Source organism: Colius striatus, chromosome 29 (assembly GCF_028858725.1).
Source record: "Colius striatus isolate bColStr4 chromosome 29, bColStr4.1.hap1, whole genome shotgun sequence".
NCBI classification, from domain to species: Eukaryota; Metazoa; Chordata; class Aves; order Coliiformes; family Coliidae; genus Colius; species Colius striatus.
The window spans coordinates 1,920,986-1,988,663 of NC_084787.1; the positions used below are offsets into that span (position 1 = coordinate 1,920,986).

The window sequence follows — 67,678 nt, forward strand, 5'->3', positions numbered from 1 at the left end:
TAAATAAAGAGTGAGAAAGAGGGTCTGAAGGATTAGGGGAGACAATTCTCCAGCCTGGCTGCTCGTGTGAGGAGGGAATTCAGCTGCTTCTCCCTGCTGAGGTGCTTTTCATAAGCCAAAAAGAGTCAGAGAATCATTTTAGGTTGGAAAAGCCCTTGAAGCTGCTATGGTCCCAGCCCTGCTCTCACCCTGTCCAGCCCAGCCCTGACCCACAGCCCTCAGCACCTCAGCTCCACAGCTTTTGGATCCCTCCAGGACTGGGCACTCCCCCAGCTCCCTGGGCAGCCTGGCATTGGGCAATTGAGGACCCAGCCCTGCCTTGGTCATCAGGACCCCATCCCAGCACCCCAGCTGCTCGCGCATCCACCCCTGACAGCACCTTGGACTAATCATGTGCAGAGGGATAGAATCATGGGATCGTTTGGGTTGGGAAAGAGCTTGAAGGGCATCAAATCCAAGCCTTGCCCTCACCCTGCCAAGCCCAGCACTAACCCACAGCCCTCAGCACCTCAGCTGTGCGTCTTCTCAATATCTGCATGGCTGGGCACTCCCCCAGCTCCCTGGGCAGTCTGGCACAGGGGCTCACAACCCTCTCAGGGAAACAGTTCTGCCTCAGCTCCAACCTCAACCTCCCCTGGGGCAACTGGAGTCCATTTCTTCTTGTCCCATCACTTGTGAGCAGAGCCTGACCCCCAGGTCCCTGCAGCCTCCTGTGAGGGAGTGTCAGAGAGTGCTCCTGGCTCCCCTCAGCCTTCTCTTCTCCAGGCTCAACAGCCCCATTCCCTCAGCCCCTCCCCAGCCCCTCAGTGTCCCTGTGGCAGTGAGTGAGGAGCCCACAGCCTCACACACTATTCAAGCTGCAGCCTCCCCAGCAACAAACACAATCTCTACAATCCTTTTTCTGATCCCCAGGGGCAGATTGGGCAGTGAAATCCCATCCCCCTCCATCCCAGCACAATTCTCCTCTTGGGGACCTCAAGGTCCTGACCTAGAGTGGAACTGGGGCCGGCTAATGAGCAGCTTCATTAAGCCATTGGGCTCCTTAACGAGGAGAGGCCGAGCTGCTGCCTCTCCAAATGGCTTCTGGAAGCTGCTGGGAGCCATGAGGGCTCTGTATAAATATCATGATGATTGTTATTATTATTGGCACAGATGGGCTTTCATGGCCCAGCACACGCAGTAGGAGATCCCTGCTCTGCCTCTGGCACTCAGCAAGGGACACAACACAAAGTGCCAGTGCCAGCCCTGGCTCTGCCTGCTGCTGGGGGGGTGGCTTGTGGATCCCCCTCCATGTCATCCAGCTGAGCTCCTCACCAGCAATGGGATGAAGGCAGGAGGAGGGATCTTCTCACCTCAGACTGTGGGGTAAACACCATGAAGGATGAGTCCAGGGCCAGCATGAAATGTGTCCCCAGGGTCTCGAAGAAAGATGTCCCCAGATCTTGCACAAAGGATGTCTCCAGGAAGGGAGATCAGTTCTGTCCCCGGGGCTGCCACAAAGAATGTCCCCAGGGTCTCCAGGAAGAATGTCCCCAGAGCTACTATAAAGGATGTTCCCAGGGTCTCTGTGAAGGGAGATCAGCCCTGTCCCCAGGGTTTCGATGAAGGATGTCCCCAGGGCTGCCAGGAAGGAGGTCCCCAGGAAGCATGTCCCCTGAGCTGCCACAAAGGATGTCCCCAGGGTCTCCAGGAAGGATGTCCCCACAGCTATCATGAAGGATGTCCCCAGGGCTGTCACAAAGGATGTCCCAAGGGTCTCCATGGAAGATGTCCCCATGGCCAGCACTTGCCACAACGAAGGACTCTCTCAACTCACCCCAATACTGAAGTTGATGGGCCAAAGCCAAGCTGGCCAGACTGTGCTGCTCCATAGGGACTTTGCCCCTCAATATGCCAAGATTTTGGGGGTTCCACACTCCCCCTGCTGCTCCTCTTCCTCCCCGGCCCAGCCCCCAGCCCTCAGCAGCCGACACAGCAGCTTCTTCCTCTCCTCCCATCAGCAAATTCCCAACCACTGCTTCTCCTCCCTGACCTCTCTCCCCTTTCTCAACACACTCCTTCACATTTCTCTCCGTGGTCATTTCCTCTCCTACTCACATTCCTCTCGGTGGGGGTGGAAGGGAGGGGGTTGCAACTCCACAAGGTCCCTCAAAGCCCTAGGAAAAGCCTCCAATGATGCTCAGGGGTGGCACAGCCACTCCATGTCCATGAGGACACAACTTGCATCGCCCACAAGCTGCCTCCTGAGGAGAGCTCTTGCTGTTGTTATGACTCTTAATAAAACATCCTTTCTTTTCATCTCTTTTTCTGATTGCAACCATCCATCTCAGCTGCTTTTGGAGCCCACTGGGGCTGCCACAAAGGCTCCTGGTGCCCCTGAGGATTTGCCAGAAGGGGTTCAGGGGTCCTTGGCTCTGTTTGGGGGAGGTCGAGGGGGAAGTTTCTAGGGATTAGTGAGGAAAAGCTGCAGCTGAAGGAAAGCTCTGAGAAACAGGAGGGAGTCTGGAGCTCTCAAGCAGGGAGCTGAGAGCCACACTCCCCAGGAGCCACCACACCAAGGCTAACACAACCACCACAACAGGCTGTGAGACCCCAGCCAGAAGCAGGATAAGAGGGGGAATAAATCCCTCCTAAAAATCCCTGCTAGAACCCCCCAAATTAGCCCCCCCCCATCTTTTTTTGCTCTTGTGGGGGATGGTTCAGCTGCCTCCTGCCCCAAATCAGCCCAGGTCAGGCAGTGCTGCTCTCCTACCCCCTTGGCAGAGCCGCCAGCAGGCTGGAGATGCAGCTGACTCAGCCTGGTGCTGGTTCCCGTTTGCAATGTTTTTCTCTCTTCAAACCCTCAGGGCCAGAAATTCTATTTAAGAAAAGGGAGAAAAAAATAAAAAGGAGAAGAAAAAAAGTCACTTAACAATAACAAGCTAAAAAATAATCCTCTCCCCCCCCACCAAAAGCCCACATCAGGAGACCTGGAGGCTCTAGGAAGGGGCTCAGCTTCCCTGTGCCAGAGCCAGTGGGCAAAAGGGGTTTTGAGGGGGCTGGGGGCTTTCAGTGGGGTTTGGGAGGGTTGGTAGTACAAAGAAAGGCAGGAGGTATGTGGGCTGGGAGGCCTGGGGGTGAGGGGTAACCCTGTGTCCTGCCCTGAGGGTGCTGCGGGGTCCCATGTGGGTGCTGTGGGTGCATATTGATACAGCCCAAGTGTGGGGACACACACACAGAGAAACATTCAGCCCTCAACCTGTGTGCACAGAGACATACACACACACAGAGGCACAAACCCACTTCATGTACATGTGCCTACACACCCCAACATGCATGTACAGACCTCAACATGCACTTACACACCCCAACATGCATGTACAGACCTCAACATGCCTGTACAGACCCCAACATGCAAGGAGATCCCCCAACATGCATGTACAGACATCAACATGCAAGCAGACACCCAAACATGCATGTGCACACCCCATCATGCAAGCAGACACCTCAACATGCATGTGCACACCCCAACCGCCTGCACACACCCCAACACGCACACACACGCAAGCGCACCCCCGGACACGCACCCGCCTGCCCAAAACCACGCGTGGCACACGCGCGAACATGCCTACCCCCCCCCCCCCCCCCGCAGCTGCAGCACACCAACACCCCCCCAGCCTGCCCACGCCCCCCCCCAATTGCCCCCGCCCCCTCCCTCCCACCCTCCCCCCCGCAGCCCGTCCCGCGTCGCCGCCCCCGCCCCGCCCCGCCGGCCGCGCACTCGGGGCTCGACGCGGAACAGAGCGGAGCCAGCGGCACTTCCCCGGCCGGGCCATGCTGTAACGGGGCCGGGAGCGGGGCAGCGGCCATCCCCCAACCCCGCTGCCCGGAGAGCGGCCGGGACGGGAGCATGCGGATCCTCTTCCTCTGCCTTCTGAGTCTCGCTGATAGCCGCGGGCAAGGTGGGTACCGAGTACCGGGCATCGGGGACGGGCTGGAGGGTCCCGGGTATGACCTATAGGGCAGCGGGTGTGTGCTGGAGGGTCCCGGGTACGGGCTGGAGGGTCTCGGGTGAAGGCTGGAGGGACCTGGGTATGGGTAGAGGGTCCCGGGCGTGTGCTGTGGGGTCCCGGGCGTGTGCTGTGGGGTCCCGGGCATGAGCTATAGGGCAGCAGGTCCCGGGTATGAGCTATAGAGAAGCGGATACCCGGAGGCGGCAGCGCGGGGCCGCCCCGAGCGCGAGTCTCAACTCCGCGGGCTCCGCTCCCGCCCGGCCCCGCGGGGGATGAGAACGGATCGGTGCCGCGGCTCTGTCCGGCGGAGGGAGGGAGGGAGGAGAGAGGGGGTGGAATCCTGCTCCGGTTCGCAGCCCCGGGGATGTTGGTAACGCGGGTCCAGTTCTCGTGGACAATTCGCCCTCTCTCCTCTCCGCCCGGTCTCTTCCCGCTCCTGCCGTTACCGGGGGGCTCTTGATGGAGCCGCGTCCAGTTCTTCCACCCCAGTGTCGCGGCTGTTCCCCTGGTTCTGCTCTCGTTGGATGCCCCGGTTTGGGGTCAAGGTCTTTCTCCTCCCCAACCCCCGACCCCATCACGGTCTGTGAGTCCTGATCCATCCCCCCCCCCATCCCGATCCCTTCCCCCAGGACTCGGCGTTACCGGAGAAGTTGGGGTCCGGGGTGCAAAGTTGGGACACACACACACACCTCAGGGTCAGTCGGGTGCTCCAGCAGTGAGGACCCGGCCGTGGTCACCCCAACTCATGGTCGGGGGGGGGGGGGAACCTGGGGCTGAGGGTGATGAGGAGACTCAGCCCAGCCGTGGTGATGCCGATGGGGAGGGGGGGCTGCCGTGTACCCCGGGGGGCATCGAGGGGGGTGTTTTTAAGGGGCAACCGGGATCCCCAACTCAGACAGCCTTTGGGAAAGAGGTTGTGGGGAGCACAGGGAACCCTCTTTTCTCTCCTTCCCAGCTTGTTCCCCCGAGCTTCCTGCAAGCTGGGGGGCAGCCCCAGCCCCCAACGATCCTCATCTGATCCCCAAAGGCTCTGCGATGCCTTCTGGGGGAAATTGAGGCATGAGGAGTTGCTTGGCCGAGTTCACACAGAGCAAAAGGAGCTAAGGAAGTTTGAGGGACCCCCGTTGCACCCCCCCAAAGCTCAGCCTCGACCCCCCTCCCGTGCTAGGGGAGCGGGGAAGCCGCCTGCCATGCATGCAATGACCTGGCCAGGGCTCAGCCCGGCCGTTGCTCTGTGCCCAGGAGCAGCCCCTGCACGGCCTCCGGCCTCATTCCCTGCTGCAAAAAAACCCCAATCTGGCTTTTAATGAAGGGGGCGGCGTTGTTGAGATGCCAAAGGAGGGGGGAGAAGCCACCACGCTACCAAAATTGAGTCGCCTCGGGGGTTTAAAAGGAGCTCACAAAGCCTCTTAAGGGGATGGGGAGGGGGATTGGGGAAGCGGGGGAGCGGGGAGATCCCAGGGTTGGGGGGGGAAGCGCTGCGGGGCTTTTCCTGCCCTCCCAGGAACAAAAGCAGCCGCTCTCCCGCCCACTGCCATGTGGATGAGCTCCGGGAGATGAGGCTCGGCCACGGGGGGAAAGAGCCGAAGGATTGAGACAGAAGCTTCGGCTGGGCTTGAGAAAGGGGGAGTTGCATCCCTTAGTGAAGGACTCAAAACCCAGCGACTCCCCCTTTTCCCATCTCAATCCCCTCTGTGCACTGTCCCCACCGTCTAAGTTTTGCTCTCACCTCAGAGAGAAGCTTGTGTGGGGGGAGGATGATGATGTTGATGATGATCCCATTGCTATTAAGGTGCCAAATTTGGGGTTCCCTCCCCCCTGGAGCCGTGTTGACCAGTGTATGTGGGAGGGGGGGAAGTGGGGAGCTGGTGCCATTCATGTGGCTGCACACCAAGATGTTGAATGGCTTTCATCACTCTTCATTTCTCCCTAAATAATTTGCTGTATCTTAGCTAAATGAAAGCCATTCTTCTTCCCCCCTGCTTCAATCACTCCTCAAATTGAAATATTTATTCATTTTCTGGCTGATTCTTCCTTTCTGTTTGGCTCTTTTCTATTCCATATTCCCCCCTTCACACACACACACACACATCCTCCCCTTTTCTCTAATGCACAACAGCAGAGAGCTGGGGGATGTGCTGAGAGAGGGGTGGTCTCATGCCAACCCCTCTCCTTGGCTCATGGGCAAGCCAAGAGTGTGGGTCTGAGAGCTGGCACACTCAGGGCAGTGCCCAGCTGAGCCCTGGAGCTCCCTCAGGAGGTAACAGCAGCTGAAAGGAGCAGGGGGTGACGTTGAGGTGGGTTCAGGTCACACTGGTTCCTTTTACTCTCAGGATGGAAGGATGTGACCCATTTGGCTTCAGATTTTAGGGGTAGGAAGGACAATATTGGGGCATCCTAGTTGCCTCCAATTTGGGATGGAAATGCTTTTTGGTGGCTTCCCAAGAGGAACAGAGGCAAAAGAAGGTCCCAGGATGGAGGTGGTGGGGGGCGTGATGGTGGGTATTGGGAGCCATGGTGGCATGATGTGGTTTGTAAGGTGAGTGTTGTCTGCCGCAGGGTAATAAAAGCCCCTGAGAGAGGTGTTCTGGGGCTGAGCTGGAGCTCAACTCAGTGGAGTCCTCACACACTCCCCCAAAGGCTGGGAGTTGTGCTGGAGCTGGTGGTGCTGGGCATCCCAGGCTGGGCATGGGCAGAGTGGGAAGCTTGGGGGGCATTTGGGGACTGGTGGTGATGCTGGTGATCCCTGAGCTCTGCCTGGTCTCAGAAGTGCTCAGACTTCCCTTGGGCACTTACCTGGGGTGACTCCATTATCCCCATGCCACATACTCCCTAAACCCTGATGCCATGTGGACCCCTGCCAGGGGTCCCTCGTGTCCCTTCTGGGCAGGAGCTTGGCTCGCCACAGTCAGACTCAACCTCCCATCCCCCAAAAACACCCTTGGTGGAGGGGCTGGAGCTGTGGTGGGTTCCTGCAGCCTCCCCTCAGCTCCATGATACCCCCAGCCCTGCAGGAAACCATTCTGGCACCTGAGATGGGGGTCCCAGGCACTGCTGGGGGGGTGCCAATGCTCCTCCCTTCTCCAGGATGGGGACAAAACCCCTTTTCCCACCCTGGGGATGCCTCCACCTTTCTGCAGGGAGCTGAGGGATGCAGGAAGGGTTCAGATCTGCCCCCAGGCTCATGGGGCCAGGGCCAAGGCAGCCTCAGGGGCTGGCAGGATGAGTCCCACAGCCACAGTCACCACATCGTGCTGGGACTTGCCTGGGCAGCCTGTGCCAGGGCTGAATCACCCACTGGGGCCCAGTTTGCTGACAGGGAGGCAGCCAGTCCAACCACAGCCCCCCACCCTCTTTCCCCAGGCACTATCCTGCCAGTTTGTCCATCTGAGGTGACCTCTGACAATCCAATCCATCCCACCAAGCCCTCAGAGGTGAAATCAGGGTCGTTGGGCACCTCTCTCTCATCCACCAGAGCTCAGCAGCATTAATTACATTCCCATCCTTTAATTCAGGCTTGGTTTAATCCCAAGCCAGCTTTCCTCCTGGCCCAGAATCCTACCTGCCCATCCCACTGAGCACATCCCTAGGGGTGTCCCACTCATGAGACAGTGGCATGGGGTGACTCCTCATCCTCCCTGGGTCCAGTTGACACACAGCACGACCAACATGGGGATTAGAGCTAACTCTCCATAAAGATTCCCCTAATTGCTTGCCTTACCTCAGGTTTTATCATCAAAGCATCCCTTATTCCCTCTCTACCCTCCTTTTCTTTTTATTATCTCTTAATTAATCACTCTAGCTTTCACACTTAGCAGATAATTACAGTCTCCTGGGCACAGAGCTCATTTTCATAACCTCCTACTCCCAGCCAGGAGTGGGCACAGAGTGAGAATGGAAGGAGAGAGGGAGGTGGTGAGTTGGGAAGAAGGAGGGGATGGTAGGACCATCCCATGCTGGCAGAGTGAGCCATGGCACTGCTCTGGGTCACCCTCTACATGGGCAAGTGGGCAGGGCCAGGTACCAGCTCATGGGGGGAAGGATGAGTTGGGTGAGGAGCATCTGGGTACAAATGGAGAGGATGCTGAGGTGAGGAGCAGCTGAGTATCGGCCCAAGGGGAGGATGCCTTGAGGAGCACCCAGGTACCAGCCCAAATGGGGAGGATGATGGGGTGAGGAGCACCTGGGTATCAACCCAAGGAGAGGGTGCTTTGAGGAGCATCCAGGTACAAATCCAAAGGAGAGGCTGGTTGGGTGAGGAGCACCCAGGTACCAACCCAAATGGGGAGGATGCTCAGATGAGGAGCAGCTGAATATCAGCCCAAGGGGAGGATGCTTTGAGCAGGAGCACCTGGATACCACCCCAAATGAGAGGATCGTTGGGTGAGGAGTACCCAGGTATCAGCTCACAGGGGAGGATGCTCAGACCAGCAGCAGAGCCAGGTGATGGGTCAGACTTCAGACTATCTAGAAAAGGGCTGGAGCTTTAGTCCATGATCCAGATTGGACTTCTTAAGGATGAATCTGTTGAGTCTGGGAGGGGAAAATCAGCTCATTCGCACTCCTTCTCATCTCCAAAGTGACTGATGTCAGCGTGGCACAGCCTGTGCCATGCTGGATGCTGGTAGTGCCAGAGTGGCTGTGGCAGAGGGAGGGTGGGAAGGAAGGATCTGAGGAGCAACCCCACTTGGGGAAGGCAAAAAGGGTGGGGAGGGGGGGAAAGAGGCCTTTTCTGCAAGGGCTGGGACATAAAGGGCTGCCAGTGCTGCCATGGCAACGGGAGGATTATGATCCAAATGGAAATCAAAATAAGGGGTGGGGGAAGGAGGAGGAAGGGGAAGGAGGGGGGGAGAAAGGGAAAGAGTGGAGTAAAGGAGGAGGGGAGGAAAAACAACTTTTCTTTCCAATCCCAGGCGGTTGTGTGTGCCTTGGAGGGGTTGCCATGGGAACAGCAAAGAAAAGGAGCCGGGGAAAGTGTGTGCGGGGTGTGGGTGTGCAAGGGGGTGCGGGCAGACACCCCCCTCCCCTGTCCCCTCCCCATCCCACCCCCGAGGCTGAGGAGGGAGGGGAAGGGGAGGGATGAAGGTTTTTGGTCCCATCCCCCATGGCTGGAGGCTCTGCAGGGCAAACACGAGGTGCCCTCAGGCTCTGACACTCACTGAGGCTCATCCTCAGTGCTGGGAGGAGGGTTTGGGAGAAGGAGGGGAGCATCCAGTTTGCCACCTTCCCGAGTCCTCTGTGAGTAATGGGAGACCTCCCCTCCCCCCAGTGCCTGTGGAGCTGAGGACAAGGCAGGTTTCAGTTCCCATCTCCCCCAGGACCTTCTGAACCCCTTTTGAGGGGAGCAGAAAGCTCCAGCTCCCTCCCCCCCTCTCCATTTCTTGCTTCCTCCCTTCTTGTTTCTTATTCCAAGGAAATCGAGCTTTCAAGTGGATTTGGTTTCAAATCATGGCTTTAAACGTTGGAGAGGGGATTTCCCATCCCAGGCCACTGCCAGATTCACTTTGGGGTATGCTGAGCTCTGTCCTGTCCCCCTCCCTTCCAGGGAGGGCTCAGGATGCTGAGCATTCCTCTCCCTGTCCTGGCCATTGGGCTACCAGGGGTTTGTGATGGGCTGAGGGAGGCAGGATGGGTGCTGTGTGTGGCTGGAAGCTGGAGCAGCCCCCCCTCTCAAGCCAAGGAGAGCAGCAGTGGGGAAACTGAGGCACAAAGCACTTTGCTTTGCCCCATCAGTGTGAGTAAACCCCTGGCTCTGCACACAAGGATGTTGTCTCCCCAAAAAAACCTGAGGAGCAGTGAGAAACAACCCCCTGTAAAGCTAAACTCTTCCCTCCCCCCCCCCCCCCCAAAACCCACCTTCCAGCCCTTTCTGTGGGTCCCAACCCCCTGTGAGCATGGGGAGCTGAGGGTTAAGCTCTGGCTTTTCTTTCTCTCCCTCTTCTTCCAGAGAGCCTTGGCAGGAAATTCCTCAAATTCCAGGCTTGTGGGATCATTGCTGGGCTCTGACCGCAGAGCTGGAGCCAGGGCTGCTCCCTCCAGCTTCTGAACAGGATCTGCTGAGCCCCACACGGGAGGGGAAGGGCTTTGTACCCACCAAAAATCAACCCCCATGCTCCTAAATCCCCTCACCCCAAGCCGGGAGGACCCCAACACCCAGCTGCTCATCACCAAGTCACCTAGTTGGGCTCAAACTTCCATGAGACACCCCTCAAACTCCTCCTTTAGGTATCTCAAGTGAGAGGACACAAGAAATCTCTCTTGGGGGGTCCCAAGAGTCCCAAATCCTCGTGGTGGAATTGGGATGTGATGTGGCAGCTTGGGGGGGTGATGTGACAGCTTAGAGTGTCCCTGCATGGTGTGAGAAGCCCTGTGGGATGGGTGGGCAGCTTTTTAGGGAGTCCTTCCACCCCGTTGGATCCCTCCCACTCCCAACCCAGAGCTGTAGTGGGATGATGAGTCCAGAACCAGGCAGATTTGGGGAGGAAGGAGCCAAAATGGCTGCTATAGGAAGGGGAAGGGAGCAGCCAGATGTGGGGGGGACAATGTGTGGTGCTCAGTGTATTTGGGATTCAGCCAGAGGCAGATGCCACCCTGCACCCCATCCTCGGGGAGTTCTTTTGGCCTTTCAAAGCCATTTTCCCCTGCATTAGTGGAGGGTTTGTTTTAATCAACCCTCTTTCCCAGGGGAGTGAAAGAACCAACTCAGAGCCATCAAACAACCTCCCTCCAGCTGCCTGTGGGGAAACTGAGGCACGGCATCAAGCCACACTCACCCCATCCCACTCCCACCTCTCCCAACCATCACCTAAGAAGAACTCTTGGGGTGGTTGAAGGAGGCTGAAGGCTTCTCCTCTGCCTCATCCTTCCCCTCCATAGGGTGGGACCCAGCCTTGGCTCTCCCAGATGCTGGGGAATTCAATGGCAATGATAATCCCGTTATTAAGAGCTGTCTCATTAAGACATCTGTAAGGAGAATTCTTCCCAGCAGCTTGGTGGAAAGATGCCAGAGCTGTTGAAGTAATATTATGGGCTGGAGAGGGGTTGTTTTTACCCTCCCCCTTTTATTAATGATTAAGGATTTTTATTCCCTGCTTCCCCCCTGCTCCTCTTTCCCCCCCCCCCCCCCGCCAAAGAAAAGCTCCCTCAACCACCACCCCCCCCCCCCCCGCACACAGAAGTCTTAATTAGCCATTGTTCCTAACAGGGATATTAGACAAATTAATTAAACTCAAGCCAATAAACAGCCCAGCTCTAGAACTGTGACAGCCCCAGGAATGAAGAGGGAATAACAAGGGGAGAGGCTCTGCCAGCTCCTTCTGTCTGTTAGAGGAGGGGACTTGGCAAAAGGAGGGAGTGGGTTTCTTGGGGAGGGGTTGTTGGGGGATTTGTTGGGTGCTGGTGGATGCTCCTGGGGTGGGTGGGATGGGGTGGGTGAGGGGCTGCTGCCCCTGAGTGGGCGCAACATCTGTAGCACAGGCTTTTGTTTGGCAATGGTGGAAAGGGCAGTGCCTGGGGGGGAGGAAGAGGGGGGGAAAACACAGCCAGTGTGTGCCCCCTGCATTGCTCTGTGTCCTCTCCTGTTGCCATATGGCCCCTACATCACTCCCTGCACCCCACAACTCCCTGAACCCCCCTGTGCCTGCCACCATCACCCTATGCCCGCACAACCCCCAGAGCCACCCTGCAGCCCCCCATGCCCCCCACCATCACCTCATGGCCCCCACAACCCCCTGAGCCCCCCCATGCCCCCCCCACAACCTCCAGAGCCACTCTGCAGCCTCCTCATGCCCCCCACCATCACCCCATGCTCCCCCCAGCCCCCTATGCCCCCCATGCCCCCAGCATTGCCCCTCTCAGGGTTGGCTGAGCCCTTTGTCTTTCTGCCTGGCTGCTTCCTTTCACCAGCAGCAGAAAGGGGCTGAGTCTCACCAACTTTGAGCAGCCACCAGCTCCTTCTCCAGTGTGTGTTGAGGGCACACACAGCCCCTCCAGCTCTGCCTGCATTGGAGGGGGCACAAGCAGGATGTGGGGAGGGGTAAATCCCTGCTAAGACTCCCCCTCCCCCCAAGAAACCAAAGTCCCCTTGGTCCCTCCTCACTGTGATGTGCCCCAAGCCCTGTGGTGCAGCTTTTGGTGGGGGATTTGAGCCCCCATTTAGTCCTCCCACTCCCCTCCCCAGCCTATCACACTTCATTTCTTCTCTCTTTTCCCTCCCAGCGTTGGTTTGTGGTTTATTGGCATCTTTGCAGGGTTGGAAGTACCATAATGAGCAGGGGGAATGTGTCTGTGTGGGTGCTTGAGTTGGGAGTTCATTGGCTTTGTAGCTCTGGCTGTTGTTATTAGTGTGATGATTATTAGGTGAGGGAATATTTCAAGCTCTTTGGGAAAGGAAACTAGAAGCCAATTGACATCACAGCATCATCTCCCCTTGGTATTGATACCTCATCCTGATAAGGTTCTCAGTGAAAATGCTTTTGCCTGGTTCCCCCACCTTGTGTTGGGGTGTTTTTTACCCTGCCCCTAATGCCAAACCAAGGGTCTGAATGGAAAATTTAAGGGCTGCTTTTGCCTTTGCTGCTGCTTCTCATCTCCCTTTGATCTCAGTTTCCCCACGAGGATGCCCCAACAAGTTGTGGCAAGCTGAGGATGGGGAGTGGTACCAGGGGTACCCCAATATCTTATGGGATGGGATGGGATGTGCCATGGGAGTGACGACAGGGAATAACTGAGGTGGAATGTTTGCTCAGATGGGAAATGAGCTACTGGGTTTGCTGTGAGCTTGGTGTTGGCTGCTGGTGGCACCTGGGATGAGAAAGGAAGGATGGGAAAGGAGGGCTGGGGATGTGATGGGTTGGGTTGTCAGGGCCAGGAAGGGATCATAGACTTGGGGTCACTTCAGTGGCACAGAGGGGATGAGGGAGCTCCCATCCTACATCCCCAGTGCTGGGGGGTCAGGGTCATGGTGAGAGAGAGCCAGAGCTGCTGGAAGTCGGGGAGAGGAGAAGCTCTGTGTCTGTGGGAGGGATGCTGTGGGGCTGGTGGAGGGAAGCTGGGGGAGGAAAGCTGTGAGGCTGGGGGAGGGATGCTGAAGGATGCTGTGGGGGTGAGGGAGGGATGCTGAGGGGAGCTGTGGGGCTGAGGGAGGGCTGCTGTGAGGCTGGGGGAGGGGAACCAATCTCCTCCTCATTTGTTTTTCTAATTTTTGCCTTTTATGAAATGAAACCAACTGGAGCATCCTTTCCCCTAGAGCTTCCCTCCCACCAGCTCCAGCAGCAGGGACAGAAAAGGGGGGGAGGCTGAGGATCCACAGCCCCGGGGGGAAACTGAGGCACAACACAGACAATGCTGGGGGGTAGGGGTTGGTCCCTGGGTGATTTGTGAAGGTTCCTGTACCCCTACATTTGGTTTCTTCGCTCTTGGCAGGGTTTGGGGTTAAAATCATGGCATGTGCAGAAGTGAAAGGGTCAAAGTGCAAGGGGGGATGGAGGAAGGGGGAGGGTTGAGGCTGGATGTGGCCCCTCCCAGCCCGATGCCTCCCAAGGCTGGGTGCTGGGCGCTCGCCAGCGTCAGATGATGGGGTGGAAATAGTTTCCGTTGCTGCTGGCCTGGGAAAAGGAGCTGCCAGCAGGGGGAGAGGAGCCAGAGGCTGGGCACAGGCACCCAGACAGGGTTGGGGACGAGGCAGGAGGAGGAGGTGGCACAGGAGGGATGGGGATGGGGATAAGTGGCTGCTGAGGATGGTGACACAGGAGGGATGGGGATGTGGTGGCATGAGAAGGATGGGGACAACCTGCTGTTGAGAATGGTGGCACAGGAGGGATGGGATGGGGACAGGTGGCTGCTTGGGGTGGTGACATAGCAGGGATGGGGACAGAGATGTGGTGCCACAGCAGGGATGGGGACAGGGGTAAGTGGCTGCTGAGGATGGTGGCATGGGAGGGATGAGGATGGGGACATGTGGCTTCTGGGCATGGCAAGGATGGGGATTGGGATGTGGCGACATGACAGGGATGGGGACAGGACCATGGTGGCACAGCAGGGATGGGGACAGGAATGTGGTGACATGGCAGGGATGGAGACAGGGATGAGGTGGCACATCAGTGATGGGCATGGGGACATGGTGGCACAGCAGGGCTGGGGACAGGACCATGGTGGCACGGCAGGGATGCTGCCAGCTCCCTGCACATCATGGAGCAGCAGCTGCAGGATTCAATTAAGGAGGAATTAAAGGCCACTAATATTCAATTAATGTCAATCAGCAGGATTAGAGCTGAGAGATTTTGGTCAAACGGGGTCGATGCCTTTTGGAGGAGGAGCAGGATGAGCCAGGAGCTCAAACAGCTGAAGCCAAACCGCCCCCCCCCCCCCAGTCCCCCCTCTCCAAGCCCCCCCAACATCAGGGACACCCCAGCACAGGGTTTCCTTCCCCACACCAAACTGTATCTTTGCCTCATCCCCAGAGCTGAGCCCTAAGAATTCACTATCAGGGCTTTAGCTCCTCATCAACAAGGGGCTGATGACAAAGCTGGGATGGAGGGGGACAGAGCTTTGATCCTCCCCTCCCTACCCTGGCATGGAGACAGCCTCAGCATCCCCAGGAGACAGCTTCAGCGTCCCCAGGTCAGGATTGTTCTCCTGGGAGCTGTTTCAGCTTTGCCACCCCCTCCCCATCTAGACACGTTAGTGTTAAAAAGCCATAGAGGGAAGAGAAGAAAATAGAAGAGGGCATTGAGTGAGTTGGAACGAGGAGAGGAAGAGGCTCCTCGTGCCAAGGCTCAGCCTGTTGTGCCGGGACTCAGCCAGGAGAGGGAGGTTCAGCAATTGCTGATGCCAACAAGAAGCCTCTCGAGTAAATCTCGGCTGGGAGCTGCAAGGGAATGTGTTGAAGGGGCCGTGGGGCTGCTTTGGGTGAGTCTCCATCCTGCCAGGATGGAGGGATGAGGTGGGAGAGGGTCCCTAAAGTGAGGATCTCCCCTCCCCTTCCCCTCCAGCACTTGGCTGCTCAGAGCCCTGGGGTGAGGATGGTGCCCCCCTGCCAGCCTAGACCCCCCCACTAGGGGAGGAGAAGCAGGGGGGTCAGTGGTCTCATGGCCACCCCCCCACCAGCCCCTCCCGTCCCTGCCCTGAGATGTTTCTGCTTTGAGCTGAAAGCCCCAAATTGCCAGAGCTGAAAATAGCCCCCGACGCTGAGCAGGGCTGGGGGTGGGGGGGGATGGGGAGAGGAGGGAGGGATGTGCCAGGGCTGATCACATCTCAGTGCACATCCCCCCAGCGAGGCACCACACCGTGCTACCAGCACCCTGCAGGATAAGACCCCGCAGGGCTGCAGCTGGGGCTGAGCTCAACCCCCCCCAGCCCCCCTCCCCTGCCTCAGTTTCCCCACGCAAAGTGAGGCACGGGGGGATGCTGCAGGGTCCTCTCCATTACCAGCTCTTGTCAGGTTATTTCAGGACCAGCTGTAGCTCTCAGGCTTTTGACTTTGTTCCATCCCATTGCCCCGTGTTCCTAGTGACGAGTGGCTCCGGGCGCCGGGGCGGGGGAGGGGATGGGGACAGCGATGCTCAGTCCCTGGCCTCATCCTGCCCTTCTCTTCCACAAGGAAGCCAAATCCTCTTTTCTACCCAGTAGAGGAGGGTTGAGGGGTTTTTCTTCCCCTCCCTCCTCCCTCCTCCTCCCTCTCTGTCTAATGTGATGGTGTTTTTCGGTATAAATAGAAGTGAAACAACTTGGGAAGAGGAAAAGGGGAGAAAGGCTGAAATTTAAAAGCAGGGAGGAGGGAGAGAGATAAAATAATAACATAAAAAAAGAGAGAGAGAGGAAAAAACCTCCAGTGCAGAGAGATTTAGCTCCATCTGAAAGCTGTCAGAGCAAATAAAAAGCTTTGCTTTGAACCCTGAGTTTAATAGCGAGAGGAGAGAGAGAGAGAGAGATGGGAGCCTGAGCCCCAGGGCAGAATCAGCACAGTGGGTGAGAAATAGAGGGAGACAGAGGCAGGAGTGGGGGTCCTCCCCTCCCCCCCCCCCCCCCAGGAGTGTGTCCCTGGGCATGCAGACACATGTCTGGGCTCTGTGTCTGTGGTCCTGGGTGTTGGGGTGCAGGATGCTGTGCTCACATGGGTGTTTGCACACATATATGTGTCCTCCTGCACATATGTGTTCTGCTGCACGCACATTAATTCCTCTGCACTCATGTGTGTTCTGCTGCATACACATGCTCCCCTGCACACTTATGGATGTTCCCCTGCACACATGGTTACTCTCATGCACACACGTGTTGTGCTGCACACACATGCTCCCCTGTACATACATGTGTGTCCTGCTGCACATGTACTCCCTTGCACATGTGAATTCCCCTGCACTCATGTGTGTTCTGCTGCACATATGTGCTCCCCTGCACACACATACACTCCCTTGCACATATATGTGAGTTCCCCTGCACACACACATGAATTCCCCTGCACACATGCGTTCTGCTGCACACACATGCTCCTCTTCACCCACATGCACTACCTTGCACACATATGTGAGTTCCCCTGCACACACATACATGAATTCCTCTGCACACACACACATTCCCACCCACACACGTGTTCCCGTGCACGCAGGGAGTGAGGGGGGTGATTGGCACGGCGAGGCAAAAGGGGAGGAGGACGCAGCGGGGGGAGGGCACAGTGATGCTGAGGAGAGCACAGGGACAAGTTTGAGGAGGAGGAGACAGCGATGATGGGAGTGGGTGGGGTGGGGGACACAGTGAGGATGGTGGGGCACAATGGCAGGTGTGGGGAGGGCAGCTCAGCCTTTGCCTTTGAAGCCTCCAGCCTTTGGGAAGCCACCCAAAGTCTCCTCGGCACAATGTCAAGGCTACCACGACACGGAAAGCCTTTCAGCACTCACTGTGCTCTGCGCGACGCTTTCCCTCTCCCTCCCCCTTCCCTCTCCATCACCCGCTGGGCACCGGATCGCCCTCCTCCTGACTAAACAGCCCTTTGCCAAGCGGGATGGGCAGCGGGGAGGGGGGTTGCTTGATGCAGGGAGACAGTCAAACCACCACCCCCACCCCGCCCAGGGGCAACGGGCAAAGCCCCTTCGAGGAGATGGGGGGAAAGGGAAGGAGGTAAAAGCCCACCTTGGCTGGCATGGGGAGGGGGGTTGGCACTGGTACCCGCTATTTTTTGCCCTGGGGAGCTGCTGTGTCGGGTGCTGAGGTGCAGGAGGGTCCCATCCGTGGGTGTTTTGGTAATGGGCACAGGGGAGGTGCGGGCTGGCGGTGGGCACATCCCCTCCACACCATGTGGGTGCCAGGGACATCCCCAGCTGTGCCAGGAAGCTGTGGCTGGTGATGGGAGGGCAGCTCACAGCCTAAATACCCGCAGCAGCCGGGATTTGCAGCCGAGTTGGACTTTGCCAGAGCTATGGGCAGGGGCAGTACCGGGGCCCGTGCCACGGCTGGAGGAGGGAGGGAAGAGGGTGGGCAGAGCATCCAGAGCGGGCAGCTGCCTCTTTGCCACCTTCATCTGCCACAAAACTTGTCCCACGCTGTGCCTCCGCCAGCTCCGTGCCAGGTGCCATGGGGCGGGCAGAGGGGCTGCGGGTTCCTTTCCCTCCCCCTCCCCTCGCTGTCTGCCGCCGCCCCGGCTGCTTCCCGCGGCTCCTCCTGCCTGTCTCGCTCCTCCTTCCCCGTCTCTGATCTTCCCTCACGCCCACCTCTCTCCAGGCACCTTCCTCTTTGATCTCCTGCTCTGCTTTTTCCTTCCCCCTCCCCTCATCCCCCCCTCATCCTGCTCCATCCTTCCCCCGTCTCTCCCACTATCTCCATCCCTTTATCTCCCAGCTCTGTCTTCCCCCAGCTCCCTGGGGCCACGGGGCTGGCAGAAGGGGGCTGAGGGGGTGGCACAGGGTTGCTCCAGGGGGTTCAGGAGCAGTGACTGTCCCCAGATCATGGTTATGGGCTGTAGGTCCTCAGTGGTACCTGTCTGCTGCACCCTGATGTGCTGGGGATCCCTGGGTACCCCATCCCAGGGAGCCTGGGGTGCCTGAGCCAAGGGTACTCCATCCCAAGGATCACTGGGTACTCCTTCCTTAGGATTTTTGGGATCCTGGGATGTCCTGTCCCAGGGATCCTGGGGTGTGTGATTTGGGGGTACCCCATCCCAAGGATGCTTGGGTATCCTGGGGATCCATGTGTCAGTGATCCCAGGTTACCAAGTCCCAAGGATCCTGGGTGCCCCATCCTGGGGTGATTGATCCAAGGGGGTACCCCATCCCCAGGATCCTTGGATGCCCTATCCCAGGGATTTTGGGGTGCCCCATCCTGGGGATCCTGGAGTGTGATTCAGGGCTACCCCATCCCAAAGATCCCTGAGTACCCCAACCCCATCCCAGGGGGTTCTGGGGTGCCCCATCCAGAGGCTCCCAGGGTACCAGCTCCCAGGGATCCTAGAGTGCCCCATCCTGGGCTTTTGGGGATGCCTGATGATGACCCTTTCAATGCAGGTGTTGGCACAGGCTGGCACCTGGGGATGCTGCATGTGGGTGGTGGGATCTCTCCTCCAGACCCTGTGGATTGCCATACCCCACATATCCTGTGCCAGGCCCCGTGGGCAGCTGCCATGTGGGGACAGTGCTGGGGACTTAGTGGCTTCGTTATCTCCAGCTCATCCCCAAAAGGGATTTCTGCCTCCCCCTCTCCTGCATGAAATCATCTGAATATTTTAGGGAAGAAAAGGCTTTTAAGGGGAAGGGAACTGCCAGGGGAGAGGTCGCTCCTTCACCATGATCCTCCCCTCTTCCCCCACAGCCCTTCTGGGGCCATGAGCCCCATCCCCTGCCCCAGGGCCAGCAGCACATGTGGGTCCTGGTCGATACCCATGTGATGGGACTGTGTCAGGGCACTGAGATCAATGCCAGGGGCTCAAGGGTGGAAGAATTCCTTACCTGTTGAGCTGAGGGAGCACTGGAAGGGGCTGCTCAGATGGGCTGTGGAGTCTCCTTCTCTGGAGACATCCCAAACCCAGCTGGATGAGTTCCTGTGTGCCCTACTCTAGGTGGTCCTGCTCTGGCAGGGGGGTTGCACTGGATGAGCTTTCTAACCCTTGAGGTTCTGTGACTCTGTGGGTGCAGCAGAGCCTGGTTTGGGTTGAGGGGGGGATCCCACCTCAAACTCTGGCTGATCCCTTCCCCCCTTTCCTCTGTCCACAGTGGCACAGACACGGTTTGTGGAGGAGCCAGAGGATCAGACGGTGGTGGCCGGGCAGAGGATCGTCCTGTCCTGTGTCGTGCTCAACTACTCTGGGATTGTGCAATGGACCAAAGATGGCCTGGCCCTGGGCATGGGGCAGGGGCTCAAAGGTATCCAGGGGGTAGTGGGTGGCACTAGGGCTGCCACTGCTTGGGGAGATCTCAGGGGGGTGGGTTTTTATGGTGGTGTTGCCTTTCACCCTGTTTGCCACCTCCCTGCTCGTGTGGCATCCCCAGCTGCTGCAGGGCTGCTGCCATGGGAGTCCCTGCAAGCAGCAAGGATCCCATGTGCCCCAGAGATCCCACACGTGCCCCAGGGATCCCATATGTGCCAGGGATCCCACATGTGCCCCAGAGATCCCATGTGTACCTCAGGTACTCCACATGTACCAGGGATCCCATGTGCTCCAAGGATCTCACATGCCCCAGAGACCTCTCCTGTGCCCCAGGGACCCATCATGTGCCAGGGATCCCACGTGTGCCTCAGGGATCCCACATGTACCCCAGAGACCCTTCATGTGCCAGGAAACCCACATGCCCCAGAGACCTCACATGCCCCAGCTCCCTGCCAGTTGCCCACATTCCCACAGACCCCACACAACCTCCCTGCCAGCTGCCAGCCCCCCAGCTCACTCCAGGCTGAACCCAAACAGGCAGGAGCCGCTTCCCCACGAGCCTGGGGCAGGGGGTTTGATTCCCTTCTACCCTGTTTCTCTTCCCTGAAAGAGAATTCAATGAGCCTCCTTGCTAACCCCCCTCCTTCCCTGGTGTTGCCCCCCCAGCCTGGCCACGCTACCGCATCGTGGGCACAGCAGACTCTGGGCAGTACAACCTGGAGATCAGCGGGGCCGAGCTCTCCGATGACGCCGTCTACGAGTGTCAGGCCACCGAGGCTGCGCTGCGCTCCCGCCGGGCCAAGCTCACCGTGCTGAGTGAGGACAGCACCCCTTCACCCCATCCCTGCTCCTCACACACCCCCCTAATACCCCACTGATGGCAGCTAAACTGGGAGGGTGATGCATTGAGCTGCCAGGCAGGGAGATGTGGAATTGGGCAGAGAGGAACGTACTGAGGGGCAGAGAGTCCTGCAGCTGGGGAGGAACAAGCCCAGCACCAGCGCAGGCTGGGGGTGAGCTGCTGGAGAGCAGCTCTAGGAGAGGGACCTAGTGGTGCTGGGGGAGAACAAACCGACCCTGACCAGCAACGTGGCCTCGTGGGCAAGAAGCCAATGGCAGCCTGGGTGCAGCAAGAGTGTGGGCAGCAGGGCCAGGGAGCTTGTGCTGCCCCTGTGCTCTGCCAGAGCTGGGGAGGCCTCAGCTGGAGTCCTGTGGCCAGTGCTGGGCTCCCCAGCTAAGGAGAGACAGGGCAGTACTGGAGAGAGGCCAGTGCAGGGACACCAAGATGCCGAAGGGATCTTGCCTTCCCTTCCATTTCCCTCCCACCCTTCCCCTTTCCCTCAGGCAGCCTGGATGTGCCATTATCTTTAATGCCTCCATCTATATTCACGCTGTGCCTGAGCTGGGGCCTACCAGTGCTGTAACTGATTTCCCTGACTTTTGTGTCTTGTGAAAAAAAAAAAAAACAAGCAAGCAAGCAGGAAAAAAGGAAGAAGATGCCAGAGCTGCAGCAGAAACGTCCCATGAATGGGGGGTTTTGGGGAGGATTTCTTCCTCCTTCTGCCCCTGGCATGGAAGTGTCCATTAGAAATGTGGGAGGTAAAAGAGGTGTGAAGGGGAGACGTGGGTGAGTTTTGTGGCTCTCCCCATGCTGCAGTCACCAGAGCATCCCCCTGCTCCCCCCAGGCAGGGGACCTGGGGACCCCCAGCCCAAAGGGGCTATGTTTGGTCCTGGGAGGGTTGGGAAATGATGGGGATAGTCTTGGCTGAGGGTTTTAGGGTGGCAGTGCCAAGGCTGGGGGTACTCAGGGTCCCCAGCGTCCCCTGCCAAGCTCAGAGGGGTCTCTCTGTGTCTCTTGAGTAATATGAGGCTTAGCTGGGGCAGGGCAGGGGGTCCCCAGGCAAGGAGTTCTCCAGGCATGGGGGTTCCCAGTTAAGGGGGTCTCCAGGCAGAGAGGTCCCCAGTCTGGGGAAGGGGGGTCTCTGAGTATGAGGTACCCTGGGCATGGGGATCCCCAACATGGAGATTCCTGGGCAGAAGAGGCTCCTGTGGCTCTTGGAGTCCCCAGACAGAGGGGACTGTCCCCCTGTACCCATCCCACTACCCCATCCCCATTTCCATCATCACCATCAGCTGCCCAGGGTGGTTCACAAACAGCTGAGGCCAAACCAGCCCCAGTCCCCCCTCTCCAAGCCCCCCACATCAGAGACACCCCAGCACAGGGTTTCCTTCCCAACACCAAACAGTGTCCTTGCCTCATCCTGAGGGCTGAGCCCTAATAAATCAGTATCAGGGCTTTAGCTCCTCATCAACAAGGGGATTAACAGACAGGCAGTGCCAGGCCAGTTGACACTATACTCTCAGGCGGCAGGGAGGAGACGTGCCTCAGCTGCCCTTCATCACTTGGATGAGGAAGAAGTTTTTAACCAAGGGAGTTGGTGGGCTGCCCAGGGAGGTGGGGAAGTCCCCAGTCCTGGAGATACTGAGAAGACACTTAGCTGAGATGCTGAGGGTTAGTGCTGGGCTGGGCAGGGGGAAGTTAATTGTTGGATTCCAGGAGCTTCAGGGGCTTTTCCAACCCAAATGATTCTAAGCTGCTTGTGCAAACTTTCACACAGAGCAGGGAAGGTCTTGCTGTGCAGTACCTGCAGAAGACAGGGATGGGATAAGAGGAAATGGGTTCCAGTTGCTCCAGGGGAGGTTGAGGTCAGAGCTGAGGCAGAACTGTTTCCCTGAGAGGGGTATCAGTCCCTGTGCCAGGCTGCCCAGGGAGCTGGGGCAGTGCCCAGCTCTGGAGGGATCCCAGAGCTGTGGAGCTGAGGTGCTAAGGGCTGTGGGTCAGTGCTGGGCTGGGCAAGGGGAGGTTCATGGTTGGGCTCCATGAGCTTCAGGGGCTTTAACAACCCAAAGGATTCTGTTGGTCGTCATATCAGAGCAGCACAGATTTACAGCAGGGCACGGAGCAGGGCACGGGCTGCCTGTGGCCAGCAGCACGCACCTCACATCCCCTGTCCCTTCTGCAGTCCCACCTGAGGACCCCACCATCGATGGAGCCCCTGAGATCCTGCTGAGGGCTGGCACTCCCTACAACCTGACGTGCCGGGCACGCAGCGCCAAACCAGCCGCCAGCATCGTGTGGTACCGCGACGGGCTGCAGCAGGACGGAGCCGTCACCAGCACGGTACTGGCAGCACCACATCCATCCCTTCGGGGGGGGTGTGTGTGTGTCCCCAGCACTGGGATCTCAAGGAGGATCATCCCTTTCTCCTCTTCAGGAGGTGTTGGCTGATGGCAAAAGGGAGACCACCATTAGCCTGTTGGCCATCAACCCAAGCGACGTGGACATCGGGAGGGTGTTCTCGTGCCGCTGCACCAACGATGCCATCCCAGCAGGCAAAGAGACCTTTGTCAAGCTCAATGTTCACCGTGAGTCAAGGGCAAGAGGGGGGAGATGAGTTCTCGGGGTGTCTGGTTGTCCCAGGGGGGAATCACCCAGCTCAGGGTGGTGGGGATGTGCCCTGTGGCAGCAGCCGGTGCCGGGCTGAGGGATCAGGTTGGGATTGAGTGGTGAACACCGACCTCCAGTGGCTGCTGCTGGAAGGGTCTGCCCTGGCTCAGCATCCACTGGGGATGGGATGTTGGTACCCACAGCTGGGTGCCCACAGCAGGCAGCTGCAGTGGATCAGGGTGCTGGGTGCCCATGGTGAGCACTCATGCCAGGCAGGGATGCTGGGTTCCTACCCATGCTGAGGAGAGGTGCTGGGTGCCCATCCTGGGAAGGGATGCTGGGTGCCCACAGTGAGTACCCATCCTGGGAAGGGGTGCTGAGCACCCACAGGAAGCACCCATAATGGGTAAGGATGCTGGGCACCCATCCTGAGAAGGGATGCTGGGTGCTCACAGCAAGCACTCATGCCAGGCAAAGATACTGGGCACCCATGGTGAGCACCCACCCCGAGAAATGATGCTGGGTTCCCACCCTGAGCACCCACACTGAGAAGACACGCTGGGCACCCATCCTGGGAAGGGTTGCTGGGTGCCTACAGCAAGCATGCACACCAGCTTAGGCTGCTGAGTGCCTAAAGGGAGCATCCACACTGAGAAAGGATGCTGGGTGCTCACACCAGGAAGGGATGTGGGTGCTCACAGCAAGCACCCGTGCCAGACAGGGATGCTGGGTGCCCATGGTAAGCACCCATCCTGAGAAGGGCTGCTGGGTGCCCACAACAAGAGCTTTAGGGATCTCTCCAGACCATGGGCTATGCAGTGTGGGGAGAGGGCGATGCAGGCAGCCTGGGCAGTGGTGGGCAGGGGGGATTCTGCCTCTGTCCCCTCCTCCTTTGCCCATGGCAGCACCCATGGCAGCTCTGTGCACCCTCCCCACAGATCCCCCGACTGTCACCCTGTCCATCCAGCCCCAGACAGTGCAGGAGGGTGAGAGGGTCGTGTTCACCTGCATGGCAACTGCCAACCCCGAGATCAAAGGCTACAGGTGAGTGTCCCCCACAGAACCCCATGAGGGTCTCACCCCAACCTCCTGCCTTGTCTTCAGCATCGCACCATGACGGGAGCAGAGGGGAGATTGAACAAGCCCCCCGTGTCTACTCCCTTCTCAAATGTGCCCACCTTGAGGTCTTTGCCCATCTGCAGGTGGGCTAAAGGGGGAGTGATCATCGAGGATGCCAAGGAGAACAAGTACGACACGCAGGTGGATTACACCTTCTTCACAGAGCCCGTCTCGTGTGAGGTGCACAACGACATCGGCAGCACCAACGTCAGCACGCTGGTGGACGTGCACTGTGAGTGGGGCAACCCCTTGGCACCCCCCAAGGGTTGCTGTTACCCACCTCATCTCTGCCCTTTCATTCTTTTTTTCCTCTCCCTACCCTCTGTGCAGTTGCTCCTCGCATCGTGGTGGATCCCAAACCCACCATCACTGACATCGGATCCGACGTGACGCTGACGTGCGTGTGGTCAGGTAACCCACCGCTCACCCTCACCTGGACCAAGAAGGAGTCCAACATGGTATGGGATGGCTGAGGGAGCTTGGAGGGTGAGCTGAGTGATGAGGGAGGGGGAATGTCATTGCTTCATCCCCTGCTGTCCACCCAGGTCCTGAGCAACAGCAACCAGCTGTACCTGAAGTCTGTGACACAAGATGACGCGGGGCAGTACGTGTGCAAAGCCATCGTGCCACGGATCGGTGTGGGAGAGCGTGAGGTCACCCTCTTCGTCAATGGTGAGTGAGGGAGGGAGCTCCCACTCCAGTGCTACCAGCTCCTCAGGGATGTGGTTGGTGTTAAATGTGAGCCAGCAACGTGGCCTCATGGGCAAGAAGCCAATGGCGGCCTGGGGGCAGCAAGAGAGTGTGGGCAGCAGGGCCAGGGAGCTTGTGCTGCCCCTGTGCTCTGCCAGAGCTGGGGAGGCCTCAGCTGGAGTCCTGTGGCCAGGGCTGGGCTGCCCAGCTCAGGAGAGACAGGGAAGTGCTGCAGAGAGGCCAGTGCAGGGCTGCCAAGATGCTGAGGGGCTGCAACATGTGTGTGAGGAGGAAAGGCTGCAGCCCTGGGGCTGTTCAGCCTGGGGAAGAGAAGCTTGAGCTCAGGGGGACCTTGTTGATCAACCCCTAAAGGGTGGATGTCAGGAGGATGGAGTGACACTTCCTTCTGTGGATCCCAGTGATGGATGATCACAAGGGATGATGGACACAAGTTAGGACACAAAGGTTCCTTTTTAACCCAAGGAAACTCCTTTGGTGCTGAGGTGACAGAGCCCTGGCCCAGGCTGCCCAGGGAGGGTGTGGAGGCTCCTTCTCAGGAGCTTCCCAAACCCACCTGGACACATTCCTGCGCCCCTGAGTGAGGGGAACCTGCTTTAGCAGAGGGGTTGGGCTGGATGAGCTCTGCAGGGTCCCTTCCAACCCCCATCATCCTGTGATGATTCTGTGAAGTGGCTGTGACACCCTGTCCCCTTTCCTCCCACAGGACCCCCCATCATCTCCAGCCAGCCCCTGCAGTATGCGGTGCGCGGCGACCGTGGCAAGGTCGAGTGTTTCATCGGCAGCACCCCACCCCCAGACCGTATCGTGAGTGCTGGGGAGGGGTCTGAGGGGGTGCTGGGGACCACACTGAGCTGTGGGTGCTGACACAACCCCCAATCCTTTCTCCAACCCCCCTCGGGGCCAGGCTTGGGCCTGGAAGGAGAACATTTTGGAGGCAGGGACGTTGGAGAGGTACACGGTAGAGCGGACGAACACGGGCAGCGGGGTCCTCTCCACCCTCACCATCAACAATGTCATGGACGCCGACTTCCAGACCCGTTACAACTGCACAGCCTGGAACAGCTTTGGGCCAGGAACTGCCATCATCCAGCTGGAGGAGAAAGGTAGAGCTGGCACAGTACCATGGCCACCCAGCCATGCGTTGGGCAATGCGAGCAACGGGGCTTTGGTGGGGGCATGGGCCTTCCTGCTGTGGTCATCTCCTGGCAGTGCCCCTGTCCCTTGTCCCCAGCTAACATCTCCCCATCTCCTGTAGAGGTCTTGCCTGTGGGCATCATCGCTGGGGCCACCATTGGGGCCAGTATCCTCCTCATCAGCTTCCTCGTGGCACTCGCCTGCTTCCTCTACCGGCGGCGGAAAGGAAGTGAGTGGGGTGCAGGGAGGGTGTGAAGCTGTGGGAGAAGGACTGTGGGTGCTACCCATGGTGGGTATCATAGGATGGTGGGGGTGGGAAGGGTACTGCAGAGCTCATCCAGCCCAACCCCTCTGCTAAAGCAGGTTACCCTGGCTCAGGGGGCACAGGAACGTGTCCAGGTGGGTTTGGGAAGCTCCTGAAAAGGAGCCTCCACACCCTCCCTGGGCAGCCTGGGCCAGGGCTCCCTCACCTCAGCACCAAAGGACTTTCTCCTCCTGTGCCAGGGGAACTTCTTGTGTTCCAGCTTATGTCCATCACCCCTTGTCCTGGCACTGGGTGCTACAGAAAAAGGACCAACCCCATCCTCCTGACACCCACCCTTTAGGGGTTGATCAATAAGATCCCCCTGAGCTCAGGCTTCTCTTCCCCAGGCTGAACAGCCCCAGGGCTGCAGCCTTTCCTCCTCACACACATGTTCCAGCCTCTCAGCATCTTGGCAGCCCTGCACTGGCCCCTCTCCAGTATTTCCCTGTCTCTCTGCAGCTGGGGAGCCCAGCACTGGCCACAGGACTCCAGCTGAGGCCTCCCCAGGGCAGAGCAGAGGGGCAGCACCACCTCCCTGGCCCTGCTGCCCACACTGTCTTGCTGCCCCCAGGCTGCCATTGGCTTCTTGCCCACGAGGCCACACTGATGCTCATGTTTAGTTTATCAACCATGGGGATGTGTCCCATGGGCTGGGGGTGGGAGGATGATGCCAGCAGCCGCCTCCATCCCCAGTGCAACCTGTCCCCAGGCCGCAAGGATGTCACCCTGCGCAAGCTGGACATCAAGGTGGAGACGGTGAACAGGGAGCCCCTGACACTGCACACAGACCGTGAGGAGGACACAGCTAGCGTGTCCACAGCCACCCGTGTCATGAAGGCTATCTACTCGGTAAGGGACATGCCAGGCATGGGCATCATCCTCCCCAGGATGGGTGGGATGATGGAGGAACATGTGTGTCTCTTTCCTCCCCTCTCCCGCAGTCATTCAAGGATGACGTGGACTTGAAGCAGGACCTGCGCTGTGACACCATTGACACCCGGGAGGAGTATGAGCTCAAGGTGTGCTGTGATGCCAGGGCGTGGGACGTGTAGGAGGAACAGGTCCTGGGCTGAGTGGCTGTGGGTTTCTTGGTGGAAAAAGGATCATGGAATCGTTTGGTTGGAAAAGAGCTTGGAGGTCATTAAATCCCAGCCCTGTCCTCCCCCTGCCCAGCCCAACACTGACCCACGGCCCTCAGCACCTCAGCTCCACAGCTTTGGGATCCCTCCAGAGCTGGGCACTCCCCCAGCTCCCTGGGCAGCCTGGCACAGGGACTGATACCCCTCTCAGGGAAACAGTTCTGCCTCAGCTCCAACCTCAACCTCCCCTGGGGCAACTGGAGCCCATTTCCTCTTATCGCTTGTGAGCAGAGCCTGACCCCCAGCTCCCTGCAGCCTCCTGTGAAGGAGTGTCAGAGAGGGCTCCTGTCTCCTCTCAGCCTCCTCTTCTCCAGGCTCAACACCCCCATTCCCTCAGCCCCTCCCCAGCCCCTTGTGCTCCAGCCCCTTCCCCAGCTCTGTGCCTGGCTCTGGCCACGCTGCAGCCCCTCAGTGTCCCTGTGGCAGTGAGTGAGGGGCCCAGCACTGACACAGCCCTGGAGCTGCAGCCTCCCCAGGGCCCCGCACAGGGGACAATCCCTGCCCTGCTCCTGCTGCCACGCTGCTGCTGGGCCCAGCCAGGATGTCCTTGGCCTCCTTGTCCCCCTGGGCATGCTGCTGGGTCCTGCTCACAACCCCTCCATAGCCATGCTGTGATTAGGAAGTGCCGGGACTTAAGAGCCGGGACTCATGGCTCTCCCTTTACATCCCTCCCACCTCCCATCTCCCTTATCGTTCCTCCCAGGACCCCACCAATGGCTACTACAACGTTCGTGCCCACGAGGACCGTCCGTCGTCCCGCTCCGTGCTCTACGCCGATTACCGCACGCCAGGCCCAGCCCGGTTTGACACGCGCCCACCCTCCCGCCTGTCCCACTCCAGCGCCTACGCTCAGCTCAGCACCTACAGCCGTGGAGGCCCCGCTTCTGATTACAACCCTGAAGCAACAACAGGCCCAGGCCAAGCTCCTCCTCCTCCTCCTCCTCCTCCTCCTGGTACAACGGGAGGGGAGACGACGAGTCAGCTCTCGTATGAGAACTACGGGGGGCACGCGGCTTTCCCAGGCGGGGCCGGTTATGCCACGTACCGGTTGGGTTATGGGCAAGGCCCCCCCAGCCTGGAGCGAGCTCCTTACGATGCCTACGACCCCATGGGCAAGTACACGAGTGCCACCCGCTTCTCCTACACCTCCCAGCACTCGGACTACGGGCAGCGCTTCCAGCAGAGGATGCAGACACACGTTTGAAAGGGGGATGGAAGTAGATGGAAGGGGGGTCCACAGGTACCTCATGACTGTCCCCTGATATTCAGGGGCTCATCCTGACCCCCCCTTCCCCCTCCTCGTCCTCATTTCCTCCCTTGGCCTTGTTTCTCCTCTCGGCGGTTGGATTCCAACCCCCTCACGCCGGGGTTTGCTGGCGGTGGGGATTTGCCCTGAGTCTCTTTGAGCTTCCACTCATTCAGTCCTTTCTTTTTGGTACCTTCCCAGAGGAGGGTTTTTTAAGGGGGGTGGGTTCATCCTCCCTCACTCATGCCCACCCCATCCCACTCAGCCTCAGCAGGAGGCTGTCGGGGCAGGCTCTGCAGCCTCCGCTCTGGTCCTTCCCTCCATGGGTCTGATCCTTCCCACCATGGGTCCCCAGCACCCATAACCTCTACAGGAGCGAGAGGCTGCCTCCCAAACCCTTCCCACACCCCATCCAGCCCCCTCCCAGGAGCAGGGAGCTGCTGTGTGTGTGTATATACGTATCTGTATACAGCCACACACACAACAGCCACCTTCTGGTTCTGCCCCCCAAAAGCCCCCATCCCACCTCATTCCCTGTGCCTTGATTGAAGGGACAGCCCCCAGCTCGGGGCCCTTTCCTTCCTCACTAGTCCCACCTGCCAGAGCTACAAGTGAAGGGGATCTCAGGGGATTGAGACCACCCCCCCCAGTTCAGAGCAGCAGAGCCCCCTCCTCACATCCACGTGTCCATCCCTTCCCTCCCCAGCACCGTATGCACATGGATGTCCATCCCACTGCTGACCCCAAGCAACAGCCTGTTGGGTGTCCATCCCACCAGCACCCACTGTGAGGATGTGACAGGGGTGGGTGAGGGTGAGGGCGATCCCTCTGATGAATGTATAGCAAGGTGTAGATAAGGGGTGGAAACACCCTGCAAGCCACCAGCAAGGGTTAACTGCAGCCCCATCCCAACCCCGAGGGTTTGGTGAATGTTTTGGAGCCAGTGGCTATAAACCAAACCAGTCCTGGGGAAAGGGAGCTCAGTCAGTCCCCCAGTTCTGTGCACTGGGAGGCACTGGGCAGGGGGAGATGAGTAGTGGAGGGGGCTGATTTCATTGCCCATAGGGACGACATTCAGCTGGCTGCTGCCTCAGCCGTGGATGGCGTGAGTTTGGGGAGGGATTCCTGGGGCAGGGTGGGTTTGGGGCTGTAATCCCTTGGGTTTAGGTACGAAATACAACACCTCACTGTGTGCCCACCCTGTGAGGTCTGTCCCTGGGATGGAAAGGGAGGGGGTGACAGATTTTGCTGCCCCATCCCACTCCCAGACCCTGGCAGAGTCGGACACCAGTGGGCTGGATCCAGCCCTGTCCCCAGCAGGTACGATTTGGAGAGGGTTTGGGAAGGGGTTTGGCAGATTCAGCCTCAGACAGGGGGGGTCTCCTGCCTCTCCCCCCACTCCTTTCCCCCTATAAAGGTACTATCAGGACAGGCCAAACCCTGCAAGGTGCTGAGCCCATGCCCAGCCTGAGCCTCCAGTCACAGGACTGTGTGCCATTCCTTTGCAATGGTGCCTGACGTAACCCCCCCCACCCCTTACACACACCTCCTCCCCCCGACACCCCCCTCTTCCTCACCTCACACCCCCCAGCCCCCTTTTAGGGGATGCTCCCCCCCTCCAGGTGCTGCACCCCAACCCTTATTCTCCCCACATCGATAGCAATAGTCCTGCCCCAGCCATCCCCAGGGAGGGGTGAAAAAGGGGCCAAGAAGCAAAGCTGAAGCTTTAATTTCAACCCCCCCTCACCCTGGGGTGGGATAGGGACCCCCCTAAGCCCCCTCCTCAAAGGCAACGGGGTCTCTTCCTTAGCACTGGCTGGTTTAACCCTTTCTCTTCCCTTTAGAGACACATATCTGTGATCCCTCCCCGCCTCCAACCCTCCCATTTTATTTTATTGTTCATTTTTCCTTTTGGGTTGATTTTGTTTGTATTTTTTTGTTGTTTTTAAATATTATGTACTATATTTTTAGTCTTAAACACAATATATTATATATATTTAATTTTTTTATATATATATATATATATAAAAATATAAATGTTACCAAAAAAACCACCCCCAAACACTTGTTTCTCAGGTGGGCATAAGGTTGGTGGGGTGGGAACAAGGGATAGCCCTCCTTCCTCTCCACAAAGAAGCTTGTTTTGGGGTGTTGAGATCTTTCCCTTCCCATCCTCATCCCATTTTGCCCCCATCCCACCTCATTCCCTGTGCCTTGATTGAAGGGACAGCCCCCAGCTCGGGGCCCTTTCCTTCCTCACTAGTCCCACCTGCCAGAGCTACAAGTGAAGGGGATCTCAGGGGATTGAGACCACCCCCCCCAGTTCAGAGCAGCAGAGCCCCCTCCTCACATCCACGTGTCCATCCCTTCCCTCTCCAGCACCGTATGCACATGGATGTCCATCCCACTGCTGACCCCAAGCAACAGCCTGTTGGGTGTCCATCCCACCAGCACCCACTGTGAGGATGTGACAGGGGTGGGTGAGGGTGAGGGCGATCCCTCTGATGAATGTATAGCAAGGTGTAGATAAGGGGTGGAAACACCCTGCAAGCCACCAGCAAGGGTTAACTGCAGCCCCATCCCACCCAGGGCAACACTTGAACTGGTTGCACTGGGAAAGATGAGAGGGGGTAACCTTCAGGACCCCAGCCAACCAGCCAGGAGAAGGCAGGATGCACTCCCAAGCTCTGATGACCTATTTTGCCAAAGCTCCTTTTTGCTGGTGGTGCTGCCAAGAGGGGTAAGGGGAGGTTTGTCAGCTTCTCCACCCTCAGCTTGCCTTGGTTTTATCTCTTTCCCCCAGGAAACAGGCTCACTGAATGATTCTGTTTCCCTCCAAAGGTTGCCCATGACTCGGGTATGTTTCCACGCCTGGTTTATTATGCATGAGCCAAAGCAATTTGCCTCCCTGCTCCCAGGGAACCCATCTTTAAACCAACAACAAAGAAAGGGCGGAAAAGGGAAGTAAAGAAGGTGCTTTGTCATTCACAGTGGCATTTGCTGGAGCAAGAAGGCAGATGGAAGCAGGGAGAGATGGGCAGGGAAAAGGAGAGACATGAAGTTGTTCCTCTGGAACCCCTCAAACTGCCACTGTGTAAAAACCGAGTCAGGGCGCTTCAAAGAGATCAGCTCAGCTCCAAAAAACCAAGCCCAGCAGGGGCTCTGCCTCACTAAAGATACAGCCTTCCTCTCCCTGGGAAACAAATCTCATCTTCACCATCCAGTTAATTTATTCCAGAGCTGTATTCTAATTCATTCCCCAGGATGGCAGCACTGAAATCCCAAACTGCCGCCTTCCTCCTCCTGCTTCCCTCCTGAGGCTGCAGTCACAGGGAGGAGGAAGAGGAGGGAGAATGTGGGGAGGGCTGTGGGATTTTATCTTGCTTCCATCCTCACCATATCTGCCCTGCACATGGGGGAGGAGGATGGGAAATGTCCTTGCTGAAGTTTGGGGAAGCAAGTGCAACCCCTGCCTCTCATCCCCACGTTTGTGTGGATCCAGGGACCCTCAAACCCCAGGATTTTCCTTCCAGATCCCCCCAGTGCCAGTAGAACTGACAGGCAGGGAGAAAAACACAACCCCCTGAAAAACCTAAGTGAGGTATCCCTCAAGTAAACCATCATTTGTGTCCCAGTTCGTTATGTACCCAGAGATACGACTCATCCTTTCCCTCACCCCTGGCTGCTAGGCTGCAATTTCATCTCTCAGCCCTCCGTTACCCTCCCTGGTGATAAAACACAGTTTGGTTTTCATCCCTAATAAATCACAAGCTCTTGGAGACAAAAAGAGGCAGAGAGAAGGCTGAGAGAAGGATGAAAACAGGGCAGCTAAGGGTTTGGCATCAGCAGCCACCCCTGAAGTGGGCAGATGCAGGAAGCAGAGAAGCAAAGCAGAGGTTGGGGACACGCTGCCTAAAAACCTCAGTGTCCTCACACACCTGGGGTTGTCACAGGGCCAGGTCAGCCCTGGAGCAAACCAGGAGGCACTGACTGAGATAGCAAGATACTGAGGGGCTGGAACGTGGCCAGAGCTGGGAAGGAGCTGAGGGAATGGGGGTGTTGAGCCTGGAGGAGGCTGAGGGGAGCCAGGAGCCCTGACACTCCCTGACAGGAGCCTGTGGCTGGAGGAGAGTAAATCTCTGCTCCCAAGTGATGGGACAAGAGGAAAGGGGCTGGAGCTGCCCCAGGGGAGGGTGAGGCTGGAGCTGAGGCAGAACTGTTTCCCTGAGAGGGGTGTCAGCCCTGTGCCAGGCTGCCCAGGGAGCTGGGGGAGTGCCCAGCCCTGGAGGGATCCCAGAGCCGTGGGGTGAGGTGCGGAGGGGTCAGCGTTGGGCTGGGCAGGGGGAGGTTCATGGTTGGACTTCAGCAGCCTCAGGGGCTTTTCCACCCAAACTGATTCTGTGATTCCACAGCCGACTGACGAGAGCCACAGAAGAGCCCAAACTTGGCGTTCACAGAAGCCTTCAGGACACCGAGCTCAGGCTTCCCGAGCCGACCTGGTGCATCGACACGCGTCGCACCCGCCCCGCCCCCTGCCCGCCCCGTCGCGGGGCTATTTATAGCCTCAGAATCTCGCGAGATTTGGGGTTGCGGTGTTGGTCGTGTGCCAACGAGGCGCTGGTTGTTACGTCATCACTGGGCGCCCAGAGCAGGGATGGGATGGCGCCGGTTGGGGCCTGCAGGGTCCCCGGGACCCCCGGGTTTGGGGCTGGAGGGAGCTGGGGGTGGAGAGAGATCCGGTGGGGCTGTAGGGCACCAGCGAGGGAGTGAGGGCGGCCGGAAGCTCCAGAGGTGCTGGGGCCTGGCCTCAGTTGGGGCTGGCGGGGGTCTGGAACCCCCGTGACCCGGCTCGGGGCACAGAGGAACCTGCTGAGGGGCGGCAAGGGCAAGGGCACGCCAGCCTCGGTCGTGCACTCGGGATGTCTCTAGCCCCGGGAGCAGCTTCTCCCCTTCCTTCCCTCCCTCTTTCTTTCCCTCCGTGTGTGAGAAGTGACGATGTACAGCCCCATCGAGCCGAGTTCTCAGCAGTTGATGTGGTTTGGAGCGATCCCTTCCCCGTCCGTCCCTCCCTCCCTCCCCGTCCCCTTCCCCACCGCCCGCTCAGCTCCGTGCAGTGGGACCCCGTTCTCCCTCTTCACGGCAACTCGCTGCTTCTTCTCCCCTTCCAAAACCCAGCCGGTGAGCACGTAGGCAGCTCCAGCTCTGAGCTCCCTGCGCCTTTTCCCCACCTCCCTCACACTGCTGCCGTATCAGCTTTGATTTAATCGGGTCTGGCAGCAGCCTGTGACAAGGTTGGTCCCCGGGGCCATGGGGCTCGTCGGGTCATGTCCTGGCTTCTTCAGGATGTAGCCCCAACTTTTTGCTTGCCGCCAGAGCCCCTCCTGGGACAGGAGGGCAACAGGGAGGAGCTGTGTGTGATCTCTTTCTTGTTACAGACCCGCTGCCGGACCTGGAATGCAGCGCTGGCTGCTTTTGGAGAGCCCCATGTGGTTCCAGCTCTTGCTGCAGTGGCACGTACCCATCGACTGGGTGATGAAACCCCGAGGGGAAGAGGGAAAAAGGGGGGCTCAGGGTGTAGCCTCTCTGCAGCGGTGTGCTGTGGGTCGGAGGGTGCAGCCCTGGTCCCCCAACACCACCCTCCCCTCCCAGGTTTGCTCTGGAGGATGGGAGCTGATCCGTGTCCAGGAGCAGAGGTGAGGGTGGCACAGAGGGATCAAAGGGGAGGGTGAGGGTCTTAAGGGGTCTCCAGGCACCCATGAGCACCTTCCTGCCCTGCAAAGGCAGCTGAGTGTACTTCACTGTGGTCCTTCCCCCATGACAGGGGATGGATGGCATCAGGCCTTGCTACTGGACCAGGGTGCTGCTGTGCCATTGTGCTGGAGTTACCCCCAGTCCCTTTGTGGCACCATCAGTGATGAAGAGGCACATAGTGATGGCTCAGGCCTCCATGGCCACCTTTGCTGACACTCTCAGCTTTGCACTGGCACTGCCCAGCTGCCCCTTGGGCCAACTCATATAATCAGAGAAACATTTTGGTTGGAAGAGACCTCCAAGATGACCAAGTCCCAGCCTTTACACTGCCAAGCCCACCACTCACCCAAGGCCTTCAGCAATATCTCCAGGGCTGGGCACTCCCCGACCTCCCTGGGCAGCCCATTCCAGTGCTTAGCTCCCCATTCCTTGGGGACATCCCTCACCAGGGACATCCCTCATCCAGCAAGTGCCAAGAGCCACAGCTCATTCCCACCTCCAGCCACTCCCAGGCACAGGGAGCAGCTCTGGCTCAGCAGCACATGCCAGTGGGGATGCCAACCTTGGGACTGAGCCCATGTCCTTCCCTTGGCTTTCGTGGACATCCCCAGATGCTGCCCAGCTCCTCAACACGAGGAGTGTGGGAGTGTCTGGCACAGCCACACTTCACCTCACCAGGGATGTCCCAGCCTGTGAAACCCTTCAGTGCTAGAGCATTTGGCAGGAGATAGCTGCTGCTTTGCCCTAGAGCCAGTGTCATCCCCAGCTCTGTCCCCTGATGAGTGGCCTTTGTCCCATCCAGACATATCCTTCTCCTCTTCCTCAGGCTCTTGCAATTTCCCCATTAACTGGAAATTTTAACTCAGCAACTTTCATTTCCCTTCCTTCCTTCGAGATGTGGGAGGAACTGAGTGGGCAGCCTATCCAGCCCCTGCTTTGCTCTTCCCTCTCAGTTTTGGGGCATTCACTGGTTGTAAACAGCCTGTGACCTTCCCCTTACCAGCCTCAGTTTCTCCAGGATCCGGGTTGGAAGGGAAAAGGGATGGTGTTAAGTCTGCTGCTGTGCAAGGTTCATGATTTCGCTCAGCAAGTTCTGTCCTGCTGCAGGGTGAGCAGCTCTGCTGCAGGGGCTGCTTTCCTCCCCTCCCCTCCCCTCCCCTCCCCTCCCCTCCCCTCCCCTCCCCTCCCCTCCCCTCCCCTCCCCTCCCCTCCCCTCCCCTCCCCTCCCCTCCCCTCCCCTCCCCTCCCCTCCCCTCCCCTCCCCTCCCCTCCCTGTTTTCCACTTCGACCTGCTGGAGGTTTTAAATAAGAAAGAAGCTTTCTGTGCTGCTAATGGAACGAGCTTCCTCCCAGCCCCAGCCCCCGCTCGGGGCTCCAAAATCCTGGCTGGGAGGGCTCAGGGGGAGCTTTTCTGCAGCCTCCCTGAAGAGGGGAGATGTGTGAGGGATGAGGGGGATGTGAGGGGGGATCAGGGGGAACCCATGGGAATCATTTGGTCCATGGCTGCCTTGGCATCACATCCTGACCCTGCCAGGGCGTCTATTCCTCATCTGTATCCCTTGTGATTCAGCCAAGACCTCACATCCGCTCAGAACGTCACCTGCTGGGCTGTTTTCTGCCCCATGGGGTGCTCAGGTACCTCCTGTACCCCATCACCCCAGCTCCAGCATGTTCCTGCTGCCCTGATTTCTTGAAGACAACATCCTTGCTATTTTGTAGCCTCATTCCAACGTGCCCTTGCTCATCCGCAGCACCAGCGGGAGACCTGGCAGAGCTGTGCCGGGCACTGCCAGCGTTAATCCGGGCACCGCGCGGGGCTGACGGAGGATGCGGCAGGGTCGGGGGTCAGCGCCAGCCCCCGCTGCGCTCGCTTCAACATCCTCAGCGGCTCAGGTCCTGCGTATTTCACACCTACCCCCTCCCACACACACACACAGAGACACACATTTCCCCCCTCTCCCTGGGCCGCCTAATCATTTGTGGCGAGCTAATTAATGAGCCGCCTATGCCCCGCGATGCTCGGCTTCTTACGGGTTGCAACGAGAGGCGGCTTCGCTCCTCCCCATCTCTCCTGCCGCTGACTCTGCCCACTGAAAAGCCGCACGAAGAAGCCGAGGAGGAGAGAAATGGAGGGGGAATTGGGCAGGATCAAAGGCCGCCTGCCCTCGCTGCTCTTGGCGTTGCTCGGCCTCGGGCCAGGTGAGTGCGTGGCTCAACACGGAAAAAAAACACGTCCCGCGGGAGCAAAGTGGCAAAGCGGGTTGGCTGCGGGGTGAGTTCGGCGAGCAGGGATGCTGACCCCATCCTGCCTTCTTCTTGCCTGCTTCGGGCTTCACTGCAGCCCACCCCGACCTCTGCCCCCTCCATCTCTCAGCGCTCCCTGGCATCTCGGCTTTAACGAGACGTTTCGTAACGAGGCGACGGCCGGGTGACCACGGACATCCCTCCCCCTCCCTTCTTCCCACTCCATCAACCCCACCGGGGTCCCGTCACCCCTATAGTGGCTTCTGCCATGTGCCGCTGTCTCCCCACCGAGCCCTTTAACCCCCCCGGGGCTGTGCCAGATCCGGCTGAGAAGCGGCTTCTTATGTAAAGCGGGAAGGAGGAATCCCCTTAATTCCCGGCGTGCTAATCCACACATTCAATAACTCCCCTAAACCCTCCGATTCCTACAGAAAGCATCTAATAGTCCGGCCAGATTAGCGGGGGGTGGGAGGGGGTAGAAAGGGGGGGATGTGGGGGGTTTATCTGCCTACCGATTAATTGGCTTCACGAGCAAGACGGGCTGCTGCCAGCCATGGGGCTGTGGCACAAGGTGCCAACCCCGCCAGGCTGATGACAAATATCTGACCCAGCTAGATGGAAAATAGGCTGTTAATGATGCTTCGGAGTTTTCCAGCTGCTTTCTTTGATCAAAGGGATTTGATATCAAAGTGTAAAGGGGGGGGGGGGGGGGTGATGAGAAAGAGCAAAACCTGGACTCGTGGGTGAATAAACCCAGGGCTAAAAATCAGCCCCGGAGCTCGGTTTGGTTGATCTTGTCGGGGTGCTGAACGCATTCTGATGCGTTCAACATCGCGTTTATCCCTTTTGCCTCTCCTCCCAGCATCAGGGCTGCGGAGATTCGGGCTCCCCGCATCCCGGAGTAAACAGGACGAGCGGGGAGGCGAGGCGCTGGCTGTGCCTGGCCGAGCCCTGGCACCAGTCGCCTTTTCCCAGCCCTCATTTCCTCCAGCTCCTCATAAAATAGCTCGGGGGGGGCCGGAGGGGACCCCTCCTCACACACCCATCCCACGTGGGACTTCGGATGTCCCGTGGGAGGCTGGAAAACGCCGGGAGGGGGTTGAAGGGAGGATGATGCCCGAGGGGTGCTGATGGACAGACGGACGTGCCCCTCCAGGCCTTGCACGGACACAGCGAGGGATGGGGCGAGAGCATCTGCTCAAAGTCCTCTGTGAGAAGCCTGATGAGCTTCTTCCCAGGTCCTTTGTGCTGCTTGAGGATGATGTTTGTTCACATCTGTCCCCATCCGGACCCAAACCCCGGTGTTTTGGGACTCTCATCCTCCCTCTCACCACTCCTTTGATTTCCCCCACGGCCTCCGACTCCCACGCACGGGCTGAGCATCCTCCTTCTAGGCTCGACGAGAACCACGCAGTGATGGTGCCCGCGGCCAAAGCAGCTTCCCAGGGTCCTGAAAACTTCGCGCTCACCCGGGGAAGTGTCAGAAATGCGGTGGGCTTTAAGATTCATCTGGAAGCACCAGGAATGGAGCCTGGGATAAGTAGGATCAAAGCATCAAAAGCTCCAGCGACATGGAGCACTTCTTATAAAGCAAAGCAAAGAGGCAGCTTGAAACGTGGGGTTGTTGGAGGGTTTTATACCAAGGGAACACTCGGATGTCTGTGTTTAATCTCCTTTAATATCAAGGCACATCTGCTTCTGCCTCCCGCGGGTAGGGGGCGAGCGGAGGGGGATGCACCGAGGTGATGCAGGACCCGGTGGGTGATGGGACCCATCCCAGATGGACTGGAGGCAAAGCTGCTGGTCCCGACTTGGCTGAACATCCCAGTTTCCACGTGGGATGAGGCTGGGGGAGAAGGGGACGTTGTTATCCCATGGCAGAGGGGCGTGGGGGGCCGCGGGGGCCGGGAGAGGAGACAGCTTGTAGGTAGGCGGGAGCTGCCAGGAGAGAGGGAGGTGCTGCCAAGCTGCTCCTGGCGTGGTGTGGGGTGGTTTTTTTTGGTTTTTTTTTTTTTTTTTTTTTTTTTTTTGCAAGAGAGCTGTCTATGCTGCCAAAAAAATGTGAAATCTCATGATGGAAGCTCAGATGGGGCGGTTGAAACGTGCCCTTCGGGCTCAGGGGGTGGGTTAGAAGCAGCAAAGCCCATCCCTGCAGGAATCACCCAGGTGCTGAAGCGGCGAGGAGGTGGCTCTATCCCTCCTGCCCATCCCCTCGGCCACCCACTGCTCTCCCCCATCACTTTAACCCCTTGTTGGTTTTCCGTAGGGATCTTGGCCGAGACACATTTTAAGGAGGACAATGAGCTTTTGCAGCTGCTGGCTAGGAACTCCTCCCAGACTCTGTTGGAACGTTGTTCTGGTGAGAGCCCGGGGGCAGCCCCGGGGTCGGCAGAGTTCAGATGAGGCACCTGCATCTGAACTAGTAGATGCTTGATGGATATCTTTTAGCACCTAGTGTCCAAGCCCTGGCATCTTTCCCTCCCTGACGGAGCAGGAGGCGGCTCTGACAGCATTTAAGGACTTTTATTGGGTGGGGACACATCCCAGTCCCCAGCCTGGAGAGGGACCAGACAATAGAGAGGAGACCAAGAGACTTCGTCAGGGCAGGGAGATGCTGCTTCTTTCCTTCCAAAAAGGGATCCATCCCCCAGGGTCCTTCAATCCCTTTCTTGTTCCTGATCTCCCTTGTCCCCAACACATCCAGTGACTTTGTGCCTTGTCTGCAGAGCTACTCTTTGGCCAAGCTCGAGCTCAGCCCCAGCAAGTGAACGGTGTCCTGGGGGGGTCTGTGTTGCTCTCCCCAACTCTCCCCCCCAACAAGACAGTGAAGGAGATCGAGTGGAGCTTTGCAGGCGGTGCTGGTGCCACCATTCAAGTGGCAGAGTTTGGCCCAGGTGGCTTTGAGAGGCCTGACCCCAAGGATCGCTTCAAGGAGAGACTGGAGATGCTGAACCAGACGGTGCTGAGGATCAGGGCCCTGGAACGAGGGGACAGTGGGGTCTACGGGGCTCGGCTCAAGCTGCACCCAGCACTGGTGGAGGATCAGGCCTTCAACCTCTCTGTCTACGGTGAGTGGCTGCACCCTGAGCTTTGGCAGAGGTGCTGGGGACAAAACCAGACAGCTCCGAGTGCAAGGGCTAAGCTGTTTTTCCGGTGGGGAAACTGAGGCACAAAGGAGTGCTGGTGGTTTAGACCTCAACCTTTGCACCCTGGTGTGATCAACCCCTTAAGTTATGTAAAAGGCCAAATCCTGCCACCCAAGAGTGGCTCTGTGTGTGCTGCTGGGGACAAGGGTGATGGTAGGGATGAGTAGGGTGGGCAAATCCCTTCTGTCTCACACTCATCTGCCCCTTCCATTGGATACAGAGTCAGTGCCAAGTCCAAGGACCCGCAGCCAACTCTTGGCCAGCACCTTGGAGTGGTGCAACCTGACCTTGCAGTGCCAGGGTGCTGGCAAAGGAGCTGTGAATGTCACTTGGAAGAGGGACAACATCATCAGGGACCTGACCTCTGACAGCCACCAGCTCTCATCGGATGGGACCACCCTAAGAGTGGCCCTGCCCCCCACTGCTGCCAACGTCACCTACACCTGCACTGTCAGCAACCCTGCTGACCAAAAAGTTGTCCTCTTTGACCTACAAGCCATCTGCCAAAGTGGAGGTGAGACCCTCAGGGGTCCAACTGGAGCCGAGGAAGAACTCCCCCGAGAGGGTTGTCAGCTGTGCCAGGCTGCCCAGGGAGCTGGAGGAGTGCCCAGCCCTGGAGGGATCCCAAAGCTGTGGGGCTGAGGTGCTGAGGGCTGTGGGTCAGTGCTGGGCTGGGCAAGGGGAAGTTAATGGTTGGATTCCAGGAGGTTCAAGGACTTTTCCAACCCAAAGGATTCTGTGATTCAAAGATGCTTGTGCAAACTTCCTGCACAGAGCAGGGAAGGTGTTGCCGTGCTGTACCTGCAGAAGACAGTGACAGGACATGAAGAAATGGGTTCAAGTTGCCCCAGGAGAGGTTGAGATTGGAGCTGAGGCAGAACTGTTTCCCTGTGAGGGGTGTCAGCCCCTGTGCCAGGCTGCCCAGGGAGCTGGGGCAGTGCCCAGCCCTGGAGGGATCCCAAAGCCATGGAGCTGGGGTGCTGAGGGCTGTGGGTCAGTGCTGGGCTGGGCAGGGTGAGGTCAATGGTTGGACTCCAGGAGCTTAAATGGCTTTTCCAAGTCAAACATCTCTGATCCTTTGATCTCTGCCCTCCCAGGGAGTCAGACCTCCTTCTCAAAGTCAGGCTACATCGTCCTGACCCTCATCCTGCTGGCAGTGAGCTTGGGGGGAGCTTTCTGGTGCTGGCGAATGAACAGTGAGAAGGCTGCAGACCCAGGCAAGTGAAGCTCCCACCCTTAAGGAGCTGGCACAGCTTGAGGGAGGGACCTGAGGGGAGTCCCAGTCCCGGTCCCTCTTATGCCACCTCACCCCACTGCAGCTGCCACCCCCACGGTGCCCGCTGAGGAGAGTCCTTCTGACCCCCAGTATGCTGAGATCGTGCGTCGCAGCCCCCCGGAAGGTAATGATCAGGTGAGGCCCCCGGGGAGGCTGGGGGCTGCTGCCTGGGGAGGGTCTAGGGGGCTGCCTGAGAATCCCTGCCATGCTGGGAGGGGTCCTGATCACACTGGGAAGTCATAACCGCATCGTCCCAACCCCACGGGTGCAAGTTGGGCTTTGAGCCAGGGCTGAGCGTCCCACCGAAGCTCCCTGGGGGCTGCCCCATCCCTCAGCAGCTTCCTCCTCCCTTCCAACACCCCCTAATTTCTACCACAGGGCCTGGGTCACCCCGAGAATAAGCAGGAGCAGGGTTCAGCTCAGAAAGCACCGGTGAGCACCGTGTACGAGCAGATCCGACGAGCGCCAGAGGACACGGCCGAGGAGGTGACGTAGCGCTCAGGTGCGGGGAGGGGCTGCCCCCAAAAAGGGGGATGGCTGCTCCATGGAAAGGGCGGGGGAAGAAAAGGGGGGGAGGTTTCTATGTGAGGAGGGTCTCCCCTCGCAGCTGAAGGGTTCCTCTCTCCCGCAGGCAGCCGTAGAGCCGGAGGAGTTGCCGCAAGGGCTGTGACAGTGCGTTGTGCCAAACCCGCCCCCTCCAGCCCCCGTCGCGACTCCGGCCGTGGCAGGGACCATCCCACGGCCACAGCCGGGCGGACACTTTGCCCTTCTCCCCCCACCCTCTCTCCATCTCCATCCTCCTCCCTCAACGTCCCACCTCCGGTTTCTCTCCAAACCTCCTTTGTCTGACGCCCTCTGAGAGTGTTTTGGGGAGCGGGAGCCCGGGCTGAGGCAGAGACAAAGGGTGGGGAAGGTTTGGGGGGAACCCTCCGTGGTCCTCGGGATGCTCCGGGATGGGGGAACCCCGGCGTTCAACTCCCACGGGCTTGGCTGGGGGCATCAGGGAGGGCAAGGAGCACATCCTAGTGCCAGCCAGTGCAGGATGAGACCCCCCTGGGGCAGATTGAACCCACCCTTGCTCCTTGCAGCCCTCCCCACTTCCCCTGGGGCTTCACAAGGATCTTCCGTGGGGAGATGCCCACTCGAGGTGCTGCCACAGAGACATGGAGGGGACACACACATATACACACAGAGGGATGCAGAAGGGACAGTTGCCCATGGAGACCCACAGAGAAGCTCCCCCCATCCCCTTCCCCACCCCCCTAAAATCCCACTCCCATACACGGAGGAGGTGTCTCGCTGCCTGCACGTCCAGCACCCACTGCCACGGGGCCCCTCGCTCGGCCAAAGCTCCCGCCGTTGTGAACCAAAAGCAACCAAAATAGCAAATAAATGTCGGTGAGATGCCAGGGGGGAGGTTCCAGGGGGGTGGTGCCGGTGGGGAGGTGCCGGGGGCGTGGACACGCGTGGGCGAGTGTGGGAGCGCAGGTACCGCGCCTTTTTTCTCTCTTTCCGCATCCACGTCGCGGGAAAAAGCATCACGACGTGCAAACCACGCAAGTTTCGCCCCCCCCCCCCCCCCAACATCCCACCTCCCACCACCCCCATCCATCCATCCCCACGGCCCCTAGAGCCGGGGAGCCGTCCCAGCCTGACTCCTTCCCAGCCGGGACACGGTGGGGGTCCCGAGGAGGGGTGACACCGGTGGGGACGGGGCTGAGCTGTCCCTAGAGGGTTGCTCTTCCTTTACGTGTTTCCTCCTGCTGCTGCGGGGGGAGGGAGGGATGGAGGGAGGGAGCGGGACTGATTCTGGTTCAGGGAAAGTTTCCCAAGCCAACAGTTTTGCTGCTGGTGAGGAGAAAGAGGCCGAGACCCCAGTGGGAACCGCAGGCTCGGGGCGGGCACCAGGAGCATCCTGGGGAGAGGGGGGCAAGACCATCCCAGGAAGAGGTGGCGGGAACATCCCGGGCAGAGGGGACAGGAATATCCTGAGGAGAGGGGACAGGAGCATCCCGGGGGTGAGGGACAGGACCATCCTGGGGATAGAAGGGCAAGAGCATCCCAGGGAGAGGTGGCAGGAGCTTCCCGGGAGTGAAGGAACAGGAGCATCCTGGGGATAGGGTGGCAAGAGCATTCCAGGAAGAGGGGGCAGGAGCATCCTGGGGGTGGGGGACAGGAGCATTCCAGAAGTGTAGGACAGGAGCATCCCAGGTGCTGGGAGCCCAACTGGAACATTTCCAAGCTGATCGGGACCCCTGTCCCCTGGATGTAAAGCCAGACAACCCGAGCCCAGCTTGGCCTCGCACTACGAACAAAGGCTCCTTCTTCTCGCAGGGGTGCTCAGCACCACGCAGGCACCTATCCCAGCTGGCATTATTTACCCAAGAGCGGGCAGCAACAGGCAGCATCCAGCTCCTCCCTTTATTACCAGGGAGAAAACAAGGGCTGGGCAGTGGGGACCAAGCTCGGGGGCTTCATGAACCAGCACCAAGCCCTTAGTGCAGCAGAAAGGAGAGATCCCACTGACCTCAACCTCTGGGTGGGTGAACTCCGCCATGTCCCCTCGTCCCGTCCCACACTCGCCACTCCCCTGAGAAGGTGCATTGCTCAGTGTGGGGAGATTTGCATGGTCCCTCCACTCCAAGCCGGTACAGAGAGCTCACGTCGGGGCTTGGAGAGCTCGCAGCGTTGCAGGGAGGGGGGATGCTACCTGGCTGCCCACGTCCCCGAGACCTCTGGCTTCTGGCTCTCCTGGTGGTGGCAGGTAGGGAGGGCAGCAGCCAGGCTGGGAGGGGAGACCACGGCTGCTCTAAGGCCTGTGATCTCCCTTTTATCAGCCATCCTCCTTTATTTTCTCCCCCTTCCCCTCATTTATCAGCCACTCATTTATTTTCTATCCCCTCCTCTCATTTATTAACCACCCTCATTTCTCAGTGAGCCCCATTTTCAGTGCCCCCCCCATCTCTTAGCTCTCAGGCAGCTGGGGGAGGGCAGTTTTGGGTCCCAGCTGTAGCACCAACCCCAGGGGATTAGAAAATTCCCTGGGATATTAGAGCAGGGGATGAGAAGAGGATTTTCTCTCTGCCAAGGTGCCAGGAACGGGGCACTGAGCACCCCGAGGTGGGGAGGGAGGGGAGAAGGGGGGGGGAGCTGGGGCTGTTTGTTTGCAGGAGAGGGGGAAGTGATGTGGGGTGTTGCTCAGCCTCTTCTCCTCTCATTACTGCTGGCTTTAAATCACACCCCCCCCCCTTCCCCCCCGCCCAGAGGTTTATAGGCTGGGAGCCCGGGGCTTTGCTTTGCTACTGCAGCTCGAGAAGGGAGGATGAGTTCTGGTGAGTTTTGGAGGGAGACAAGGATGGACAACGTCCTCTCTTCCTTTCCCCGAGTGCTTGGGTGAGGAGGAAGAAGGAGGCTGAAGGGTGACTTAACCCTTTGCAGCAGCATCCCCGCTACAAACCCGGGTCCTCCGTGAGGGGGTTTTGCATCCCGCAGCTATCAGAGGCACCTGGAACGAGTTGGGCAGGGGCTGGGAGCTGCCAGGGGGCACTCAGGAGCTTGGAGGGCTGCTGGATCCAACGCAGCACCTGGGGCAGCGGTACCCAAATCCCTCCCTCCCTCCTTCCCTCCTCTACCACGGAAGCACATCCCCCTGAGCCAGGGCTGGGGGGGGATGGTCCACGGCCGTGTTCACATGATGGGCTGACGACCCTCCCTCCCCCTGCTGCGGGTCAGCGTTCGCTTCCCTCTGCCTTCCCCTTCCTCTTTGCAAACCAAAGCGGCTGCAAAGAGCTGGGGGGGGGGGGGGGGGGGGGGCGCGGTATTGAGGCCAGAAGCCGCCCTGAAACGTGCAGAAAGTGAGCAGCAGGGCTCTGTGGTGTGGGGATGTGGCCGTCTCACACCTCCACCTCTCTCCCTGTACCCTGGGGTGAAGCTGCTTCAGCATCTCAGAGCCGTGTCCCCCAGCCTGGGTGGTTTTGCTTCTGGCAGCATCTCCCTGTTACCCCAAAGGAATTAAGGAGGCTGCACTCCTAAAAGCTCAGCACTGAGCAGCCTCCACAGCTTGGGGTCATCTCCCTAAGGTTTCACCTCAGACCTGCCACAGTTTGAGCCCAGCTTGGTGCAGGGGTGGTGGAGGGAACGTCCTCATCCTCACCCAGCTGGTCTGGAAGCCCAGGCTGGTCCCTGTGATGGGGATGACAGTGTGGGGTGGCACTGGGACAATAGAGGATGATATTGGGAAAGCCCCAGCAGCAAGCCAGTATTCTCCCAGTGCAGGTGGGATGCCCAGCTCAGTGTGTGGTACCCAGCAGCTGGGGATGCTGCCAGGGGAGCTGCTGGCTGGAGGATTAAATGAATCATCTCAGGTGGGCACCACACTCTTGCGACTAAGGCAGGGGTGGGCAGATGCCCACAAGTACCTGAGCTGGGGGGCTGGGGGCAGGAATAGGGGGTTCTTGGTGGGGGGCTTCATCCTCTAGATGATCCCTGTCCTGCCCTAAAGACTTCAGCTGCACAGCCCCAGCGAGTCAATGGCATCCTGGCAGTGTCTGTGCTGCTCTCCCCAACTCTCCCCCCCAACAAGACAGTGAAGGAGATCGAGTGGAGCTTTGCAGGCGGTGCTGGTGCCACCATTCAAGTGGCAGAGTTTGGCCCAGGTGGCTTTGAGAGGCCTGACCCCAAGGATCGCTTCAAGGAGAGACTGGAGATGCTGAACCAGACGGTGCTGAGGATCAGGGCCCTGGAACGAGGGGACAGTGGGGTCTACGGGGCTCGGCTCAAGCTGCACCCAGCACTGGTGGAGGATCAGGCCTTCAACCTCTCTGTCTACGGTGAGTGGCTGCACCCTGAGCTTGACAAAGGGGTTTTCAGAGGGACCATCCCGCAGGAGAGCTGAACCCAGAGCTGTCAGTGCCAGAGAAAGGGGAAGAGAAAATGTCTCTTGTTGCTGCCCTGTCACAGGGTTTTTCCTGGGTGTGTGACACTGATCCACCCCCAGCTGCACTTCCCCTTCCCGTCCAGTGGGAGCAGTGGGTGAGCCTGAGGGGCCAGAGCTGATTTTAGCATGAACTTTGTGATGCCAGGGCTCAATTTGGCTCACGCCAGGGCAGGGCTCCAGCTTCCAGCTGTCCCCTCCAGCTGCTTTGGTTGAGGGTCCCTCCATGTCCCCAAACTCCCCCATCAGGGAAGATGCCAGGAGGGGACACCGAAAGACACTTTCCAAAGCCACCATGTCTCTGGGGGTTCACCCTGGCTGGGGGGTGGCCACAATCCTCCCAGTACCAAAGTGCTGGTGGCTCAGGGTTGGGGGTTCTCCATGTTTTCTGGCCTTTTAGCAGCAAGACCATCCCATCACCATCTACGGCCAGGTGAAGGCAGCCACAGGCAACCAGGATGAGCTTCTTGGTTAGTCTGGTGTGTGCCATCAGGGGGACTCTGTCCCACCAATCCCAGGAGGACTCAGCTCTCTCCCCCACACTGACTATCCCCACTTTGTCCCCAAACAGGCCAGAGCAGCAGGATGGGGACCAGCAAACCTCCAGGAGTGGCCACCACATGGGCTGAGGGACACTTGTGACCACTCATGATATCTCCTCCTTCCCTGCTCAACATCCCCCTCCTCTCTGCAGTGGCATTTGGGGGGTGGCAAAGCTGCCACATCCCCTTCCCCCAAACCCCAGTGGGTCTGGGACAGGCAAGAGAGGGAGGGTCCAAACCCCCCAACCCTTTGGCTTACTGTTGACTCCAATAAAGTGGCTGAAGATGAGGTGTGGGTGGATTTCTGGGGGGGATGGATGGATTCCTGCACAGCTGGGTGCCTGTGTGACACACCCCTCCCCCAGAGCCCCAACACACATCTGGATCCCAGTACCGCTGGATCCTGGTACAGTGTTGTCACTCCCACCCTGCACAGCTGGATCCTGCTGCAGTGTCCCCCTCTGCACAGCTGGATACCATTGCACTGGCTTCCAAGCACAGGTGGATCCTGGTCCACTGTGTCCTCCCAACTCTGCACAGCTGGATCCCGCTGCAGTGTCCCCCTCTGCACAGCTGGATCCCGATAAAACGACCCCCTCCAACATCTGGATCCCCTTACAGCCGGCTCCCAGTGCAGTGTCGTGTTCCCCTACCACACACAGCTGGATCCCGGTGCAGTTTGTGTCCCCCTCTGCACAGCTGGATCCCGACACCGCTCCCTTCGCTTTCCGCCCAAGTTTGTCCCTCGCCGCGCCCCGTCTCGGAGCCGCGATGGGCGTGGCCCAAGCGAGCGGGCGTGGCTTGACCTGAGGGGGCGTGCCCTCGCCCTCGCGCGCGCTCTCGCCGCGGCCGGAAGCGGAAGCCGCGTGGGCGCGCGCGTGCCCGGAAGTGTGTGGGCGGTGGCGGCGGTTCCGGTTCCGGCGGCCCTGTGCGGGGGAGGCAGCGGCGGCGGCAGCGACGAGCGGAGCGCGGCCCGTTCCCCGCATCGGCACCGCGGCCCGGCCGCGCTTCCGCCGCCCCACCGCACACCCGCTTCGACCCGCCCCGGCGTCGCAGACCCTCCCCTTCCCTCCTTTCTTCCCCCCACCTTCGCTCTCGCAGGTGGGTCCCGGTAACGGGTGCGAACGAGCCGCCGCCGGCTCGCTGCGGCCGCTAGGCCCGGGGGGACACACACGCACAGGCGCGGGGGTGCGGCCGGTAACGGGGGCGGCGGGAGGGGGCGGCGGGGGGAGAGGGGAGGGCTCCGTTACCGGCTCCCGGGGGGCTTCGGGACTTGAGGCGGAGCGGGGAGGGAAGGGGAAGGAGAAGCGAAGGGAGTGGGGGGAGGGGAGCGGCCGTGCCCCGCCCGGGGCAGGGGAGGGAGCGGCGCGGCCGGGGCGGGCAGGCCGGGGCAGGCCGGCGGCGGGGAGGGGAGAAGGAAGGAGGAGAAGGGAGGAGGGGGAAAGGCGGTGCCGCTGTAACGGGAGCCCGGCACAGCCAGGCCCGGCCGCCGGCGCGGCGCCGCGGCTCCTCCCGGCAGCCATTTACATACTTTGAACATTTCAAAGGAGGCGAAAAAGAGAGAGAGGAGGGGAAAAATAACCCCAAGCGAGGAGCCGCCAGGGCCCGGCTCTGCCGGGGGCTCGTCTGGCTCCTCAGCCCCGGGGGCCTCCCCTTTCCCTCCCCCTTTGGTTACCTTTTAGGGGGCGTGGGGAACCCCCTGTTTAATCCCCACCGTCTCTTTTCCAGCCCAAGCGCTGGGGGTTGAGGAGCTGAGCTGGAATCCCCCTCCCCTTCCTTTCCCCTCCCCCTCTCCCTGGTGCATCTGGGCGAGTTCAGCACTTTGTGTATTTTGGCAGCCGAGGCCGTCTAGGAACAGAAGACAAACTGTTTGGCTTGTTTTGTCTGTCTGCCGGCCTCAGCTCGGGCAGTTCAACACCCACTTTTCCCTTCTTCCTCTCTGCTTTTAATGATGATGGAGTGAAGAAACCCAACTCAGGCTGATGATGTTGGGTTGTGTCACCCTCCCCTCCCCTTTCCTTCCCTCCCTCAATTCTGGGTGGCACTGATACCACTTTCCTTGTGTTTTCCCCAGTCAGCAGGAGGGACAAAATGAAAGCAGGCTGCAGCATTATGGATAAAGCAGAAGGAGGAGGAGGTAAGGGAAGCTGAAAGCTGAATCCTTCAGCTCCTTTGGGTCACTCCCAGTCCCCTTAACAAGAGGTGGGGGAAAGCCCAGAGCCACCAGCCATGAGGGTATTAGGGGAGTTCTAAGATTTCACCTGTTGAGAAATGATCTCAGGGATGGAGTTTGGGATTTAGAGGAAGGAAGGAAGTTGAGGTGGAGCCTTTCTTTTGGAGGCTGGCTCAGCTCCTGCCTTGAGTTTGTCTCCCTGGCAGCCTGGGAGAAGGGGGTGTGGGTGGCGTTGGAGCGTGATGCCGCTGCTGCTGCTCCTGCTGCTGCTGCTTAAGGAGATTGTGGCCATGAAGGGGGGGGGGGGGAAAAACCAACCCCCTTCCAAACCAACCCCTCTCCAAACCTCCAGCTTCTGGGGAGTGGGAACTCAAGAAGCCCCCGCTGTGCTCTGAGAGTCACTGATTGCTTCCCACCCTCATCCCTGCTCCCCCACCTCCCTGAAGCTGCACCTTTTCCCCCCTTTCAACCACCTGGGAGACAAATTGGTGCCATTCCTGCAGCTTTTGGCTTCTATTTCATGTGCTTTCCCCACCGTTGGTGGTGGCTGAGGATTCCCCAAGGAGAAGCAGCTAAAAAGAGGGAGAAAAGGAGCTGAAACCAACCAGCACTGAGGCTTTGTGCCCACGGTTGACCTTTAACCCCCCTGTCACCACCTTCAGTGACTTTCTTTCTCCTCTTTTTGTACCCCAAGGTTATCATTTCCCAGAGTGGGCTTATAAAACAGAGTCTAGCCCTGGCTCCAGACAGATCCAGCTATGGCATTTCATCCTGGAGCTGCTGCAGAAGGAAGAGTTTCGTCACGTCATCGCTTGGCAACAAGGAGAATATGGAGAGTTTGTCATCAAAGACCCAGATGAAGTGGCCAGATTGTGGGGCAGGAGGAAATGTAAACCCCAAATGAACTATGACAAGCTGAGCAGAGCTCTGAGGTGAGCACAAATCCTTCCCTGGAGCTCAGGGGGATTCAGGAGAAACTCAAATCTCCCTGCTCTGGAGGTTTTTCTCCTCCCTGCTTTGGTTTTCGAGAGGGTTGCTGTGAAATCTGAGGCTCTGGGGGATGTCAGAGGGTTGAGGCAATGTCAAGAGAAGTGGATGTTGTCCTTTTTAACACTTCCGTTTCCATCTGATCACAAAATCACCTTCCCCAAGCAGTCTCAGGCTTGTCCCACCTTCATTTGGAACACGGGGATTCTCCAAGCCACGAGGCTTCCCTCGAGCTTGAACCCTTTGGGGATCTTTTTAGTGACTCCCTCAAGCTTCAGCAGCCTCATTAATGAATTAATCAGCCTGAACAATTAATTCTCAGACATTGCTTTTGCTTATTCCAGGGCTGCAGTGTAGAGAGCAGTTCACTTTTGGGCAGGGTCTTGGCCATTTGGCTGCACTTCATTTGGGTTCATCTTCATGTTAAGAACCCCCTTGGTTGACTAATGGAGCTACAGTTGTTATCTGCCTTTCTCTATTTCTCATCATTTTTAGTGTTAATATCATCATTGAACCTATTTCTGGTAATTTTTAGGATCAATATCATCGTTTACTGCCTGTCCTTGGGTATGAGTAGAGACAGAGACAGTTGATCAGACACACACAGGGAGTCTCTGCTCCACCACACACTTCATTTGGCTTCAGAATCATCTTCACAACCCATTTATTGGACTAATTCACTCACATTTTGTATCTATATTTACCTATTTCTCTGTTTCTTATAATTTTTAGCATCAATGTCATCATTTACTGACTGTCCCTGGGTGGGATTAGAGACACAGACTTGATCAGAGGCAGAGATAGAGTCTCTGCTTCACCACACACCTCATTTAGCTTCATAATCCTTTTAAGAACCCACTTATTTGACTAATTCACTCACATTTTATGTGTCTATTTCTCATCATTTTTAGCATCAATATCATCATTTACTGCCCTTGCTTGTGAGCAGAGGGACAGGGGAAGGAGCCTCTGCTTCACCACACACTGTCCTGCATCTTGGTGGGCATTTCCCCTCTCTTCCAAAGCCTCTTCTTTAGACTCTTCCCAAGCCCTTTTCCTCTATTTAGACTCTTCCCAGGCCCTTTTCCTCTTCTTTAGACTCTTCCATAGGCTTTTTCTTTTCCCCTCCTTGATGGAAATCAGCTAGTTGAACCCCTTCACATGCTTCTCTGAGGTCTTTCAGCATTTCAAGCTGCAGGAGTGGCTGATTTTCTGACAGCTTCTGCCTATTATCAGTGTGGTAAGGTTGGACTTCGCTGCCTTTACGCCCTCTGATACCTCCGGGGTGGAGCCGCCCAAGACAAACAGGGGCAGCAAACACGAGAGTCTCCCATTGGAACAGGAAGGAAACGATCAACTGAATGGCATGGGAGTGAAAAACAGGCTCCACCTGCCAGCACTTGGTCACCTCTTGGCATCTTGAGTGTGACAGCAGAGGGGCAAAAGCTGCAGCCCCTTTATTTGGGGGGGAGCTGTGGCTCCTTTCCCTTGCTCTGTGGCGACAACCAACCTGCGTTTAACCCCCCAGAGTGCCGAGAGCAGTGGTTGTGATCCTCCTGGAACACCCTGGGGATGTTACACCAGGCTGAGAACAAACAGTGGGTGGGAGGAGGATTAAACCCACTGGCTCTGGGGCTCAGTTCTCCTTTCCTTTGATGCCCTGAGGGTGAGGAAGGTGCTGGGTTGGCTTTGAGTCCTGCCCTGGGAATACAAAGGGGTGGTTTTCATCCAAATGAATGAGCAGAAGGGAAGCAACAGGTATGAGAGCAGCAGCAACCAGCTCTTCCTGGGTGCTCTCACAACCCCCTGAGCCTCAAACACAGCACAAGCAATCCCCAAGTCTCAGCTTCTTTGTCTCATCTGGGCTCTTTTTGCCCAGCTCCATCGTTGTGCTGAGCTTTATCCTACGCCAGCCTCAGGATACATTCCCATCCTTCAGCTTCAGGGTCTTGGCAGGGGTTCATCTGTGTTTTGCCTCTTCTCCTGGGTGCTGAGACCTTGCCCTTTGTGTCTCTGTGTGTTTCCCTGGCCATGGGACCCTCAGGAGCAGGGACTTGGTGCCCCTGGGGTGCTGCACAAGAAGCTCCAGCCCTTGGTGCTGGTCTCAGTTTGAAGAGGGGTGAGAGCAGCAGGGACAGACCTGTCCTTCAGCTTTCACCTCACCTTTTCCTCCACCCTCTAAGGATGTTGAAGTGCTTTGAAAACTAAATGATGTGTTAGAAAAGGAGTTTCCTTTGCAAACCTCCCCTTCCATCTCCTCGTGGTAATGCTCTGAGCCCCTTTCTGTGGCTCCATCAGAGGTGGGTACTTAAAGAGACCCCCTCCACGTGTTTCAATGCATCTCTTTCCCTTTCCTGAACAGATATTATTACAACAAGAGGATCCTCCACAAGACAAAAGGCAAAAGGTTTACTTACAAGTTCAACTTCAACAAGCTGGTGATGCCCAACTATCCCTTCATCAACATTCGGCCCAACGGTGAGTGCAGCCCTTGGGGCTTCCTTTCCTCCTCCCATGGTGCCAAACAGGGACCCCAAAACCCCTGCAGATCTGCCCCCCCAATCAACCACCTCCTCAGGCCAACATCTAGACCTTGATCAAGCTTTATCTGAAGCCTTTTTCCCCCTCGGATTTGCCCCAAACTTGTGGGGTTTTGAGCCTGAGGAGGCTTTTCAGCTTCCCGTTTGATTCTCTTGGGACCTGTTGGATTGTTTCTCTGCATGCCAGGGATTGGCTTGGCTTTGCTTTGCTGGCCAGGGGTGGGTGGCCTTGGGATAAGAGGGTTTGTAGTTGTGTTGCAGGGTTCTTGCCTCACTCACATGTTTGCTTTATGGGGCCATATAAAATGTTGACCCTTCTCAACAAGCAGCTTTTTCAGATGGTCTCCGTGTGAGCACTATCAGAAGGTTTCACAGCTTTGACAACAATTCGCTGCTCTCCTCCCTTCTGCCTCTTATTTGCTTCACTTCTGCTCCTTTGAGATGAAGAAGGAACTTTCCTTCAGCAGCTTGTGTCCAGAGCTCAGAGTGAGCACCAAGACCAGAGCAGTAACTCCTTTGAGTTTGCCTAAACTCTCAGGTATTTCTCCATTCTCCCTCAGGCAGACTTTGGGAATGGAGCATAATTGTTCCTTTCTCATGCACAAAATACCCAAAAGCAGCCTTTTGAGTCTCTTGCCAGGAGTTTGCTCTGGGTTTATCCTAGGCCCTGTGCTGCTGGGGAAGCTCCTTTGTTCCTGAGGTGGATTAAAGTCCCCTCAGCTCTCGCTCTCCCCAACTGGGCTGATCGTGTCCATTACAACACAAACAGCACCCAGCCAGGGAAATGAGTGACCACTGAGTCCATCCAAAGAGGAGAAAACCCACTTGTGGAAGTGACTGCAGGGAGAGCAGAGGCTGCCAAAGTCTTCTGAGCCAGCCTTTCTCACGGCACCCTGCTCTTAGTTCTCACCTCCTGAAGAATCCCCCAGGGCAAGCACTTGTAGATTGAGTTAGAGAGACAGAGAGAAGGGGAAAGTAAAGCTTGAATGTTAACTCTGATACCCTGAAGGCTGAGAAAAAAAACCCACACAAACCCAAGTTATGAGCAAAGAGTTTCTCATCAGTGCTCTCCTGCAGCCTGCTCCTTGATCTGACCACTTGATGCCACCCACGTCCTTTCCCTTGTCAAGCCTCCGTCAGGCACAAATGACATTTAACCCTTCCAAAATAACCCCCACCAAGGCTTTGGGAGAACAGAATTATTCCTCCTTTACCTCTGGGAGACAGGGAAATGTGTTCTCCAAGGAGGTTTGAAGCAAAGCACGGGGGTGGAAGCTTTAGTCCCAAGCTGCACTGCAGAGCTATAATTACTCGCAGTAACGAGTCTGGGCAGTTCCCAGCTTCAATATTGCTCAGTGCTGTTCCTTTGCCTTTTTTTTTTTTTTGCCTTTCCCCCTGTTTGCAGCCACTCCCTCCTATCTCTGGGGCAAAAAAAAAAAAAAAAACCACAACCCCAGCAGTTTGGAGAACTGGAATGCACTTGGTGTAATTACAACCTGTTTTCTTGCCTCCTGGCTGGGGGTTGGGATGTGAAACTTGGCTTTTAAGGGGGGAGTGGGCACTGGAATCAAGGTGCTTCTCTCTGCCTCGTTGCAGTTTGGAAGGGAAAGGAGGATTGGGGGAAGAGGTGAGGGGGGATTGTATGATTCTCTGATGATTGAGGAGGTGGAGGGGGAGGGTTTTGCCTGGATCTGGCACGTTGTGGCACGAGCTGAGTCGTAGACAGGCGGCTCCGTAGGCACAGCGCTGGAGCAAGAGCCAGGGGGAGCTGGCAGGGTTCCTGGCACACAGGCTGCAGGGAAGATGCCTTCCCAGAAAAGCACAAAGCAGTAAAACCTCGAGCTCTGCCTGGAGAAAAACCCCACCAACCCTATCCCTGGGTCTGTTTGGAGCACTGTTGCTTTTAACCCCCTCCCTACCAAAGAGCTGTGGTGGGTCAGTCAGAAAGAGGAGGGCAAGGGGAGGGAAATTTTCCCTCAGTGGCACTGAAGAGTCTCAAAAGCTGGGCTGGAGAGAGATGAGAAGATTCATCCCCTGCAGTGCTGAGGTGTTGGGGTGGGCAGAGGCTTTAGGTCTGCAGGGGAAGGGAGCAGATGGGGAAGGCCACTCCCCACTAATCTTTGGGAGCACACTGGGATTTGCCTCTTGCTTTCCCAAACAGCCTGAGGCTCAGCTCCAACAGCAGCTCCACCTGGGACTTAACTCCCTCAGCACCTGCACCCTGAGCTCCCTCCTGTGCTGTGTGTGGCCAGTGCTGGGCTGCCCAGCTCAGGAGAGACAGGGAAATGCTGGAGCGAGGCCAGTGCAGGGCTGCCGAGATGCTGAGGGGCTTCAACATGTGTATGAGGAGGAAAGGCTGCGGGTCCTGGGACTGTTAACCCAAGGAGAAAGTGCTTTGGTGCTGAGGTGAGGGAGCCCTGGCCCAGGCTGCCCAGGGAGGGTGTGGAGGCTCCTTCTCAGGAGGTTTCCAAACCGCCCTGAACACGTTTCTGAGCCCCCTGAGCGAGGGGAACCTGCTGTAGCAGGGGCTTGGGGCTGGATGATCCCTGCAGGGCCCCTTCCCACACCCCCACCATTCTCTGCCCCCCCTGATTCCTCTCTCTCTCCCCTCCCTCTCTCAGGTGTTGTGCCCCAGAGCGCTCCCCCCGTCCCCACGGCCTCGTCCCGTTTCCACTTCCCTCCTCTGGACAGCCACTCTCCCACCGAAGACGCTCAATCCAGTCGCTTCTCCGGCGCTTCCCTCATCCCATCCAACGCAGAGCCTTTGTCTGATGGCTCTGAGAGGAAAGCTGAGGTGCCAGAGCTGGAGGATGGCTCCTCGGAGTGGCGCCGAGGGGTTGATGTGCTGGGCACCCGCCCGGCCGTGGGCTCCGGCGCCGCCGCCGCTGCCCAGAAGCGCAAACCCGACGTCGTGCTGCCTCTGTTCAGCAGACCAGGGATGTACCCGGATCCTCACAGTCCCTTCGCTGTGTCCCCTCTGCCAGGTCGTGGTGGAGTCCTCAATGTCCCTATTTCACCTGCTTTATCCCTCACTCCCACCCTTTTCTCCTACAGCCCTTCCCCCGGGCTCAGCCCTTTCACGGGCAGCAGCTGTTTCTCTTTTAACCCCGAGGAAATGAAACACTACCTGCACTCCCAGGCTTGTTCTGTATTCAACTATCACCTGAGTCCGAGGACTTTCCCTCGTTACCCGCTCATGGTGCCACCACTACAGTGCCAAATGCCCCTGGAGGAACAGCCCCAGTTCCCCATCAAGCTGCAGCCTCCTCCAGCCGGCAGGAAAAACAGGGAGAGACTGGAAAGCGCCGAGGAAGCGGCAGCCCCTCAGCTGGCAACTCCTCCAGCCAGGGTTAAGCTTGAGCCCACCATGGACAAGGAGAAGGAAGCTGAAGAGCCACCAGCTGCAAAAGGCAAAGACAAAAGCGAGAAGGAAGAAGGTTCCAGACTGGCTGAGGAGAAGGGGCCTGTGTTTGCCAGACCAGCTGCCCCGGCGTGGCACCCGGCCCCGGCGGCACCGGGCCAAAGCTCTTCCGCAACCGAAGAACTCCCAGAACAAGGAGAAAGCAGCGGGGAAAAACCCTCCAGAGAGTCAAGTGCTGAAATGGGAGCTCAGGAGAAGAGAGAAGACGCCCTGATGCCCCCCAAGCTGCGTCTCAAACGCCGTTGGAACGGTGACCGGCAGCCGGACGGCCCCGAGGAGAGGCCCAACGGCCGCCTCCACTGCAACGGGGCTCTGGGCAGCCCCCCATGCCTGGTGGCCAGTCCTAAAGCTGTGGTGGCTACCGTTGCCTCTGACACCTGAATCCCCCTCCCTGCAGCCCCTTTGTGTGAGGAGGGGAGGGGGCTGAAAAACCCACCCATCTGTGTATTTATGTAGCAAGGTTGCGGGGCGGGGGGGGGTGCTGGGGCTAGGCTGGTTTGGTTAAATTCTAGACATTTAGGGGGCTGGAGGGGGGTGTTGGGGGAGGGGTGTTGGGGGAGGGGTTTTGGGGATAAGGGGGGGAGGGGTTGTGTTCTTTGTTTTCCTTGTTGAGTTGCAGGTGAGACGGGGTCTGGCTCCTCTGGGTTGAGGGGCAAAGCGGGGCCCGGGCCTCCGGAGGGACTTGAGACACACACGGTCCAGGTTTGAACCTGCTCTGGTTCAGTCCCAGAAGCAGGAAACGTCTGAATTCATCTAATTAATTCCCTTTTAGTTTATATCTATCTCTATCTGTATATCTAATGGATCTAAGTGGAGCCTGGTGTGATGGTGGGAGAGGATTTACTCCCCCTGCCCCATTGGGAGCCACAGGGAAAGGAGGGGGGAAGCTGAGGGGAGTCACTGCAGCATCTGCAGAGCAGGGAGAGGTGACAAAAGGTGACAAAACCCCCTCCTTAAACTTTGATAGAGGGGGGTGAAAAATCCCCACCCCAATCCCCTGTGCAGCAGGAGGGAGAGGGGGAGGAGGGGAAACTGCCTTCTCCTCTGGGGAGCTGCAGAAGCCATGAGCAACAAAACCAGAAACCTCTGGATTTTTCAGGGAGAAAGGAGAAAAAAAGAAGCAAAGAAAACAAAAAAAAACCAGACACTTAACCTGATGCCTTTAAACAGACACATGAAAATGTAACCTGGGGGGGGTTATTCCCTCCCCTTCCCTTGGATTGTTCTGGGTGGGGATTGGGAGGAGATGGGGGAGGCTGGTGGTGATTGTTGAGCTCACACAGGAGTGACAGGAGCTTTGGGTAAATGGTGGTTTCCTTTCTTGTTGCTTTTCCTCCCTCCCTCCCTCCCCATCACTTTGACTCATGCCTTAACTACGTGGACACTTTATAGGGGGTTGTGTTGCCAGGAGCAGCCGTTTAACCCAGCTTGTGGGGGGGAGTTTGTGTTGGGTTTTGTGGAGGTTTTGTGTATTTGTAGAGGGGGCGAGGCTGCTGGAGAAGCCCCAGAGCGTGCTGGTGGCTGCAGGAGGTGTGAAGCATACTCTGGTTTTGCTCTCAGGCTGCTCTTGGCTCAGAAGGTTGGATGGACTCGGGCTCTGAGGAACATGCTTGGGGCAGATCTCCTGGATCCTTGGGAATGAGGCACCTGCCCTGGGTTTGGGGCAGCTGGAGCCAGGGAGAAGCTGTAACTCAGGTGCTGTGGGGTCAGATCCCCTCCCAGGCTCTGGGGAAGGGTTGGGGGAGGAGGGAGAGAGAAGCAGCCGTGAGCACAAGCTGAAGCTCTGGGGGGTGGCACCCGGAGCTTTAACCCCCTTCCCTGGGCAAGCTCAGCCCTGGCACCTCCCTGGAAAGAGAAAAGGTGGGGGGAAGGAGCCCCTGAGTCTCCGTGTGTGTGTGTGTGTGTGTGTGCGCGCGTCCCCTCCTCAGGTTGGGGAGGGGGCTCAGTGAGTGAACTCAGGAATTAGCAACACGAGGCCTTTCCCATCACATATCGTCCCCCCAAGTGCCCAAGTCATGGGGGTGGGAGGGGATGGGGGGGGAAATGTCCCCTCCTCCCCCTTCACCCCCCCCCCCAAACCAACCCCCTCCCCTGATGATTTGGCTTTTGTAAATCACTTGGAAGGAGTGGGGGGTGTTGTCTTTATAGCCATTGCACTGCAGAGAGCTCCACGTTCAGGGATTAAAGGACTCAGGACAACGGACCAGTGAGCGGGTGCTGGGCTCAGTGTGTCCCCTCCCCCCTTAAACACCATCCCCAGCCCCCCAAAATCAGTGTGGGGGGGGAGGTGTGTGTGTGTGTGGGGGGAGTTTCTCCCAACCAGCCTCAGCAGCAGCCTCGGAGGAGGGAGCTTAGAGATGGATTGGAAAGAAGAAACGAGGCAAAACCACCCAAATTAAGCCCCTGGAGTGTGGGACTCCGAAAGGGTGAAACCTGGGGGGCAGCTGAAGGGGCTGGAAACGAAACCTCCACGTCCACCTGTGTCAGTGACTGAGCAAACCCAGCAAGAAGCATGTTCATGTGTTGAAGCATTTGTTGTATTTCATTTCTTTTGGTTGTTTTGGTTTTTGCTTTTGTTTAGTTGTAGAGGAACCTGTAGGAGAGAAAAAAACCCAACGAAGAGACAAAAACAAGAGACTTGGAAGGGGACAAAACCCCAGGATGGGGAATGGGGGGTGGAATGAGGATGAAGATGAGCCCTGGAGAGGGTTTGAAACCTCTCCGACCCCCACAACAACCATCGAGGATGAGGAGCTGCAGATTCCCTCCCCACACACCCCTTTACCCCGGAGGATGAGGAGGAGGAAGAGCCCCTGTGCAGAAGCATTAACCCTCGGCGCTGGGGAAGCTGTTCTTGGCTCCTTCCCCCCCTTCCCCTTGGTGGCTTCTTTGGTTGAGATTTTTCTTCTCTTTTATTTATTCCATAATTATGGTTTTTAAAGGAACTTTCGGGGCTTTGTTTGGGGTTGGTTTCAGTTTGTTGCAGTTGATGGATCCCGGTGGCTTTTCAGTTCTTTTTAAACCACATTAACCACCCCCCCCAAAAAAAAAAAAAAACAAAACCAAAACAAAACACAACAGCGATTTCTGCCGGGTTGAAAGAATCAGATGGTTGGAAGGAATCGATGGGTGTTGTTTTATAGTGTTTTTAAGGAGAAAAAACACCCCCATTTACAGCTGGAACTGGGGGGTGGGGGTGGGACAAAGGGTCTGTCTGGGTCGGTTTTCTGTTTTAAATCATCGAGGTGTGTTGTTTTTTGACTTTCTCTGCAGCAGGAATTGGTGGAAGGGCACACGGAGGGGGGAGAAGAAAAGGGGAGGGTTTGAGGGGAAGAGGGGGGGGGGTCCAGAGGCCCCTCCCCTCGAGGCTGTGAAGGAGGAAGACGGTGCGCGTCGCCCGGCTTGGCCAGGAGCACGGGAAGTAGGTTGTAATTGCTCGTTGTGCAGTGCCTTTAGACGTTCCACTTTAAAACTTTATGAAGTCCTAAAAGAAGCAAAAAAAAAAACCCCAAAAAGAGGAAAAAAAAGAAGAAAAACCCACAAAAAAGATGGCATATATATATTATATATATATGATGTAATGATATAGAAATCTATGTATAATATACATATTTTTTCCAGGGGTATCTGATAGCTCTGTATTTTGTTATGGAAGTTGAAAGAAAACAAAACAGATAAAAAAACAAAGAGTATTTTACCTCAAATTAATAAAAAAACGTTAAATAAAACCTTTTCCATAAGCAGCTCTGAGCAGGGAGTTTCTCGGAGGGGGTTAGGATGGATGTGGTGGGGTTGAAAAGGGGTTTGCTCAAAGGAAAAGGGAGCCCTGGGGTGGGGAGATGCTGGGAAACCCTACCATTGTGTGATTGAGAGCACAGAGGGGATTGGGGGAAATTTTTGACCTGCTGCTACAGGAGAGGGACCTGGCAGTGCTGGGGGAGAACAAGCTGACCATGAGCAGCAAGAGAGTGTGGGCAGCAGGGTCAGGGAGGTGCTGCTGCCCCTCTGCTCTGCCCTGGGGAGGCCTCAGCTGGAGTCCTGTGGCCAGTGCTGGGCTCCCCAGCTCAGGAGAGACAGGGAAGTGCGGCAGAGAGGCCAGTGCAGGGCTGCCAAGATGCTGAGGGGCTGCAACATGTGTGTGAGGAGGAAAGGCTGCAGCCCTGGGGCTGTTGAGCCTGGGGAACAGAAGCCTGAGCTCAGGGGGACCTTACTGATCAATCCCCAAAGGGTGGGTGTTAGGAGGATGGGGCCAGTGTTTGTTATATGGTGGCCAGTGATTAACACTAATTAACCACTAATTAAATAATAATTAAGGACACAGGTGATGGGGGGGGGATGGCCTGGCAGCTGCCCCATTCTCCTGCTGGGGGTTTAGCAATGAGGTGTGAATTCAAGCTCCTGTTTTGGCTGCAGCTGGGCTAAGGCTTTGGCAAGGGAGGTGTGTTGGTATTTCCAGGCCAATCTTGGGAGGGGTTTAAACCCATTTTCTAGGGGGGGAAGCAGGTTCTGTTTAGCACTTTGTGGTTAAAAACACCCCCATCTCCAACTTCTGTTGCACAAAGAAGTCATCACCCTGTCATCAGCCCTGGGGGTGCTGCTGCCTCATGAGCAGGATCAGACTCTGCCCAGGGAATGAGGAGGGAAATAAGGGGGGAGGGGGAGAACCCACCAAAACTGCATGTAGTCTGTCAGTCACCACTGTGCTGCCTTTGTAGCAGCTTTCCTGTGGGAGCTATCTCCAAATACGTGCATTTTAGCTCTTCAGGTCCTATTTAAAATATAGCCTGCTGCTGCTCAGAAACATGCCACTGTATATGGGAGCTACAAGAAAGCAGATAAGCAAACTCCACCTACTCTGGTACGTAGGCCCCCATGTAGCTTATCAGCCAGCACTGTGCCACCTTTGTAGCAGCTTTTCTGTGGGAGCTATTTCCAATCCCATGCATTTTGCCTCCTCAGCTCCTATTGAAATTATAGGCTGCTGCTGCTCAGAATCATGACACTGCATCTAGTAGATAAAAGAAAATAGATAAGCAGACCTCACGTACACTGTTATGTAGGTCCCCGGGTAGCCTATCAGCCAGCACTGTACCACCTTTGTAGCAGCTTTTCTGTGGGAGCTGTCTCCAATCCTGTGCATTTTGTGTGCTCAGCTGCTTTTGAAAAAATAGGCTGCTGCTGCTCAGAGACTTGTTACTGTCTCTGAGAGCTAATAGAAAGCAGGTAAGCAGATCTCACCTACACTGTTACGTAGGACCCCGTGTAGCCTATCAGCCAGCACCGTGTTATCTTTGTGTCAGTTTTCCTGTGGGGGCTATGTCCAATGTCATGCACTTTACCTGTTTAACTCCTATTGAAAATACAGGCTGCTGGTATTCCACTGAATCTGGGAGCTATAAGAAAGCACGTACGGAGATCCCATGTATAGTGGCATTTAGGTCCACGTGTAGTCTATCAGGCAGTACTTTGCTACCTTTGGAGCAGCTTTCCTGTGACAGTTATCTCCAATCTGCATTTTGCATACTCAACTCCTATTGAAAATACAGACTGCTGGTAGAAGTTCTGCCTCTGCATCTGGGAGCTGCAAGAAAACATGCAAGCAGACTCCACCTATAGTGGTATGTAGGTCCCCATGTAGCCTTTTCTCCCTTTTCTTTTTTTTCCTTTTTCATCCCCTTGCAGTCATTCCATCAGAAAATGTTGTTACACATCTATTTGTTTTTTGCCATGCTGGAGATTTTGTGGTCAGAATTGGTCTTCTCTTTTCTTAACTATGGTTTTAACTGCCTCACGAGCGATAACAAAGTTTAGAGGAACAACACTTAAGAGAACAAAGTTTAAATCCTTACCCCATCACATCAACCATTTTCAGAATGCTTTTGTACTAGGGAAACAAACCTCTTTTTCTTCAGGTAGGAGAACTTTTTTCCACATAATGCTTCACACACAACAATCCAAAGACAGAGAAGAAACCAAAGGGCTCTTCCCCTAGAAGCCTTTATGTGTGCCGGCACTCGCTCCTCCCCTCTCCCAGGTGTCAGCATTCAGAGCACCGGGGGGTGGGACTGGGGTATAAGAGGCTCGGCCCCTGCCGAGGGAGCTCATTCTGCTGCTGGGTGACTCTTGAGTAGGTGCTTTGGCTCTTTCTCATGAGTGCGCTCAGCTGTTTGGGTAGAGGCTTTTTGTTGTGGAGATAAGCAGAAATAGCTGCTTGGAGTTAAGTATCTCATAGAAACTGCAGTTCAATAGATATTTTCAGGTCAGCAATTTTGCATCCAGCATTCAGAGGTAGCAAGAGGATTTTACAACATGCTTTGTTTTTCTCTCAGGTGTTTTGCATTTTCCTGGACCTTTTGACTTCAGTGAATACAACACTTTATTTTCTTCTTTGTTTTAAGCTGTGTAAGCTGCTGATATCCTTTCCTTTAGCGGGAGAGAAGGTGAGATAGTCTCAACAGTTTGACAATGAGGAACTCCTATGCACATGTGCCTTTTTGTGATCTACTCTCTGAAGTTCTTCTCTGGCAAGGAGTGGGGCTACGTGATCTTTTGTGATCCATTCCAACCCTTGTGATCCTGTGAAAGCAGAGAGCAGGTAAGGTAGAGCTCCTGTCAGCGTGCAGGAGAACAGCTCTTGTTCTTTCTGCATTGTTCAGAGACCCCTGTCACTCTCAGAACTTGTTCAGCAGCTTGCAGAAGACTCCTCAGAGATGGACCGATGTCAGAAATTCATTTCCTTAGTGGCTTCTGAGCAAGACCCAGAGTCCAGAGGAAGATGGAAGATGAGAATCACCCGCAGACCCAGTCAGAATAACACAAAGTTCCGGGCTGTGACCTCCAAGGACAGGGGTGTTGGGCAGGAGCGGGTTCTTTTCCTGAGAGATCGGAGGAGAAAAAAAGCTTTTCAAGTTTGGAGGCCCAGACGCAGCAGGGGAAGGAAGGTCACAGGCTCCGGGTGTGGAAGGAGGCGAGCGGACGGCCACGACCCTTCCCAGAAGACGTGCGGTAGGAGGGGCCGGTGCCAGAGATGCGGCCCATGGGTTTGGCTGCGATTTGTGTCTTTTTTTTAGGTGTCTAAGAGGAACCCGGTGACATCTCAGCTGATGTGGTCAGAATCAACCCTTTGGCCCTGTGAAAGCAAGGTACCGAGAGGGGGAGATGGGGTCGGGGATCACAGTTGAAGGTTTAAAGAGAGCGGAGGGGAGAGGCCGTTCGGGAGCCATCTCCTCCGGGCAAGGAAGGGGAGAGGGTCAGCTTTTAGCAGGCAGCCAGCGTGCCCCAGGCAGGGCGGCTCCAGCCTCTGTGTGTCATATACCAGAGTCTGTTTTCTGTGTCTCGGGACTTCCTCGAGTCCCCTAATCCTCTTTGTGCTCAAGACTCGGGTATCATCGCTACCGTCTCAAAGGATGATTCTCAGCATTCTGGTGCCGATCTGGAGCCGCTTTTCTTGCATTAGAAGCTTAAACCTTGGATCGATTTTTGTCTCTTGAAGCTTTCTGTCGGTCCTGTTCCACAGCGTCGGCCGCTGCGCTTCCGAGTCATCCTTTTCCAGTCTAGTTCCTTCATCTTCACGTTCTTCAGTCTTGAAGCCAGAGTTCTCATGCATTCATCATCTCTCTGGACAGGAACTTCTCATCCCAGGCCATTACCTTTGGCTCTGCATGGGGCTGCCCTAGAGCCTCCTCACTTTACCATCACAGCCCCACGGGCCTTTTTGCTCAGTGGCATTTCCAGTTCGGCGTTCTGTCGCCAGGACTTGTCTCCTATTGTATGTCAGCGTGCACGTTCCCCGTGGTGTCGGTCTCAGCACGTGGGTGTCGGTCATGGAGCCGCTCTGCCTGGGGGGTGTGAGGCCCAGCGTTAGGAATTTGCTGTAATGACAGGCTGGAGTTGAATTCTGAACAGCTTTGTAGAGCGTTGAGCTCTGGAACTGTCTGTGGTTGTGCCTCTGGGTGATTTGTTTCATACCTGTTTTCACAGATGCAGAGTATAAAGCTGCACTCTAGAGAGTGACCCGGGGATCATGCGGATCGCCGAGAGAAGGTGGGCGATGGCGTGGGGCAAGAAAGAAAATGGGGATGGGCGGATGCACCGCTACATGATGCTGTGTTTTGCATTCCGTTTTGAGGGTTCAAAGGCACAATGGAGCCAGGTCATTGGCACCGGGGAGGACTCGGCCAGGTGAGCAGAGACCAGGGGCTAAAGCAGCTGTTTTTGGGTGATTGAATTTACCAGATTCTCTTGTTTGTGTCTCACAGGAGGACCCTCAGCCTGATGCAGCAGGACCACGTGAGCCAGGTGGAGGGCTAGAGGCCAAGGTAAAGGAGCCAGAGATGGGGATCCCTGTGGGTTGGTTCAGTATCTCATTATGTGTTTTAGTTTCTTATTTGTGTTTTTTTGCAGATGCCATAAGATGCCTGGAGGGGTGAAGCCACACACCGAGGAGGAGGCTGAAAAGGTGAGGCAGATGTGATCCCTGATGGTGTTTAAAACTCTCTTGCTGCAAGGCAGTGAATTGTTTTTCTTGTTTTTCAGGGGCCGTGAGGGCAGCCTTCAGAGCATTTGCAGTGAGCCGGGCCGGTAGCGAGGAGCGTGTCGGGGCCGGTGCATTGGAAGAAGCGCCACAGTTATTTTCTGTCTTTGAATCTCAGGCACATAAGGGATGACGACAGCCTCGTCGGACTCTGGAAGGAGCAGGTGAGCGGAACACCTCTGCCTTTGCAGGGGGTGGTTGTCAGAGCGGAGGTCGGTGTAGGCTGATGCAATGCTCACCATTTGCCCCATTCGTGGGGTTTCTTTTGATCAGGTCCCTGACCCCCAAGAGGAACGTGGCACCCGAAGAAAGGCCTCAGTGAGCGACGTAATTTCCATGGAGATGGACTTCAGAGCATCACACAAGTTAAGTTGAGAGAAAGGATCGGGGAGGGGCAAGGAGGGGCAGGTGACGTTGAGAATTGCAGGATGGGGTTTTAAGGGTAGCAGTAGAGAGAGGTTGTTTGGGAACCCTCTCCTTTAGGCAAGGAAAGAGTTAGGGTTAGGTTTTAAGAGGCAGCCAGGATGTGCCAGGCAGGGCGGTTCCAGTTTCTGTGTGGGGTGTCATGTTGTCTGTCCTTTCCATCCCAGGATTTCTTTGCACACGAGGACCACGGCACGTGACTCGGGTCTCAAAGAACAAATGTCATTATTCGGTGCCGATCAGGCACCTCTTTTCTTGCATAAGAAACTTAAACTGTGGATCGTCTTCACATCTTGAAGTTCTCAGTCATTTCCTCCAGTTTCCTTCCAGGCTGCATCAGCAGCTCTTCTCAGTAGGCATCCCTGTTCTGAGATTCGGTCTCATTCCTTCATCGCTGCATTCTCTGAGAGTCACAGTCAGGCTTCTGCGCATCCATCATCGCAGTCTGGACAGTAACTTCTCATCCTGGGCCGTTCCCTTTGCCTCTTTGCGTGGCCGCCGTGGAGCCTCGCTTCTTTGTCACAGCCCCGTTGGCCTTTACTTTAGGACATCTCCAGTCCCGGCATCGTGTCGCCGAGTCTTCTCACTTCTGTGTCGTGTCATCTGTGTTCTGTGTGGTGTCGGTGTCTATATGTGTGTGTTTACCTTAGAGCTGCTATGCCTGGGATGTAGAGTCAAGGGCAGGTGGAGGAGCACCGAGTGTATGTCACTCTGCTTTTGGCACGTGGGCTTTGGGGGTTTTGTGGAGCGAGCGGGCTCTTTGGGGGTTTTGTGGAGCGAGCGGGCTCTTTGGGGGTTTTGTGGAGCGAGCGGGCTCTTTGGGGGTTTTGTGGAGCGAGCGGGCTCTTTGGGGGTTTTGTGGAGCGAGCGGGCTCTTTGGGGGTTTTGTGGAGCGAGCGGGCTTTGCATCTGGGTGACTTGTTTTGTTCTGTTCCCAGAGACTGAAGCTGTGCTCCGAATAACGACACGAGGGGCAAGCAGAGCACCTCGGTGCTGCCACCGTGCGGACACAGCGCGGTACCGCAGCTCGGGTGCAGCACATTGCAGAACTCTTGGAATCGGACCTGCGGCTCTTTGTGAGTTAAGTACCGGGATAATGCCGTACCGGGATAATGCCGGGCCCGGGGCCGGGAGGAGGGGACAAGGTTAAGAGTTACTGGGAGGGGTTTTGTGTAGTGCCTGGGCTTTTGAGGTTTTGGCTTTCAGGGGTTTTGTGTAGTGCCTGGGCTTTGGGGTTTTGTGTAGTGCCTGGGCTTTGGGGTTTTGTGTAGTGCCTGGGCTTTGGGGTTTTGTGTAGTGCCTGGGCTTTGGGGTTTTGGCTTTCAGGGGTTTTGTGTAGTCAGTATGGTTTTGACCTTAGACTTTGGGATTGTGTTTAGTTGAGTGGGCTTTTTGGGTTTTGGCTTAGGGGTTTTGTTGAATGAATGTGGTTTTGCCTTTGGTGTTTTGTTGAATGAGCTGCTTTTAGCTTTGGGGTTCTCTTCAATGAACGGGCCTTTTGGGTTTCGGTTGTGGTGTTGAGCAAGTGGGATTTTTGGCTTCAAGGTTTGTGTAGGACTGGGGTTCTGTTTAGTGAGCGTGCCTTTGGGCTTTGGCTCAATGACTTGGCCGTGGGTGAAGTGACTGGGCTTTGCATCAGAGTGACTTGTTTTTTTGCTGTGTTTTTGAGCTTCTGTTGTGTTTGCCAGTTAAGGACAATGCTGTGTTGGGGCTGGGAGGAGGGGATAAGGTCGGGAGTCACAGGGAGGAGTTATAAAGGTTATGTAGAGGAATGTTCCATAGCCAGTCCCCATGAGGCAAGAAAAGGGAGGAAGCTCTTAGGACAAGGGCAGCGTGTGGGTGGCAGAGAGGCTCCAGTGTCTGTGTGGGGTGTCGTCTGTCCTTTCCATCTCAGGAATACCTCGAGTCCCAAAGTCATCTTTGCACTCGAGGACCACGGCACGTGACTCGGGCACCTTCCCCGAGGTCTCAAAGAACCCTCATCATTCCGTTGCAATCGGTTCCACTTTTCTTGCATAAGAAACTTAAACTGTGGATCATCTTCACATCTTGAAGTTCTCAGTCAGTCATTTCCTCCAGTTTCCTTCCAGGCTGCATCAGCAGCTCTTCTCAATAGGCATCCCTGTTCTGAGATTCAGTCTCATTCCCTTCATCACTGCACTCTCTGGACTTGAGTCAGGCTTCTTGTGCATCCGTCATCCGGTCTCAACAGCAACTTCTCATCCCGGGTCGTTCCTTTGCCTTTTGCGTGGCTGCCGTGGAGCCTCGCTTCTTTTTCACAGCCCCGTAGGCCTTTAAGGCATCTCCAGTCCTGCATCGTGTCGCCAAGTCTTCTCACTTCTGTGTCATGTCGTCTTGTGTTCTGTGTGGTGTTGGTGTCTATATGTGTGTGTTTACCTTAGAGCCGCTCTGCCCAGGGTGTAGTGTCAAGGCAGATGGAGGAGCACCGAGTGTATGTCACTCTGCTTTTGGCACGTGGGCTTTGGGGCTTTGGCTACTGGCTTGGGGCTTTTTTGTTTTTGGCACTTTGGTTTTGTAAAGCAGGTGAGCTTTTTTGGGGTTTTGGCTTTGGGGGTTTTTGGGTGTAGTGACTGGGGGTTTTTGGGTAGTGAGTATGGTCTTGGGCTTCAGTGGCGACTGTTTTTTGCCATGTTTTGAAGTTTCTGTTGTGTTTGCCAATTAAGTACAGGGACAATGCTGTGTTGGGGCTGGAGGAGGGAACAAGGTTGGGAGTCACAGGCAGGTGTTTCAAAGGTTGTGTAGAGGAGAGCAATGTTCCATAGCCAGTCCCCATGAGTTAAGGAAAGGGAGGCAGTTACTTCTCAGGACAATGGCACCATGTACCGGGCAGAGCGGCTCCAGCCTCTGTCTCGTGGTGTTTGTCTTTCTCATGTCAACTTCCTCGGACCTCCCCATTCATCGCTCTTTGCTCTTCGACGGCAAGGTCTGCATCTTGGGCAGCATCCTCAGGGTCTTGAACGCTGTATTCACTGATGCAGCGTGAGTCAAGCTCTTCTTGCGTAGCCATCCTTAAGTGTAGATCCATCTCGCACCTTGGAAGGTTCCGGACTGTACTCTTCTGCGGTACCGCTTCTGGCCACATCGGCTGCTCTGCTCTTCAGCCATCCCTTTGCATGGACCCAGACTTCTTCCTCACATCCTCAGGATCTCGGGTCCGGGGTGGTCCTCTGGTGCAGGCCCGGTCCATTACATCTGCCCTCTTTGGGGAGGCCACTATAGAGCCTTCTCCCTTCAATGTAGCG

At 57.0% G+C, this 67,678-nt stretch overlaps 3 protein-coding genes across 6 annotated transcripts; all 3 read left to right on the top strand.

Annotated features, from left to right (window-relative positions):
* The first annotated feature begins 3,767 nt into the window (after positions 1–3,767).
* On the top strand, positions 3,768–30,419 carry KIRREL1 (kirre like nephrin family adhesion molecule 1). Of its 2 annotated transcripts, none has more exons than XM_062016345.1 (15): positions 3,768–3,941; positions 19,190–19,339; positions 20,011–20,160; positions 22,369–22,526; positions 22,621–22,771; positions 23,732–23,837; positions 23,996–24,144; positions 24,243–24,370; positions 24,458–24,584; positions 25,327–25,427; positions 25,528–25,726; positions 25,855–25,986; positions 26,771–26,910; positions 27,003–27,080; positions 27,904–30,419. In XM_062016345.1, exons 1-15 carry the CDS (start codon positions 3,890–3,892, stop codon positions 28,402–28,404), a joined length of 2,322 nt encoding a protein of 773 aa, XP_061872329.1. In that variant the 5' UTR covers positions 3,768–3,889; the 3' UTR covers positions 28,405–30,419. The 2 variants fall into 2 exon arrangements, with proteins under 2 accessions (XP_061872329.1, XP_061872330.1); XM_062016346.1 differs by having other exon boundaries at positions 25,879–25,986.
* A 5,894-nt stretch (positions 30,420–36,313) lies between these two features.
* LOC133628355 (SLAM family member 9-like) lies at positions 36,314–42,234 on the top strand. Of its 2 annotated transcripts, none has more exons than XM_062016344.1 (7): positions 36,314–36,396; positions 39,168–39,509; positions 39,808–40,101; positions 40,685–40,804; positions 40,907–40,998; positions 41,242–41,365; positions 41,495–42,234. In XM_062016344.1, exons 1-6 carry the CDS (start codon positions 36,324–36,326, stop codon positions 41,356–41,358), a joined length of 1,038 nt encoding a protein of 345 aa, XP_061872328.1. In that variant the 5' UTR covers positions 36,314–36,323; the 3' UTR covers positions 41,359–41,365; positions 41,495–42,234. The 2 variants fall into 2 exon arrangements, with proteins under 2 accessions (XP_061872328.1, XP_061872326.1); XM_062016342.1 differs by having other exon boundaries at positions 41,242–41,349.
* A 5,024-nt stretch (positions 42,235–47,258) lies between these two features.
* Positions 47,259–55,923, top strand: LOC104563694 (ETS translocation variant 3). Of its 2 annotated transcripts, XM_062016202.1 has the most exons (5): positions 47,259–47,439; positions 48,413–48,475; positions 49,206–49,443; positions 51,861–51,976; positions 54,660–55,923. In XM_062016202.1, exons 2-5 carry the CDS (start codon positions 48,430–48,432, stop codon positions 55,838–55,840), a joined length of 1,581 nt encoding a protein of 526 aa, XP_061872186.1. In that variant the 5' UTR covers positions 47,259–47,439; positions 48,413–48,429; the 3' UTR covers positions 55,841–55,923. The 2 variants fall into 2 exon arrangements, with proteins under 2 accessions (XP_061872186.1, XP_061872187.1); XM_062016203.1 differs by lacking the exons at positions 47,259–47,439; positions 48,413–48,475; positions 49,206–49,443; positions 51,861–51,976 and adding an exon at positions 52,410–52,576.
* Positions 55,924–67,678: the final 11,755 nt, after the last annotated feature.

Bases quoted from the DNA above. Each gene is read 5' to 3' on its own strand.
- KIRREL1 (XM_062016345.1), top strand. From the start codon at position 3,890: ATGCGGATCCTCTTCCTCTGCCTTCTGAGTCTCGCTGATAGCCGCGGG. The intron at 3,942-19,189 runs GTGGGTACCGAG...CTCTGTCCACAG, and splicing joins CGCTGATAGCCGCGGGCAAG to TGGCACAGACACGGTTTGTG. The intron at 24,371-24,457 runs GTATGGGATGGC...CTGTCCACCCAG, and splicing joins CCAAGAAGGAGTCCAACATG to GTCCTGAGCAACAGCAACCA.
- LOC104563694 (XM_062016202.1), top strand. From the start codon at position 48,430: ATGAAAGCAGGCTGCAGCATTATGGATAAAGCAGAAGGAGGAGGAG. The intron at 49,444-51,860 runs GTGAGCACAAAT...TTTCCTGAACAG, and splicing joins AAGCTGAGCAGAGCTCTGAG to ATATTATTACAACAAGAGGA. The intron at 51,977-54,659 runs GTGAGTGCAGCC...TCCCTCTCTCAG, and splicing joins CATCAACATTCGGCCCAACG to GTGTTGTGCCCCAGAGCGCT.
- LOC133628355 (XM_062016342.1), top strand. From the start codon at position 36,324: ATGGAGGGGGAATTGGGCAGGATCAAAGGCCGCCTGCCCTCGCTGCTC. The intron at 40,999-41,241 runs GTGAGGCCCCCG...TTTCTACCACAG, and splicing joins CCCCGGAAGGTAATGATCAG to GGCCTGGGTCACCCCGAGAA. The intron at 41,350-41,494 runs GTGACGTAGCGC...TCTCTCCCGCAG, and splicing joins CAGAGGACACGGCCGAGGAG to GCAGCCGTAGAGCCGGAGGA.